Below are 69891 nucleotides of genomic sequence, written 5' to 3'. Positions count from 1 at the left end.
GGGGGGCAGCTGGCAGTAACTTCGTAGAAGTACTAATGACGACCCCAAAGAGGAACCAGGACAGCAGGCACACTCGGTCCCAAGGCCCCAACTCCTGGGGTGGATCCAGCTTCCGGGGCCAGCGTGCCGGGTCCTGTGAAACGTTCCTTCCCAGTGTGACTTTCCAGAAGGATACGCACTACAAAGTCCCAGAGGCCTGAAATTGAACACTTGGTCTGCAACTTCCTGCTGTGTGACTACGTTTGTGATTCATAGCCTCTCTGAGCCTGTTTCCTCATCTATAAAATGGCAAGCTCCCTGCCAGAAAGGACGTCGGAGAGATGGCCCTTCATTGTGCCTGCCACCATGCCTGGCTCATAGAGGGTACAACAGATGTGGTGGCCATTTCTCCCAAGGGCGAAGGCACTGAGGAGACCTGCCCTCCTCCCTGGTCCCAGCCTCCAAGTCCGGCCTTGCCCTCCCCATCTATTCCCCCCCTCCCACTACCCGCTACCCGCTACCCGCTGCTGTCACCAGGTTTTTGCAGTCCCATCATGCCTTATAAGGGAGGCTGACCCGTCTCTTGCTGGTAGGGCCCACCCATGGAAGGAGAGAGGGGGATCCTGTTTCCCCAGTAGAGAGTGAGCCAAAGAAAATCTCAGCGGCCTGTCTGCCTATGCTCATTAATGAGGAAAATTGTCATCCACTACAACCTAGGGACTGGAGGAGGGATATAGCTGCTCAGAGCAGCAGAGATCTCCTCAACCTGAGCACCTCCCTCCTCCACAATATGTAAACTGGCTGCTTCTGGCCCCAAAAGGACAGATGGGCGACACCCAGCTCAGGGAGCTGGAGAAAGGGGGAAGTCTGTACTCCTCCAACCCATCCTTGCTCAGGGACCTTAACTCCTCTCTCTATTCTTTGTCCCTGCCCATGAGCATGCACCCTATGGCTCCAGCCACCACCCATAAATGTGCAGTTCCCACATCGCTCCCCAGTCCAGACCCGCTCCCCAGTTCCAGACCCAAATGCCCCTTTCGTCCTGGTCACCTCCACGTCCAAATCCAGAGACAGCCCAAAGTCAGCCTGTCAAACCTCACTTGCCTTCTGTCCCCAGCCCACCCCAACCTGTTCTTCCTCCCACAGTCCCTCTGTCAGTGCAGGAACTTTTGAAGCCATTCATTTGTCCAACACAACTTCAATACCACCTGCATGCCAGGCCCTGTGCCAGCAGCTGGGGATGCTGAGATGAAAGCCATGGTCCCAGCGCTTGGCAAGTTCTCAGTCTAATGGGGAAGACAGAGACCGGGCCCTGAGGGGCAACTGCAGGGGCCTATGGGGCAGAGGAGGAAGCGATCCGCCTTGCAGGCGAGGCAGGGGGTGGTCAGGAAAACTTCCCAGAGGAGGTAGTCTGAGGGCTGAGCGTCCTGGGCACAGCTGGGAAGGAGCATTCCAGGCAAAAGACACAGCGTGTCTGAAACAGCTGAACAGCATGATGTGTTCAGAGAACATGGTCCTCTGCGGCTGACACATACGGCGGGAAACCAGAGGAAAGGAGTGAGTGGGGGAACCAAGGGTGCAGAGCAAGCAGGGAGTACATTTCTGTGTTGCTTTGCTGAGACCCTCCCTCTGCCACTGGGGGTGTTCCTGGTGGGACACCTGGGGGCTGGAGACTGCTAAAACTCCCCAGCAGAGCCCAGGAACAACCAAGCCTCCCGCCTAGAGCGCCTGCTTCCTCCTAGCTTCGTGCCCCCCTCCCCACTTGTGCTCGCTTGTCAAGATGCCCATTTTTCCTGGACTTTTGTGTGCACTCCAGATCCCTGCAGCCTTGGGTTGCCTGTCCTGGAGTGAGCTCCCCACCCCGGTCCAGCCAGCTGAAACCCAGAGGGGGCCCTGCGGCTGCCCTTGCAGTGAGGGCCCTGCAGAGAGGAGACTGGCCTGGGCAGGCGTGAGGTGGGAACACCTCCAGGTCTGGCTCTGCAGCAGTTCCCAGGGGCCCTTGATGGAAACACTCGGCTTCTGCTCTGAGCACCATGAGAAGTCAGAGAAAGGTCCCAAACGGAGGACGTGATAATGCTAGGTTTGTGAATTAAACAGATGATGGAAGATGCGAGGGACAGCCCTACCGAGTGCTTGGCCGTGTGGGGCCCACTGGAATGCTCAGCGGGGAGGCAGCGCTGGCCTGTCTTCCCATAAAACAGGGGTCTGGGAGCCTGGAGCACACTGATGGGAGCTAGTAGCTCAAGAAGAACCTTGCCCATGCTGGCAGGAGGTGGTGCTCTTCCCTCCCCTTCCCACCTCTCCAAGTCCCTAAGGAGCAAGAGTCTTGCACAAGGGGTGCCTCGGTGGCTCAGTGGGTTAAGCCTCTGCCTTCAGCTCAGGTCATGGTCTCAGGGTCCTGGGATCAAGCCCCATATTGGGCTCTCTGCTCAGCGCAGAGCCTGCTTCCCCCTCTCTCTCTGCCTGCCTCTCTGCCTGCTTGTGATCTCTGTCAAATAAATAAATAAAATCTTAAAAAAAGAGTCTTGCTAAAGATCACTGTGTGAGTTAGTGCCCTGAACTTGAGTCCAGTGCTGTGGAGGCTCTGTAGCTGTAAGCTATAAGCTGACAAGGGAGCCTTGCAAGAAGGACGAAGCCATCCCCAGCTCTGTGTAAGAGAGTGGGGAACCCCACAGGCCCCCACCCCAGCTCCCTTATGGATGTGGCCTACACCCAGAGCCCCCCCCCCTCCCATTTTTCAGCACTTCCTGCAACACGGCCAGAGGTAGCTAAATCAGCAACCTCATGGCCGTGGGGGCAGGGCTAAGAGGAGGCAGAATGTGAGAGGAGTCCCAGCATCCTTCCTGGGATCCAGGCGGAAGAATTCCAAAGCTGCAACTCCACACGCAGAGACACATGCAGACAGCGAGTGGCGGGAGTTGCGGACACAGCCACAGCCCTTTCGAAGCATTTAGAGCTGCCTTGGCAGTCCCTTCTTCAGGCAGCTCTCGCTCAGCAATCGGGCAGGGGCCCAGCATACAGAGCGCCACACACAGTGGTAGCTGCTTCACTGGGCTTTTCTTCCTGGGCTCTGAATCGCCTCTGATGGGTTCTCAGTCCCATCCTGCTTCCCGTCTCTGTCCCTATTCCCATGTCTTCCTGGATCTTACTCCACCTTCCAGCTATGACTTCCTAGGTGTCTCTGGCTCTCTGTCTTTTTTTTTTTTTTAAGATTTTATTTATTTATTTGACAGAGAGAAATCACAAGTAGATGGAGAGGCAGGCAGAGAGAGAGAGAGAGAGGGAAGCAGGTTCCCTGCTGAGCAGAGAGCCCGATGCGGGACTCGATCCCAGGACCCTGAGATCATGACCTGAGCTGAAGGCAGCAGCTTAACCCACTGAGCCACCCAGGCGCCCCTCTGGCTCTCTGTCTTGATCTATGTCTGTCTATATCTCTGTGTCACTGTCTTTTTCTATCTTTTTCTCTTTCTCTATGACTTTTTCTGTGCCATCGCGGACCAACAGGTAGAAAGAGGATTTAGACTTCATCAGACCCCAAATGTACTTGTGGAAAAGAGAGAATGGGGGCCCAACAAGGGGAAGGGGCCTGCCCCTGGGTAGACACCAAAGCTTGTACTACTGTGGCAAAAGCCTCTCTTATTTGATCAAAGCCAGAGTCTTCGTTGTCAGTTCATGCTGATGCTGATTGGGAGCAGGGTATGCAGGAGAGAGGGGAGCAGTGGTGACCCCACAGCAGCAAGGCAGAGTAAGAAGCACATTGGGCCAGTGGACGAGAACTCAGTTCTAGTAACAGCTGGTCCATGAGCATGGACCGTGCTCGCGTCACTTACCATCACAGCCTCAGTCTCCTGTGCTAGGAAATGGAGATGATCAGAGCAACCCCACCTGCTTCAAGAGCCTCTGGTTAATTTTTCATTACAGCAAGGATATGGAAGTGCTTTGGAATAAATTGTAAGGCATCAGGCAGTGATGGAAGGCAGGACAAAGATGATGGTTAAGGATCAGTGACAGTGATAACCCTGGTGATGGTGGTCGCGATGATGGCAGCGGTAATGATGGTGGTGGTGGTAGTGAGGACGGTGATGGCAGTGATCATGGTGATGGTGATGATGGTGATGGTTATAAATCGTGGAGCTGGTGATGGTGATGGTGGTGATAGTGATGATGGCAGTAATGGTGGAGATGATGGTGGTAGAATGACAGGGACAACGGGGATGGTAGTCACAAGAGCTGTGATGAAAGTGACCGTTGCGATCTGTGATGGTGACCGTGGTGATCATGTTCACAGTAACACAGGATAATGCCCTGATCCAGTCTTCTGAGCCTGAGATATAAGACAACGGGCATGCTTCGGAGCCAGCAGCCCTCCTCCACCCCACACCCAGGGACCTCTCTCCACCTTCTGTGAGCCCAGACCTCCAATCCCAACTTCCCCTTCAAATTACCCCAAACTGCAGATCCAGGCTCCAGACCTTCAGCTTTCCCATCTCCTCAGCCCCTCCTTTGCAGATGCCACTCTATCCGGAGCCCAAGTGTCCCCTCTCTCACTGTAGCATCCTTCTCAGCTCCCCTTTCCTGGCCACCTCAGCCACCGGTTCCTTCCCTAGACTCACAGCTGCACGGGCAGGGAGGGTGAGCACACTCACCATGGCTCTTCATACCCAGAACACCTCGAGTTTGCCCAGCCCTGGACTCCTTCCATCCAGCACTGCTCTGCAATCGGCTTTCTAAGACAGAAGACAGTATGGACAGGGCTGCCCGCTCCCTACCTGAGGCTCTCCCAAGGCTCCTGGGACAGGACCACTGTGGGATGTATGAGGGCTGCCCCTGGAGTAGCCCCAAGCCTAGCCTTCTGCTTCCATTCCTGCCACACGGGAGTGACGACTCAGTCTCTGGAGACTACGAGAGAGTTTCCTGCCCGTGCAAATGAGGGTCAGCGGCTTCCAAACTCCGTTGCCACCTGCCAGTCCTTGGTAGGCTGGAGCCAGAGGGGTGAGGGGAGGCGGTAGCGTAGGCTGGGTCCTGTCCGCGTCCTGGGACAACCACGCCCTCTTCCAGGGCCTTCGTCTTGGCACAGGGAGGGGTCAGGACCCAAACCAGGAAGGACTGAGAGCAGAAGGGAGACAGAGCTGTCAGCCAGAATTGAAGGCTGAGGTTTGGAGCTCCAGCGTTCTCATCCAGTAACGCTTCCCGTTATGCCGCCCTCTCGCCTGTGCCTCAGTTTCCCCTTTGCAGGAGGCAGAACCACTGACAGATGCGGAGGCGCACTGGTTGCTTCACTGCAGAGTGGACAGCGGCTGGCAGCCTCCTACCACCATGGCCTCCCCAGGGTCACTCACGCGCCGCCCGCCCCCCCCCCCCCCGCCACGGCTGCGCCTCTGACGAGCACCGCTAGGGAATCAATCACCTCGGCCGAGCCAGGCCCCGGCCCCTGACATTCCAATTAAACACTTCACTCTGACCTTGGTTGCATCATCTCGGCTTGGAATAACGTCATCTATCTTCCCCAGACGGACGGAGCCTGCAGGCCAGGCAGGGGGGACCCGCGGCCCCCATGCCCAGAGCCGGCCTCGTCACCACAGGGACACATTTCAATCAAGAGGACTGCAGCACTCTGAGGAAGAGAAGCCGTCAGCCTTCCCAGGGACAAGCATCCATCTCCCTGGGAGGAGAAAAATAGTCGTGGGCCCCGCCAAGGGGAGCCCCGTGTTCATGCCTCTGCCCTTCCCATTAGTTGGGCTGTCACCGGCCAGCCAGGAGCTCTGAGGTTTGGAAAAGGAGAGGGTCTGAAGGGGCTTGGTTTGAGGAGTGTGGGGCCCCTGGTAGGGGAGCCTTGCCTCATGGGGCAGCTTTAGCCCTTCCCTGAGGCAGCCCTCAATCTGAGAGAACCCCTGCCCCCAGGCTTCTTCCAGGCTGACAAGAGATGGTCTTGTTTGGGGCAAGTGCCAGGCTGAGTGGCGAGTCCTGCGTTGGGGAATCCTCTTCCTGGGAAAGGAGACCTAGACCTACCTTGTGAGAAGCCCTGTCTGAGAGACACAGGCCCTGCCAAGGGGACACCCCAGGCCTAAAAGGGGAACACAGCCCCTTCCTGATGGTGGAAACAAAGCTCCTGCCTTGGGAAACTCCATCTGAATGTCAGACATGGTCTCTGCCACATCTTGGGCACCCCCTGTACCCCACCCTGTGTGGGCCCCAGAGAGGAAGAGCCCCTCAATTCAGGGCTTCCTAAAGAAGCATTTCTCATCTTTGGCATTCGGCAGACCTGCCTGAGTTCAAATTCCAACTCTGTGCTTTCCTTCCTGTGTGTCCTTAAACCAGTGCCTCGGCCTCTCTGAGCCTCTTTCTTTACCTGGAAAATGGGACCTGCTTTGAGGAGGAAGCAGTGGGCCTCTGTGGTACAGGGAGACCCTTAGGGGTGGGCAGCAGCCTCTGGGTCAGACCAGCTCACAGGATGGGACAGAGAAGCAGTCCAGCCAGCTCAGGGATCCTGGCCCTTGAGGGAAGAGGGAGGCCAGGTCCCACAGGGGAGTAACCAAGCCAGCAGTGGGACCAGAAGCAGGGCCCCAGTATGCCACAGTCCTCCTTAAGTCACTCGAAGACAGCAAGAGGCCAGAGGCCCAGGGGCCATCCTGAAGATGACCTAGGGGTCTGGACTGTGTGGGGCCAGGGAGACAGGGCCGACTTCCCAAAGCAATTCCAGATTTAAGAATTCGACTTTATTACTCCAGAAGCAACAGAACAGTTCTTGGACACCCCCCACCTCCAAAGAACTGCCTCTGAGCTGGCACTGCTTCCTTTGGGGTTATTTTTAGCTTGTTTTCCCGGTAATGATTCTTTTGGGTGGATTTCAGGGTTGTAGCTGCATGCTCTCTGGGAGACAGGAGCGGTATCCACACAAGAAAAAAAAAAAAAAAAGAGGGTTGTTATTCATAGTAATTCGACTGGATTTGTAAAGTTATTATTAAGCATTTGTCACCACAAAAGTCACTTTGATTTGGCTTTTCCTTGGAGCTCTTCTCCCTGCCCAATTTTCCTTCCTTATCTCACATAGGAGGCCTTAAGAGTTTAGAGGGTCAGTCAAGAACACACAGGGAAACATGGAGGCTGCTCTTCGCAGACAGAGAAGAGAGAAGGCAAACCTTCTGGGCCTTGCATCCCAGAGGAGAAATATGCTGTGGATCGTAATGACAGCAAATTCACACGTGATTTACCATGAACCAATCACTGCTCCAAAGTGCTTTGTAACCCTGTAAGGTAGGTACGATCAACATCCTCATTTAGAGATGGGCAACTGGGCACAGAGAGGTTCAATAAGTTGCCCAAGGTCACACAGCTCGTAGACAGCAGCGCTGGGATTTGAACTCAGGCAGTCCGGCCCCAGGGATTACATTCCAAACCACGCTCTAGACGGCCCCTGGAAGCTGCCCGTGAGGATCTGAATGACCAGTGCTGAGCAGTCCTGGGGAGAGGAGCCTCTGAACAGGTGAGAAGAACACAAGCGTTGGAGGGAGACAGACTCGGACTCGAACCCCGCCCCTCCCACTTCCTAAGCTGTGTAACCGAGCAGGTTGCTTTGCCTCTCTGGGCCTCGGCTTCCTCATCTCCCAGTGGGGAGGATATTTACGTACCACTTGGAATCACAGTGAAGTTTCAAAGGCATGATGGAGAGGAAGTACCCTGGGCCACTGCCCCTCTGCCCTTCATTCGTTTGTTCATGAAACACTTACTGAACATTTAACGCATAGATGGAACTACACTTGGTGTCGTGGGAGACTTAAAGATGAATAAGATATCATTGCTGTCCTTAAGGATTTTGTAAGTGAATGGGGGGAACCTAGGAGAACGGGTGAACCCTAACTACAAGGCAGACAGTGATGGATTCCATCTGGAGTGAGGAATAAGGTTTTTCAGAAAAGGCTCCATGAGGAGGTGGGAAGGAGGAGCAAATATTCCAAGATAGAGAAGAGAAAGGGGTCCAAGGCAGAGAAGGATTCAGCTCACGTTAGAGGGAGCGTCTAAAAGGTGAGGCATAGGTGTGTGTGTGTCGAGCATTAAATGCAAGTCTGGGAAATTTGGAATTAATCCTGCAGGCAGTGGGACATGGGGAGCTGGGCTTCTAACAAGAGGGAGACATAAGGAAGCTGAGAATCAGATTTGGGGGTGGGGTGGGGTGGGGTGGGGTGGGAAACTAAACCAAGGGTTCCCCTCCCAAGGGACCAGGAAGAAGAACCTCAGTGTGCATCCCAACTCTGAATGAGCTCCCTGTGCAAAGTCAGGTGCGTTGTTCACGGCTCCAGGTCTCCAGTCCCCACTTGTTACACTCACGGACCTCCCAGGTGACCCAGAATGACCAACACAAGCCTAAGGGGTCAGGGCCTCCTCGCCAGTCCTCAGCACACTTGGCTCCCCTCTCAGCTTCCCCAGCAGCCCAGCCTGGCATCCTCCACCCAAAGCAGGAGCCCTGGGCTCTGCCAACCCCAGGAGCCTGGCAGAACTAGCTCGATACCTCTGTGGCATCACAGTGGATTGAGAAGGGGCTGTGGAGAAGCTGGACCCCTGGCTCTCCCTCTTCCAACTGCACCTGGCAGCCAAGCTGGCTGACGAAAGAGAAGCTGAGTGAGTTGTAGGAAAAGCAAGAGTTTGCTGCCATTTAGCTGCTAGGCCGTGGCAAAGACAGCATGCTTGCTCCCTCTGTATTTCTCTCTCTCTCTGGTTCTGGCTCTCTGTTTCTCTGCTTCACATTTGATCAGAGCTTTGCCCTGGAATTAAGTGAAGCCGTGTGGGGGCTGGGGAGGAAAAGATGGGAGAGCAGAGCCCAGCCCACATGGCCGGAGTCCAAATCCTCCCTTGGCCAGGTGCCCAGGGGTGGTCCCAGCTTACTGTCAGTGTGTGCCCAGGGGAGGAAGGGCAGGGGGATGGCTAGAGTTAAGGCCGGCAGAGGGTGGGGGTTGGAGGAGTGTGCTGCCTGACGGGGAAGCAAAGGTGGAGTGCTCTAGGGAAATGAAACTAGAAAGATCTTAAACAGATGGTTCGGGGGGCAACTCATTTTGCAGAGAGTTGGGGGGAAGGGCGTGTGTGTGCATGCGTGTGGGGCTTGCACACTCACGCGCTGTTAAGATGCTTTATAAGCCTCTCAGTGTCTTTGCTCGTGTGTGTGTGTGTGTGTGTGTGTGTGTGTGTGAAGTTGTGTAACTGACTAGAATAATGTGAGAGTGCGCGTCATCACAGGACCTTTGTGTGCCCCTTGCCTCTCCAGCCTCCCTCTCCAGTGCCACTCCAGCTCTCCATGCCTCAGCCCTGTTGTTTCCCGATCATATTCTATTTCCCCCACCCACCCACCCCCAGCTCCAGGCCCTTAGGAAAGCTGCACCCTCTTCCAGCAGCAGTCTCTTCTCCTGTTTCTCATCCCCACCACACACACTTTCTTGGCATACCCTAGCTTGTCTTTCTTCAGCTCAAAGCTCACCTCCTCCAGGAAGCCCTCCCTTTTCTTGCAATACCCAAGATCTAGGCTGAGCTAGACATCCTTCGTCCCAGTCCCCACAGCCCCTGTGTCACCTTCTCTGGAAGCATGCCCAGCTAGCCTGTCTCACAATCCTTGTGTCTGCCCACTTTCCTTCTCCAACAATGGTGAGCTCTCTGAGGGCAGAGACAATTCTATTTGGTTAGCTTAGCTCCAGACACAGAGTAGGTGGTCAATAATTCCTTTATTCAATAGCCACTAACTGAGCATCCAACAGATGCCTCTCCAGGGGCATACAATGGGGACAAAAGATGTGTGATGCCTGCCTTCCTGGTCTCCCTCTTATAGAGGACAGAAGACACATCGACACGTGAATGAGTCGACATGGGCACGTCGGCATGCCTGTGCATCCTTAGATTCCAGAAACAAGGCCTGCTAGGGGGCACAGAGTAAGGCTGGGTGGGCAGCACTGGGGAAGGCTTCAGAGGGGAACAGGTGTCTCAGGGGAGATGGAACAAGTGATTATGAAATGAATCCAAGTTCTGAACTGAACCAAATCAGGGCTGAACCCCCAAAATAATGACCTGGGGAGCTTCATACCCTCCATCAATGAGAAGATTGGTTCCCAAGGCCACAGCAGGACTGAGACAGTTGGTTAGATGTTGGGGATGACCACACGGTAGAGCTGGAAGCTAGGCCTATCTGTATGTGAGCTTCCTATCTGTCAATAACTGGCTGTGTGACCTTGGGCCTGTCACTAGCCCTCTCTGGGCCTTGGATTTCTTATTGACAAAACAGGAAGGGAGTGGATTCTGATCATAATCCTCATTGAGAACATGACCCCCATCCCTGGGGGGTGGGGAATTAACTGTGTAATAATGACTGGGTACTCAGGACAGAGAGAAACTGAGCACAGGGTAATGAAATCAGGATTTGGACCCTGGTTCATTCCATACCCTCTGTGTGTTCCTTTTTCTCACGAAGCCACGTAACCCTATCCCACTGAATCTGGGGAGACTTCATATTGGAGGCCCCTGAGCGGGGACATGTGAAGATGGGCAGAGTTTTAGCTGGGGAAGAAGAGTAAGGAGGCAGGGGCACAGCGCGAGCCAAGATGTGGGGAGAGGAATAAGCCTGCATGCGGAGGGCCGTGCCTGGCGATGTTGCTGGCTGGCCTGGCCTGACTGGGACAGAGGATTCACACTGAGGAATGAGTCAGAACATGGCGCTGCTCTCGCCATGAGGGTACCCCCCCCCCCAGAATCCCTGAGCTAGCCTCCGCAGCAGTGCCCTCCCAGCACTGAATGGCCTGTTGGTGCCCAGTGCCCCCACTGACCGTGATCGTCTCCAGCCAGAGGCTATAGCTTTGTCAAATGGAAGCGTGAGGACTTACAACTCACCAGTTAAAGTGGTTATGCAGGTTACTCGGATTTCTAGCTGTGTGAGCCTAGGCAAGACACTTACCTTCTCTGAGCCTCACTCAGGGTCTTCCTCTGGAAAATAGCAGTGTGAACAGTGTCTACCGAACGGGATTGCAGGGAGCACCCAGAGAATGCCTGCAAAATGCCCAGCACAATGCCTGGTATGGCAAAAATGCTCAGTAAATGGTAGCTATTAATGTGACCAGCCACTCAATACGGGTCTGTAGAACTAAGCTCTAGAACCTCTCCGTCTGGCTCTTGTCTCTCTCATCCAACCCCTGTGTTCCCAGACCTAGTACAGTGCTTCACACAGAATTAGAACTCAACAAAAAAAAATGTCAAGGTAATTAATAAAATGACTGAATTAATTAATTAATTTAAGAAAATGAATGAATAGAAGGACCTCTGTTTTTGCAGCTGGAAAATGAAAGGCCTAGTTTAGAATATCACCAAGCCCCTCGTCAGCAGACTAGGATTCTAGGGGAATCCCAGGAACTCCCCACAAATGGTGAGTTCCTCTTGGTGATGTCCCACATTGGCCTGCCCTATCCTCCCCTGTTGGCAGGCATCCTGAAACACAGGCCCATGGTGACAGGCCTAGCAGCAGGGGAAGTGGGTGCCTGGTTCAGCCTCGGTCCTTCAGAGATACCCATGCAGGGCAGAGGGGCCTGACACAGAGCCCAGCTTCCTCTCTGGCTGCCTGGCAGGAGAGTGGGGCTGTTACAAGTACCAACCAAGAGCTGGGGATCTAGGAAACACCCAACCATTGCCAGTCCTCTGGCTGGAAAGATACTTGGCCCCGGACAAAATGGGAACAGCAGAAAGGAGATGTCGCCACCTGGATGAAAAAGGTTTGGGGCAGAAGAGCACACAGATGCCAGGCCCTTTTTCCAGCCTGGGGTCCTCCCTGGGTTTGCTCCTCTGACCTCCTACCGGGGTTCCAGTTGGGCTCCACGGGGCTCACAGGTGAGGCCACAGCAGTCTGCAGGGATGGTAGAAAAGACCTGAAGGAAGGTAACAACACATGGGATTAGTTGGGGACAGCTGGCTGTGTTAACCTCATTGCCGACCGCTTTCTCTCTGAGTCCTAGAACTGGCATTGCCAAGAGTAACAGGCCCATGGGGGTACTGGGGTTGGAGTATTTGGGGCATTTTACTCCCCAGGTGGGCTGTCCACAGCTCTTTGCTTCCCTAGGGCAGGAAGGACGCATTGCCATTTGGAGCAACAGAGGGTAATCAGACCCACTGCCTGGCAGGAGGCTCCCAGAACATGAAGGGTAGATCCACAGAGAGGGTACCAGAAGAACCTGGGTCTGAAATGACATAGCAGGCTGCCCCTGCCTTCCTGACCCTGGGCCTCAGTCTCCACCATAAGAGGAGAAAAATGCATGCTGACCTATAACTTATCACAGAGGTGATCAGTCATAAGCTTAATGTCTGTCTTGTCCTCCAGAATGTAAGTTGCATGAGGCCCAGCTAGGTCTACCTTGCTCTCTGTTGTGAGGCTTCTAGGAACGGTCCAAGCCTATTTTCCAAAAAGAAAATGTCACTTTCCTGGATGAAAAGGAAACTCACAGGGCCAGTAAGTCTGGGGCAGAGTCAGGTACAAGGCGGGGGCGGGTGGGCAGAGACAGAGCACCCCAGCTGGCCTTGCTCCGACCTACCTCAACACTCTCAGACTGGTTGAGAGAGTGACCCTCAAGATCCATGGCCACCGCCCCCTTCCCCCATGAAAGTGATGTCTATAGGATTGAAGACCCTGTCCGTCCGGAGTTGAGTGGGATTGAGATGCGGCCCCTGGGGTTTGGGGCACGATACCCAAGGATGCTATAAAATCATTGCCATTGATCAAACGGGCCTATGGTCCTGTGATGGATCATGAAGTTCACCAAAGTGTGGTGAAAGGAGGGGGGCAAATGGAGGGGGTGGAGAGAGGCTTACCTTCCCTTCACCTAATATCTGGGTGGGTGGGGTGGCACTTAGAGAGAAGAACTAGAACTCTGTGCTCAGTTTCCAGAGAAGGCCAGGAGAATGGGCTGAAACAGCTGATCCACGTCAGCCGCAAACACCTGTTGAGGACAGGCTGGGACCCCATCACTGGAGACCATGGGTCCTCAGCTCAGAAAAGCAATCTGTGTCTCTCCCTAAGACTTACTCTTTACAGGTCTGGTGCCCCTTCCAGCTGGTGGAAAGGGATGGAAGTTCTCCCTGCTTTCTTCCTCTTTTTCCTGGAGCCCTCCTATCTGAGAAAGTGGCTTTTTTCCCCCTTTCTCCCACACACGGAGCCTGATTGCTGGCTTGCCTCTCAGTGGGATGGTTAATAAGCCCTTGGGTGACATTAATTGCTATCAGGCATTAGGGGCTTAATGAGAATCATCTTCCTTGACGACCAGCACCTTCCATCCTGAGGGCCTCCCAGAGCCCGGCCAGCCCTCCCTAGCTGCACCTCAGAGCTCCAGACAGATGTGAGGGTGGGGGAGGGGCGCGAGAGATTCTCCACAGGCCCCAGTTCTAAGCTGAGGCAGCAACAGCCAGCAGCCAGGGAGGAGGGAGGCTTCCAGGAACGGTCCAAGCCTATTTTCCAAAAAGAAAATGTCACTTTCCTGGATGAAAAGGAAACTCACAGGGCCAATAAGTCTGGGGCAGAGTCAGCTACGGGGGGGGGGGGGGGGGCGAGGGGGGAGTGTGTGCAGAGACAGAGCACCCCAGCTGGCCTTGCTCCGACCTACCTCATCCCACACTCTCAGACTGGTTGAGAGAGTGACCCTCAAGATCCATGGCCACTGCCCCCTTCTCCCATGAGAGCGATGTCTATAGGATTGAAGACCCTGTCCGTCCAGAGTTGAGTGGGATTGAGATGCGGCCCCTGGGGTTTGGGGCACGATACCCAAGGATGCTATAAAATCATTGCCATTGATCGAACGCCTGGCTGACGGTTGACGGTTGACTTGTCGGGTCTGATCTGGGTTGCGCTCTAATGGAACCGGCCTGACGGTGGGAAAGGACGCCACCCCAGCCACCCCTCCCCCTCGTCAGCAGGTGCCTGGGTGAGTGTGCAAGAGGGGCAGTTCCCCACCCCCCCATATCCCTTTAAAGCCTTGCAAAACAACCTGTAGGAAGGCGCGTCCCTCCCTCTCCGCCCCCCACCCCTACCAACGGACGGGTTTTTCCCCAGCTGCGCCCGGGATCCATCCCAAAAGAAGCCCAGCGGGCGAGCTCCCGCGCGCCGGAAGGGCTGGGCGCGACAGCTCGGTGGATTCCCAGCCAGTACCCCCAAAGAGACTCTGGGGGTGGGGGTAGGGTGCCCCCTTACCCGCGCCTCTGGCAGAGCGGCTGTAAAGCACCGCCGGCGCCTGGCGAGGAGCGTGCTTCCTTTGAAAAGGGACATCGGTGGCTGCGGTGGCGTCTACCCCGGGGGAAATGCAGCCACCGCAGCCGGCCGGCCCTACTCGGGCCCCAGCGCTAGCCTACAATGGGGAAGAAAAATAAAACATAAAAGAGAGGCGAACAGAATTGCGAGGTCTGCCGCGGCCCGAGTCTCATTAAGGAGCCGCGCGCGCCCCCAGGCTGGGAATGCGGAATGGACTCGTGGACCGGGGAGGGGGGAATGGCGTGGGAGGGGGGGGGGGTCTCCGAAGCGCGCGAGTCGTGGGCCGCGCGCTCCGGGCCCACGTGACCACGGGGAATCTGGGAGGGGAGGGGAGAGGAGGGGAAGGGAGCGAGCGCGCCCGGCTCGGCGCCCGCTACTGCCGGGGTGGGCGCTGAATCCCGGACGGGGGAGGAGGGCGGGCGGGCGCGAGTGTGTGTGTGTCTCTCTCGAGTCATTTACGGCGGAGCAGCCGGCGCGAGCGCCGAGGAGGCAGCGGCGGCGGCGGCTTCGTGCAACTGTGGCTCCCTCCACCTCCTCTCGCTTTTTGCTCCTTGATTCTTCGCCCCCCACACACGTCCATGGGGAGCCGGCCCCCCTGCCGGCACCTCCTCTCGGCTCGGCCCCCTAGGAACCAGCTGCCGCCTCCCTGGCCGCGGGCTGCGCGGGCGCCCGGTGCCCCGGCCCCGGCCCCTGGCGTGGCGCCCAGGTCTCGCCGCCCGCAGCCCGGGCTGGCGCGGCGCTCCGCTCGCCCAAACTGACTCCGAGAGAGAGGAAACCGATGCTCAGCTGCACCAAGACAGCGGGCGGGCGGGCGTCCGGGGGCAGGGCGGGGGCGGCAGGGAGACGGAGACGTCGGAGACTCTGAACCCCACAAAAGTTCAAGGTTTGTGCAGGTTCCCCCCGGGGGAGGCGAGGAGCGAGGCGGAGCTGCGCGCCCCTCTGCTGAGACAGCGAGACCTGGGAGGATAGGGGGACGGCCGGGAGCCGCCGCGGGCTGGCCGACCCCCCTCGCCATCCTACTACGGCTGACAGCCGGGAGGCTGGAGTAGGCGCCCCGGGCAGGGAGGGCGCGGGTCCGGCACATTAGCCGGCTGTCCCGCTCCCCCGCTTCCCCAGGCCGGGTCTCCATGGGGCAGCCGGTTCCGGCCGCACCACCCGCGCCCCAGCCGCGGAGCCGCTGCCCGAGCAGGCGGCGCTGAGCCAGCTTGCGTGGAGCCCGGGCCCTGGTCGAGACTGGAGAGCGCGCTGGAGCCGTGCAGCGAGCTCTGTGAGGGGACGAGCCGCGGGCCGCCCGCCTCGGGCATTTTGTCCCGGCGGCGCCTAGGGTGGCGGCGACCCGCGTCGCCAGTCTCATCGCTGCACGGAAACTTTTCCTGCTCCAGATGGATTAAAGTTGCCTGGATTTTCTCTTTCTTTGCGAAAGAAAGCATTCATTTGCTCCTAACCTGGGATTTTTATGCTGGGGCTGCTGCAGGGCGCTTGGAGGAAGGAAGCCGCGCTATCTATGTGGGGTTACTACCGACACCGAAGAAACTGGGGCTTGCGCCGGAAATCTGCACCCTCGGGCGAGTTCAGATTGGAGCTGGGCCTCGGGACTGGGGGATCCTGCACTTGGCTCTAGGCAGTCTCCGAGACGCTGGTGGCCACTGGGCTCCGGGACCGCACGTGCGGCTCCCCCCTCGCCGCACAGATCCTGCAGGGGGCACCAGCCCGGGGAGGTGGAGGCTCCTCCCGCCCGGAGCTGCGCCCCTACCAGCTCCGAGGGTGTAGCCGGCGGCGCCTGGGACGCCCCCTCCCCTCAAAGTGTCCCCGAATTGCACTCCCTGGTCCCCAGAGCTACAGCAGAGACATTCGGACGCCACGACCACCCTGAGTTGGATGTGACCGAACCCAGCCTGGGGCCAAGTCATCGACGACTATTGCCCATTCGGCCCCTTCCCGCTCCCGCCTCGGCCATGGCCCCAAGAATGTCGGGCCGCGGCGGCGCCGCCCTGCTCTGCCTCTCGGCGCTGCTCGCCCACGGTAAGTGTCGCGGCGCGGACTCGGAAGTGGAGATGCGGCGGGCGCCTCTGGAGGGGGCACAGGGAAGACTAGAGAAAGGCGAGCCCCCACCCCGGACTCGAAGCCGCTGCTCCCAGCCTGGCATCTCGGGCTGCAGCTCGAGTTACCTCCAGCTCCCCCAGCCCTTTGGCGGGAGCGGAGGCTGCGAGCCCCGCCCTGGGGACCGAGCCCGGCCCCGGAAAAGGGCGGGGGGGGGGTACACTCCAGTGCTTTGCAGGTTAGGAAGAAGGGTCCAAACCCAAGAGTCTGGGGGCGTGTCCGCCCACGGAAATCTGCGGGGATCCAAGGGATCCGCTAGATCGCGTCCGGGCCGCCCCTCCTTGCACTCCCACCCCCGCAGCCGGCGGGGCTGGGGGACGTTTGGGTCCGCGGGGATCTTGTCTTCTCCGCGCCTGGTGCGCAGGCCGGTACGGGGCCGCGTCGCCCGTCGCCTCGCTTCCTGCGGCGGTCCTCGGGAAGGGAAGTGGACTGACCAGGGCCCGGGGAGCCGCGGCGGCTCGCCGCTCGCCGCCCGCCGTCCTGTGAGCTGCATCTAAATGGCCGGCTTAGCTGAGCCTGGAGGGCGGGGGTCTGGGCCACGGGCGCAGGCCGGGGCGGCGGGCGGCGCGCGGAGGGAGCGGGCTCCGCGCTCTCGCGTTCTGCAATCTGTTGCGTCTGCTCCCTGGGCTCGCCCCGGGCTCCGCGGGAAAGGGGGTGGGAGAGGGAGGGCCCGGGGTTGGCGCGCTCTGGCAGTGGGACAGCAGGAATACGGGTAGGGGACAGAGGGTCTCTGAACAGCCCCCCACAGTGGGAACTCCGATCCGACGGGAGGAGGCTGCAGCGGGCCTTCTGCAAGCTGGAGGCGCTCCAGGAGGCGAGGGTGCTGACCGATTGGGGAGGGCGAGAGCTGGGGCGGAGGAGGAGAAAGGAGAAGAGAGGCCCTCTGCCCCTTCCCAACCTGAAGCCGGCAGACCTGGGACACATTTCCCTAACGGGCGTCGGCAAAGGAAGCTTTGTTAACCGCGTGTTGAGGGGTGAGCCTGGACAGGCTGGAGAGGGACTTAGATGGAGAGAGCAGTAGGCTCTGCGCATTGATGGAGGACCCTGGATAGGTCGCGCTCAGCTTTTGCCCACATCTGCCCAGTCCTGAGGAGCCTGCCCAAGCTCTAAGCTCCCCTTGCGCAGGCCCACAGCCACTAACCAGCTGCCCCTCAACCTGACCAAGGCGCTTTCTCAAGGTGGAAAGAATAAAGAAATCGGCTCCCCGAATCTAAGGTCCTGGGGCTAGGAGGGGGTGGGGAACAGGCTGACCTCCCTCTAGGGTGGATTGGTTCTTCCCGGCTGGGGGTGACCCTAGAATGGGAGCGGATTTGAGTTCAATTCACCAGACCCAGCCAAGCTCAGTTCTTTATCAGAAGAATGGGCAGGGCAGCAGGATCGGGTGGGAGCAGGGCGAATGCAGCTGGGAACCAGAAATCTCGGCTCCCTGTGCAAGACTTAGGGCGGGGAGCGGGTGGGGTTGTGGGCTCCGCACTTCTGCACCCTGGAGCTGCAGGGGCTACGCCTGGGACCGGGCCCTGGTCAGCAGGGTGTCTGGGTGCCTAGCTAGAGGAAACTGAGCTCCTGCGTGGGGCTAGGCGTGGTTCTGCCCCCCTCCGAGTCTTGTGCCTTATTGCCCACTTTCTGTTCTAAACCCCAGCCATGGCCCCACTTGGGGGCAGCGCAGGGACTCCTATTAGGTTCCCACTGCCCAGCTTCCCAACCCGTCAAACCTGGCATTAAAGATCCTTTCTCTTCCCTCCTGTGCCAGAATCTTGCCTGCTTCCTAAGATCCAGCCCCGTAGGGCCTGGCTGTCCTTGCGCTTGCTTCTCTGGAGTGTTAGCAGTCTGCTTCATTTTCTCCTTAGATGTCTGTGTCTTCCCTGTGCCGGGTTAGTCCCCGAGTGGTGGAGGCAGACCCGTGGGCTTATTCTCCACTGTCCCTCCATGCAAGCAGCTCTTAGCACGGTGCTGGTACCCACAGGACCCACGGCTGGTCCGGCTCCCCTTCTGAGCTCCTTCCCTAAGTCCCCATCCCATGCCTCAATCTCCCCTTCCTCAAGGAATGGTACCAGCAGATGCTCAAAGCTTAGGGGATGCCCCCGCAGAGATGGATAAGACTAGAATCACAGAAGTTCTTCCCCTCACCCCCCAATAAAACCCATATTCCCTGGACCTTCCACCTTCAAGGTTGCCTGACACCCACCCACCCAAACCATTCCTCTGTCAAGAAAAGGATTTTGCCACACTTCAAGCTAGCTTTGGTTGGGATCTCTGGGCTCTTCAAAGAAGCTGGGGTTGAGGAGGGAGGAGTTGCAGGGTTTGGTTCTCCAGCAAGCTACTGAGCCCACAGGCTTCTGACCACACAGCCAGACTGAGCCAAATAGCCTGGGTTGCTCTCTGATCGACTCTGGTGCCATCGGGCAGGGTGACCTTGGGCTGTCTCCCTCATCCCCCAACTTCCACAAGCCGTGTGGCCCCCCCCTCCGTCCCCTTTCTCACTTTCTGCTGGGACTACTGGGCAGGTACCATATGTGAACAGAGCCCTGCTACCTTTCGGGGCCCAGCTCAGCCTGTGGGGTGGGAGTCCAGACTCCCCTCTCGATCTCCAGGCTTCTGCCAGAGAACATCTAAGAAGGCCACTTTCCTGCATCTGGTCTTTGGGAAGGCTTTCTGCTCCATTTTTAGTGTGAATGGGAGTGTAGGGGGGCAGGGTGCTGGTGAAGTCTGTGGTCGAGCCGGTAATGTCAGCCTCCTACTCGGTAACCTTCACTGGCTCTCTGCTGCCTGTAGAATCAAGGATCCGTCTTTGGCCTAGACGATCAAAGGCCCTATACAATCTCATCTCGACCTGCCCTCAGGGGCGGGCACTGCCTGCCCGGCATCATCCATGCATCTTAGGAGGTATCCCTCTCCTCACCTTCCTGCTTCTCTGCTTTTGCACCCAGCAACCCCACCCCCACCCCAGAATACCAGCCTCCAGTTCTTACCCAGCCATCAAAACCCAATTCCAACCTCATTCCCCCCAGGGAATCTGACTCTGTTCCCCCTTGGCTTCCCACCAGTGGCCCCCGCCCTGTAACAGAAGCAAGTGCTCTCTGTGCCTCCTTCCCAGCACTCCCCCCCCCCCCCCAGGGCCACAGTGTGTGCACACCCGCGCGTGCAGGGTGTGTGTGGGGATATTCATGTGTGCCCCCCCCCCCTGGTGTCCACATCCTTGCATTGAGAGCAGGTGCCATGCATTCTTTATTCTTGCCCCTTTCTGCAGTCTGTGACACATGGTAGGCGCTCCGAAGAAATGAATGGCGGTGGGACAACAGCTCCGTATGGAAGGAAGGGGGGCCTTCCTGTGGCAATTGAAAAGGGAGTTCTGGGACATGGGGCAGAAGTTGGGACAGGGAGGAGCTAGAGAGAGGCACTGGGAAAGAGCGCAAAGGAATGGGGCAGAGCCATGCCACACCCTCTTGAGGGAAACATACAGGAAACACACATCTGGAGTGACATGAGTAACATCACTCCCCAGACGAATGTAGGGTCCCATGGCATTCTGACTACATGACCTCAGATGGATGTGTCCCTACAGGCAACCTGGCAACCTCAAGTTTCCCTGGTGGCTTGGGTCCATGCTCTCCCCACCCCACTGATGACCCAAACTCTGGGATCCTTTTGAGAGGCAGAAGGGACCACAGCAGTACAGGGTCAACACTGTTCCTTGGGACGACCCCTCACTGCTGGGAGTGAGGAGAAACGCCCCCCCCCCCACCCCCCGCCCCTGCAAGCACACACACCCATCTTCTCGCTGGCCACACGGAGTCCTACACCACAACACAGCCCGGTTACATTTAAGACCAGTAGGTGGGGATGTGTTATAAACTTGGTGGCAGAAGCTTTATTAGATCCTGAGGAGAACTCAGTGCTTGGCTATACGGGGTAAGGCCACATTAGAACATGAGTGGAGGACGTAGCCATCTCCTAGACCCTTGCTGGGGGGCCAGTCTAGAACTGATGGCCCCCAGACCTGAGATGGGCAGTGAATGCCCATGAGGCTGCAGAAATACAGAACCTTAGAGGCACCAACTCCCACCACCAGAGTCCACCTGCCCACCTGGGGCAGGGACGTGGGGGGCTTACGTGGTGGGGGTAGTGGAAGGGTTGGCTTTGCTGCCCTGCATATGGTGATGTCCATCCACAATCGGAAGCTGAAAGACACACACAGAGCCCCACCTCAACCTTCATGCAGATGAGGACGTGGGTGCTGGGAGGGGGAGGGGACTGGCCAAGGTCACCCTGCCAGTGTGTTCTGGAATCAGAACCAGCACCAGAGCCCAGGGGTTTCCTGGATTGGTAGTCGGATCCAGGCCACTGCACAGACACCCCTGCCACCTCTGCTATCCCATCTCCTGAGGGCTTTGTGCAAAGATGCCCTTCTGGCCTCAGGCCAGCCTCAAGTCCCAACCAGTCAGGACAGGCAACCACCAGGGGTGGTAATAGGCCTTGGTGAGCACTACAGGGGAGTGTGGTGGGGCTCCGGAGTTGGTCTTCACCTCTCTTTCATGAGCTCAAAGTCCAGTGGAGGAGACCAGAAAAAAGCCCAGGTTCTGAAATTTGAGGCAGTTTGAAATTGGAGTCCCTAGGAGACAGAAGACAGGGGCTCAAGTCCTAACCTTGTCATCCACTTGCTGTGCAAACTGCAGTAAAGCCATCTTCCTCTCTGAGTTCTTTCCTCCTCTGCCAAGGAGAAGACGGAGCCCGGCACGCCCCCTTTCACATCTCTTGTGATGGTCGAGCCTGCTGTTTCGTCCCTTACGTGTCTCTACCCGACGCGGGGCCCCCCTCCACGGATGCCCACAGCAGACGCTAACAAGGGAATCCGTTTCTTTCTCCCCATTCCCTCCCCAGGGTCCTCCTTACTTCTTCCTTGCCAGCACTTAGCACAGAATTTTAATAAGAGATTAATGAGCCAGTTGTGGGGCATTGAGGTTTTTTGTTTTTTTTTTTAAGATGAATTTCTTTTTCTAGATCCCTTTTCTGTCTTTTGACATGAAAAGTGGGCCCCTGACCATCAATTCGGCCAGCTCTGCCATACTCCAGCTGTCCCCAAGGATGGGGCAGTGTGTCAGGGAGCGACAGCATGGGGCTAGCTACCACACTGGTCTCTGGGAGACAAACCGCCCGCCCTGGGGAGGGAGGCACTGGGCCGGGGAGGCCAGCACAGTGACAGACAGGGGACAAGCTGCTCTGAGGACACAGGTGGAGAGGCCAGAAGTCATGTTCTCCTTTCTTCGGTCATGTTTGCCCCTTTCAGCCCTACCTCTCCTGGCCCCCCATGCCCACACGTCCACCCCCATGGGCTGGATGGAGTGGGAGACAGACGTGCCTGCCTGGTACTCAGGGCTTGGGGCGGGAAGGAGTGAATGCGAGAATAAGGAACTCAGGGCAGAAAAAGGTTAAAAAGAAAAGAAGTAATTGAAGAAAATCACTTTTTGCCTAAATTATCTAGAGGATTTTGGAAAGTTCTGCTTTTTATCAGCCCTTGAATCCCTCCTACATTCTCCTCCCACGTTCTTGCCCGCACCTTTCTGGCCCGAGAGGTTGGACAACGGGTTGCTCTCTTCTCTTGAGGGACTCCTCCTGTTCTGTTCACACTGGATGCAGGAAGCAAGATGTGGACTTGCTGGTGGACTCTGCAGCTTGCGTCCGTGTCCTAGGCCCATACCTCGGGGCCCGCAGAGCCCGGAGACCGGTGTGCCCAGGCTTACCTGGATAAGCGGGATGACAGTCACGAGAGTCGAGGCTTCCGGAGGCATCTCCATCCAAGAATCCAGGTCTGAACTGCATCAGACCTCACACGGCAGGCCCCTGGCCGCCAGGGCCCCCTGAACCCTGAAGCCCTGCCCAGGGGCACAGCCCCAGAGGGGGCCAGCCCTCACACCTAATGAGCCACAGCCACACTGAGTGCCAACCTCCTTGTTTTTCTGAGGGAGAAACAGAGAGAAGGGAAAATGGTTTCTGCCCCCCAGGAGTGCCCAGTATGACAAGGGGGACACAGTCTCATACCAGAGAGGCCCCAGTCTGATGGGAGAGGCACAGCCCCAGCCCTCAGAGGTGGCCTCGGTCCCCTTGCATGGTGACAGTCTGACAGTGAGAGATGAGAGGGCCCCCTCTGCCCAGAAGCGTAGGGCCCCACCTTGCAGGCCTCGTCCTCCGCGCCCCACCGCCCCCGGGGCTGTTGGAGAGCATGGCGCTGGGCCAGGAGTGAGTATATTTTTGGTGGCTCAGTACAGATGATACAGCAGACTTGTCACGGCAGGAGAGCAGTGTCGCTGGGAGCTTGCGGCACAGGCACACACTTGCGTGCACACCCACACACTCATGGGCACAGCCGGACGCACTTGAAAGCTCGAACGGCTCCTTGGAGTTCAGATCCACCTTTTCTCTGGATGTCCACAGCAGATCCCCATTTTACAGAGAGCAAAACCGAGGCTCCACGGAGTCCTCGCCACACCAACTCTTGAAGTCACATTTTCGGACCCTGACCATGGAAGTCTTGCCGTTTACCTCCCCGTCTCACACATACAGAGGATAAGCAGACGTGGACAGACAGACACACGGACCCATACACCCGAGTGGGTCCCTCCTCCTCTCGAGCCTCTCTCCCCCTTGCTCTCTAGGCTTCTTTCAGTCCCTTGAATGAATGGTGCCCCTCTGTGCATGGTGTGGCCTCTCACCAGAACACCGTCCCATACCTGTCTCCTCGTCAGCCTTCAGGTCTGAAGGTAACCACACCTCCTCTTGGAAGCCCACCCTGATTCTCAGGTGGGCAAAGACCCACTACCTTCTGCAACTCATTGCCGATTTGCCCTATGTGTAATTGCATTGCGTGACCTCCCTGCGGGCCACTAGCCTGAGTGGACCTGGACGGTGTGTGGCCTCCTCCCTGCTGCTGTGCTCCCAGGGTCTACTGGGACATCCGGAATAAAATAGACATCCAGTGATTTGTCAGATGGGTAATCAGTGTACCCTTGTGCACATACTTGCACACGGAGACACCTTCCCTGTCACTCCGTGAGTATTCAGTTGGTGGTTACTGTGGACCAGGCACTGTTCCAGGCACTTCCCGTCTTCAGGGAATACAGCACATTCTCTGCATTCAGGAGCCTGTATTCTGGTGGAAGACGTGGCGGAAGGCAGACAGCAAGGAATACATACATTCAGTAGGTGGATTATATGTTAGAAGGCAAAGGAGTCTAAGGAAAATAAAAACGGTAGGGTAAGGGACATTGGGAATGCCTGTGTGTTGGGAGGGGTTGTGCAGTACGGAATGAATGCTCTCACCTGATAAGTGTCATTAAGCACACTCACGGGGGTGCGGAGCACACCAAGTATGCAAATATTGCCGATGGCAGCCTAGGGCAGGAGTGGGCTTGACCATTCTGACACAGCGAGGACTGCCCGAGGGAAGGAGGCGGGAGGAACTGGACACCCTGAGAAGAGGAGGGTTGGGGAAAATGGGTGGGGGGCAATGTAAGAACATTGCCTTGTAGGCTCAGTGAAAGGGGGAGCCATAGCAGGGCGTAGAGCAGGGGTGACCTGAGCTGACCCACTGTTGCAAGCTTGCAGAGCTTCAGAAACTGCAGGGTCAGGGACTGCTCCCCACCCCCCAACCCAGGGCCACAGGAGGGGGCCTCTGTCTGCTCCCTTTAGCCCACTGACCCTCACCGTCCTGGCTGTGGCCTCCTTTCCCAATGCCCATGGCTCATGGGCATAAGGCCCTTTCCCAATGCCCAATGCCCATGGGCATAAGGCCCATGGCCACCCCATGGTAGTGGGAAAGGAGCAGGACACACCGGGGCCCAGCTGCAGCAGAGACCATCCAAGGAGAGGCCGAGCTGATGTCCAGCCCCGCCCGGCCAGCCATGTGGCTGTCCAGGCCTCTTCCAATGGGCGTGGACCACTTGTCTATAAAACAGGGCTGCAGCCCTGGGTGCTTCCTCGGCCTCTTCTTGCCCAAACCCCCACCATCACCTCCATGGTGGGAGCCAGACGCCAGTGTCTTCTTCTCAGCTGAGGGATTTGGGATGCTAAGCTAGCTTTAGTTTATTTCACAGATTCTGATTTTTTTTTTTTTAACTAATTATCTCCTTTTGCAAAAAAATTCTCTTCAGGAGCAAGGGGGGTTATAGGCGCTTGTTTGGACAGCGATCTTATACCACTGATTTGGGAAGGATGACAGCCAGGATGTGTGCAGGGAAAGCAAAACCCCATTTCCCTGGATCCCTGAGTGCCCTGCAGTGATTCCAGATTACCTGTTGCTTTGACCTCTGCCTGTCCCTGTTTTATGTCTGCAAGTGCTCGGTCGGGGGCCCCCTCCCTCCACCACAAGCCCCCTGCCACGGCAGGATCAGTGCAGCCCACACCTCTTAGGCAGGGAGGTGACCTGAGCCAGGGTGGCGGGGAGGGGGTGTGTGGAACCACACCCTCGCCAGCCCTGTCCTTCTCTGGGGAGAGCGAGATGGTATGGGGCCTTTGTCCAATGGGAAGGAACTCTTGGATTGAAAATAGGAAAAAATTACCATTTTCTCAGCTGCCAACACAGCAGAGAAATGATCTCAATTTTCTGTGGCTGTTCTCGGCAGGAGAAAAACGGCCAGCCGCCTGCCCCATGCATGAGAGGTCTGAAACACAGGAGAAGGGAGGCTGGAGCTGGCAGAGGTGGCGAGGTGAGCAGTGGGGGCACTGGCATCATGCAGGAGACTAGCTTCCCCACTTGGGCCCTGCAGCCCTCCTCCAGCCCAGCCCCCACTGACCACAGGCCTATGTCAGGGCACCTATGGAATTACCTGATTACCTCACTTCTGTTAACTGAGCACCTGCTATGCACCACCCGCTATGCTGGGCACCAGGAATCTTTCCCATGGAGCCAGGAGTAGACTTTGTTCTGTTTTTGTTTTAGTCCTGATATTCATAGCTCTCCTCTTCGACCCTTATTCGTCCCTGCTCTGGACTCTATAACCACCTTGTCTGGCTTTGTCCCTTCCTGTGTGACTCTGTGCCTTGGTTGACTCATCTGCAAAGGATTATGAAAGTACCCAACTTCCAGAGTTGTAATCATAATTACATAAACGAGTCCGTGTTTCATGTCAGATACTGAGAATAGTGCCTGGCACATACTAAGTGCCCCAGAATGATGGCTGTCAATGCCACTGTTATTAATATGCCTAGTATATGCCAGGCATTGCGTTAAATGTAAAAATGAAGAAAATATGGTGCCTGTCCCTTGAGGGGCTTTTAAGGGGGCGCCCCAGGCAGATGAGCTGTGTCTGCACAGACTGTGATACTAGGCGGTCATAGGTGCGTCAGGAGGGATGAAGAGGGTCATGGAGGGAGAAATCTCATAACTATTCAAGAAATCAGGGCAGGCTTCACAGAGGAGGTACCACTTTAGGAGGCCTTAACAAGGTTTGAGTTCTGCCCCTGAAAACTAATCAGTCAACATCTACTATGTGTCTGTTACCCTGGGGAGGACAGAATTGCAGGGCAAAAATGGCTCTTGGCCTACAAATTCAGTCCAGTGAGGGAGAACCAAGGCTGCCTGGGAAGGAGTAGTAGGACAGGGGCTAAGTGCAGGGTATATGGTTGGTAATTCTTTACCTGGATGCTCTTTTGAGACCCCCTCATAACTTTGATCTAATATCTATGGAGCACTGGGGAGCTACTGAGTGTTCTGAAGTGAGGGAGTGATGTGATCAAAGCAGGGTTCTCTGCAATGACTCGGTTGGGGGCAATTTACAGGTTGGAGCAATGCTGAAGGACACCATTGAGTGAGGACACTGGGGATGGGAAGTAACCACTAGCCATCATAAGAGCACCACCCTATGGGAAAGAGTCCACCCTTAGAACCAGAGAGACAGAGCTAAGGGCTGGCTCTGCCACTTGTCCGTGGCTTGACTTCTTTCTACTCCTTGGTTGCCGCTTCTGTTGAGATCTGACAGCAGATGTGAGGTCCAAAGCCTGCAGCCTAAACCTCAGTATTTGGAGCTACCTTGATTGTCCTGGCAGCTAAGGCCAGGGAGCCAAAAGGACTCGCCTAAGACCCACAGCCATTTCTGACCTCCTGGGGGTCCAGGAGTGTCAGGAGTCCTCGGGAACATGGCCTGGTAGGAGAAGTGAGAGAGACAAGATCTCCCTCAGTATTTTTAACAAACACCCGGCCTCCCTCCTCATTCCCCAGCCCAACTGGCAGCCAGAGGCCAAGGGGTCAGATCCCAGGGGTCACTGCCAGCCCTTGGGCTCCGGGAAAACCTCAGAAGAAACCACATCAGCTCAGAGAACAGTGGTAGGTTTTTAAGTTCATGCAAATGTAGGTTGGACTCTCAGCCCTGCGTCAGTACAGCTGGGTGACCCAGAAGCTTTTGCCGGCCTATCTCCCTGAGCCTCAGCTTCTCCATCTGCAGAATGGGCGTAATACTATCACCTCTCCGGGGTGGGGCTACTCCAAGGGTTCAAGCATGGAAGTGCCCAGAACAAAAGCTGTGGGCCTGCCGGAGACCTCAGTAAGTGTGGTAGGCTTGGTTTGTGTCCTTCCTTTCTTGCCTGAAGCCAGGCCTCGCTGCTGGGAAGCATGGGTTAAGACGGTGCCAAAGGCTTCCCGGAGCTCTGCTTCCCGGTGGTTGGGTTTTTTTGTTTTGTTTTGTTTTGTTTTGTTTGGGGTCTTATTTTTCTTACCCTTGATGCCTCCTAGCAACATGCTGCCTGTTTTAAACACAGCAGTGGCCAGCAGCCAGCCCCTTGCCTGCACTCCCTCATTTCTCTTCGTGTCCTTAACCAGGAAAGCAGCCACAGACCTTGGGGGGCCCCCATTCCCACCCCGGGGCACAGGAGGCATTCCTGGGTCCTGCAGCTGACCCCCCTGCAGTACCTGGGTCGCACCGGCTTGTGACTGCATACGTCACTTGCACGGTAGTTCTGAGCCGTGGCCAAAAATCAGGTCTCAGGTTATAGATGCTGAGCCCGGGGCGTTCCTAAAATACTTACTCTGATGCATCCTGCTGCCCAAAGCATGTGCAGACCCTTGTCCCAGAGCTGCCTTGTCTCCCTCTTGGGTCTCACGATTCTTCTTCTGCAGACTGGAGGGAAAAAACCAAACCCACCGTGTAGGGGAGTTGAGAGCAAGGTCCCTGAGCTCCTTCATCCTGCTGGCAGAGTCGGGATTTGGTACAGGTCACTGTGACTGTTTCTTCTTCATCATGAGTCCCTAGCGGTCACCTCCAATGACCCAAACCACCCACGGGGCCCCTGTCTCCCCAGCCTCGTGCCGTGTCCCTCCTCTGCCTCTGGGCTCTTTCCGCCAGCCACCCACCTCGGACAGAGCCTTCCTCCCGCTGGAGTTCAATGCCCAGGTCGCTGAAACCAGGGCTTCTGTACTGGATCAGGGCTGCCCCATGGAAATAGACCCCCAAGACACCTGTGTAAGTTACATTTTCCTAATTCTCACATGAGAAGAAGTGGAAAGAAACAGGTGAAATTGATTTTAATGTATTTTAACCAATATATACAAAAGGTTATCATTCCAATATATTTCAAAATATATTTTAACCAATGTATACAAAAGGTTATCATTCCATTTAATTAGTAAGGAGCTATTTTATGTTGTTTCTTTTGACTTCTGTATTAAATCTTTGAAATCCCTTATGACTGACTCCTGTAGAAGCACATGGCAATCCCAGCATGCCCCATTTCGGTTGCTTGGTAGTGGAGTGGAGAGTGTGTGTGTGTGGCTGGCGTCCTGGACAGGCTGGGGCTAGGTGCTCCCCAAGGACGCTACCAAATTCCCCCCTGGGAGCTTCCTCTGGGGGCCCTGGGGCTGGTGGGCTGGGCCACTGGCCTTTCAAATGCAGTCCTAGGAGATTCCCTGCCCTCTAGGAGCCCACCCAGCTCCTCCCCAGCCCTGGCTACAGTGTCCCATTCATGCAGGGGCTCCCAGTCGCCTCCCAGGGGCCATTTTCCCTTCTGCTTTATCCTGAAATCATATAAACCACGTGTTAGATCAAGTCACTCTCCTGCTCAGAGCCCTCCACCTCCCTGAGAGGGAAAGCCAGAGTCCTTACGGTAGGTGACAAGCCTGGCGTGATCTGTCCCTTTTCCTGGCCATATCTTCTTTCTCAGCGGCTCGCCCCACCCCCAACCCTGTCCTCCACTGTCCTCACCAAGCCTCAGCGACTCGACCCTGGCTGCCCTCACCTGGCCTCTTCCCCCCAATACGTGTGACTCAATGCCCCCATCCTTTGAGGCCTCCGCTCAAATGCATGTCCCAGAGTGGCCCTCCCTGGCCGTCCCCTAGCCACACTAGCCCTGCCCACACCTCGCTCTGCCCCCCACGGTCTCTCTTCACCTGACATGATGTGTAGTTATGTGTCTGCTGGATCAGGGACCGGCACCCTCCTTGGGATGGGAGCTCCTGAAAGCTGGGTGCCGGCTGTCCTGGTCACTGCTATACTCATTCCCAGCACCTGGATCGGTGCCCGGCACACGGGAGATGCTCGGTACCTATGTGTGGAATGAAAGAAGAAAAAGGTTGCGACTTTCCCTCCTCTTAGCTTTCTCCCCAGGTTGCAGCTGGGATGAGAGATCTGGGATTAAATGGATGACATTAGACCATAGAGCAATTTCTCCCTCCTTCCCTCTCTCCCTTCCTTCCTTCCTTTCTGTCCTTCTTTCCTTCCTGACCTGCCTTCCTTCCCACACTCCTCTGCCGTATCCTAACTTTGTGGTCTCGGGAAAATTGCATCACTGTTCTGTGGGCTCAGTTTCCACATCCATAGAATGGGAGACCAAGAGTACCCATCTCATAGGGTTGTGGCAATGAATACATTAAGGCACGTAATCCACTTGGAGCAGCGCCCAGCTGGTAGTTAAGTGCTTAGGAAACGGTAACGATACTTGTGTTCAGCCCATGGTTTGTATACCCAGCTCTGTGACCGGCAGTGGTCATGCAGCAGTGACGACACAGTCACTGGCAGATGTGGGACAAGGATGCAGACACTTTCTGTGCAACAGAACCCGGGCCAGGGTAGCCAAGTGCAGGAGAGCGGGGTGGCAGAAGGGCCTTCCCTGGACTCTGGGGGGCGGCGGCAGCGGCAGCAGCAGCGTCCAGTCATTTTGCCACAGTCACTGCCCAGATCTCTGTGACCTGGTGCGTTGAGCCCCAGGAGCAACAGGGGTGTCCATTCCGTCCTGAGGCGCGCCCACCTGGCTCCTGCCGAGTGCTGGACAGAGCCCAGGGGAGCGCCAAGGGAACCTCCTTGCCATCAGCACCTACATCTGAGATCACGGGGGTTCTGTGAGCTGGTGCACATGATGGCCCCAGCTCTGTCCGGGTGCCGGGTAGGCAAAAGGTACCAGTTATATTATCACCCTCACTCCTGAAGTACCGGCAGGCAGTGGAGTCTCCATGAACGGCGCCCTGCCCACGGTGGGCTCTCCGTCCGTGCCTGCAGAGTGCACTGAAAGCTGGTGCCCTCTGAAACTGCGTCTGCATCCTGGCACACGGGGGCCACTCAGTGCAGTGAGAGCCTTAACGTCAGAGTGCCTCGGGTCAGGGGAGCTAGATGGGAGTGTCAGCCCCCTCTCATCCTTGAACCATCCCTGTTTGGAGAGAGAGCAACATCGAGGGTCCAGAAAGGGACAGACCACACAGCAATCGGGCATGGCAAAGCCACGCCTAAGACCTGGGTTCCTGATGCCCAGCCCAGTGGGCTTGTCCTTGTGTCTTCAAAGGTCTGGCATGAGGGTATCGGAGATAGGGTCCCCCCACCACATCCAGCTTCCCCAGCGGCTGTATCTGGGGGATCTGTCTGTCTCAGCAGGCACGGTGTTTACTGGAGTAACTAGATTCCGTCCCCAATAATCACATCACAAACAGCGTGAAATGGGAAGTGTGGGGAAGGCTTTGCTACAGGTGCGACCCGTTTCCTTATTTTCCCTCCAAACGCCAGCTCCCCCACCCCCCCACCGCTGCCACATCACACGTCCACACGTGGACGCACACGCACGTGACCTACACTCCCCAGGTATCCCGGTTTGGGCCTCTGGTCCCAGCCCAGCGTAGGTCACTTAGGTCCCTGTTCAGCCCTCGAAGAGCAATTTTTCCTGTCAGGACTGGGGTGTGGGTGGGGGGGGGACAGGAGGAGAGGCTATTCATCACCCCTGATGGTCACCACTGTTCCCCACCAAGACCAAGGAATGTGGTGCCCTGGATAGTTCCAAAACGGCTAGCACACTCTCTATCACCTTATCCCAGGTAAGCCCAGCCTATGAAATGGGCCATCCTGATCCCCATTATATGGATGAGGTGGGGATTAGAGAGGAGAAATGACCAGCCCAGGTCACAGATGGGGAAATCTGTCTCTTCCTCTGGACACTACCTTCCATTCCCCCTGGGCCCTATCTCCTGAGTCTGTGGCTCCAGGTCCAAGGGCCTCTCTTCTCGCCCCGATATCATGGAGAAGAGCCACCCCCTTTCAGCGTGGTTCCAGAGCTGTCAACTCATCCATGCACACACCCCGGTTACCAAAGGGGAAACTGAGGCACAGAGTGACGGGCTCATCCCCTGGGGCTGGCTTCCCTCCTCATGGGTCTCCGCCCTCTGCCTGACAGATCTTCCCCACTCATCCCTTTCCTCTGTCCGGGGCTGCTGCCTCGGGACCCCCGCGGGAGATTTGTTGGAGTAGAAACCCTGCAGGCCTCCTCCCCTTCCCCACACCCGGAGGAATCCAGATTCTCCTTGGCAGCCCTGAGAAGCTGATCTGCATAAAACCATCCCCGGGCCCTGCCTTTAAAAGTCTTCATCTTTTCTCTTCTCCCTAAACGGCCCCTAAATGATTTCTGTAAATTGCTCTAAGTAGCTCAAAAAAAAGAAATAATAATAACTCAGCGAGTGGCTGCCTGACCAGAATGCGGATGGCTTTCCCCCGGCCTGGTCCCCACTCCCAGCTCCTTCCTGCCCGGCACCCAGACAGAGCACCCTCCACTCCTTAACCCAGGAACAAGGAGCACGGCCTCATAGAACCAGCCTTGCCTCCTCCCTCAGGCAGGAGGCTGCCCAAGTCCCCATCAGAGAGAGAGAGAGCCCCAGGAAGGGATGTTCTTCCTTCCCTTTCCCCATCCCCACCCCCACCAGGCTGGGGACTCTCCCAGGATGGAGCTGCGCCTCCCTCATCAGTCTTCCAGAGAAGATAGTGCCTCCATCGTCAGATGAGAGGTTTTCCCAGGAGCAGGGGCACTTGCCCCATGAAGCAGGGGCTTCTCTCTGGGCGGGGCTAACTTCCCCTGTCCTGCAACCAGTTCTTTGTAGAACCTCATTTCCTTCAGCCCACCTTAGAAGCTTGGGCCCTGATTCCTAGACTGGGGTCCGTGTCCTTGACTCCAATCAAGCATTCATTCATTCATTCATTCATTCACTCCTTCATTGTAGAAAGCTTTCCTAAATACCTCCTGGATGCCAGACACTGACTTTCTGCAGATCTGGCCCCTTTGCGGGGCTCCTCTGACCAGGGCCCCCTGGCACAAGCCTGGCTCTCCTGGGGGTAGGGTATCCCGCCAGAGGGCCAGCTGAGCTCGCATTGCCCGGGGGCATGAGCCCAGCCTCAGTCCCTGGTCACCGTCATGACCTCCTGGCCTCTTTGTTGTGTGGACCAGAGAGGGGTTTCTCTTGGGGAACAGAGGTCAGAGGCAGGAGGGAGGTGCTTCCATGGAGACCCTGGCCTGGACCGTCGTTCCCTCCATAACCTCTCCCCAACCCTCCTCACCCCAAGACCATCTCCTAGCCACAGGGGGCTGAGATCAAGCCAGGAGTCCTTGATCCTAACAAACCAGGCCCTAAAATGGTGGCATGGACTTGAACAAATCTCTTCCCCTTTCTGGGCCTCAGTTTCCCTTTCTAGGATGTGACAGAATTGGACTCAATCAGCAATTTTTTTTTTTTTTTCTGGCAAGGGAAATACATAGTCTATACTCTATATTACATAGAGTGTATGAGTTTCATATAATACAGGTGTTACACAGTGCAGAGCTACTGGCTAAATGGAGAGTAGGGTTGTCTCCTTGAGGGCTTATCTGCCTCACCTCCCCCTGTTGCTCTGGGGCAGCCTGGAGACTCCCCAGTGAGCCCAGCTGGCAAGACAGGGGTCTACTTAACCCAGCCCTGAGCCCCTATCCACTCTGCCTGGGTAGTACTGTTCCCTCTACCTCTCTGTCCCCCGATTCCCCAGGTCCACACTCAGCCCCCCAGTTAAGGGTGAAGTCCATAAAAAGACAGGGCTCTCTCCTGAGCACCCAGCACCCCCTAGGGCCCTTGAATGAGTCCAGCCTCTGATGAGAAATGCAGGCATGAGAGCCGCTCAGAAGGAGCAGGTGGGGCCAGCCCCAGGTCAGCCCTGCCCGCCCCTGATAGGAGGCGGATTGTTCCAGATGGGATAAAGCCCGTTTGTCACCCTCCCTGCACTCTCTTTGATGCGCAGAAGGAGGAAGGAGGAGAATAAACACAGACACAGCCCTCCGCTTCCTCTCCAATTTAATTGGAACCCAATTAAGTGAGTAATTGTTACAAATGTGAAATCACCTTCCACGGAATTGGGGATGTGATCCTGCACTCGGCATGAGTCTGTGGGACACAGGCTGCGGCCCCGGCCCTGGCCCAGCAACACAGGGTTTCCAGGGGCTGGGCAAGTGGGGACCCACAGGACACCCCCCCCCCCCAGCTGGGAGAGATGCAGGGTCATCCCAGCCAGCCCCCTCTGCCCGAGCACAGCCTCTGGTCTCCAGCCTCTGATATCCCATTCAGCCAAACTTGACCTACCCATGTGAAATCCCCATCCCAGATCCCACAGATACTTGCTTATCTGACTCCAGGTGTATGGAAGTAAGGGTCACCACTGAGGCAGGGCCGTGGGTCCCCAGAAGATATGGGAGTGAGAAAAGTGGGGGGCAGGTGTGAGTGCTGGTGTCTGTGGGTTCAGGTCTAGGGAAAGGGGGGACAAAGAGAAATAGAACAACTCAGGCAGCAGTTCCAAATCTTGGCTGCACATGCAGGAGTTTAAAAAAAAAGAAAAAGAAAAATTGCTCGTACCTTGGTCCCAGCCCTAGCAATTCCCTCTCAGTTCCCTCTCAATTCCACTGCCCTCTCATGACCCAGGATTTGGGCAGTGACAGCTGACGAGAGTCCTGGGAAGAGTGTCACCAGACATCAAGGAGGGGTCTGACTCACAACCTTCTGGAGGTTTGCAGGAGACCCTGACTTGACAATCATCCCAACGTCATTAAGCCACAGGTCTGGGGTGCAGCATGGGCTCCCAGGTGATCCCTGAGGCTCATTACTAGAGCAAGAGGGGAGGGCTGGCAGTGGGGCAGGCATCCCCTTCCTGGACCCACCGAGACCTGCTGACCTGTGTGGCTGGAGAAGGACCAGGAACCTGCATCTTATAAAGCTTCTAGAATCGGGATGGGCTCGGGGGGTCTGCTGCCATGCCGCGGTCCTGTATGGAGGGGACTTGGAGGCCCTTGAGGTCCAGAGGCTGGGGGTGCTGGGAAGGAGGAAGAGAGTAGACAGTGATTTGAAGAGAGACTTGGTTTGAGTTTTTCATCTTCTCACTCTCTCACGTAGTCCTCTGTTTCAGGGCCCAGAACTCAAGGGAACACGGTGAGAACCCCTGTTCAGTTTCATGAGACACCTCGTGGGTGCCCAATAAATATTTATGGGACACATTATAGGCGAGATCCGTTTGGTGGGCTCGCCTGGGAACAGAACTGCTGGGGATAACACCAGCTCTATGGAGGAAGATGTTGAAATGCGGTTCTAGGTTCTCATACCCCATTTCCAGGGAACTTCTGACAGGCAGCCCGCGAATACGTTGGAGTGTGTGGAGGTGTTTGTACGTATGTATGTGAGAGAGAGAGACTGTTCAGCTCCCTAGTATGGGACCCACCCTCGGGGCCTGCACTGACATGGGCTTTGGCTACCCAGATTGACCTCTGTGGTGCATTTATGGAGAAGGCAGAGAGGGGTCAGAGGGAGGAGGGCCTGAGTGGTAGTTGAGGAGTGAAGCCAGAGAAGGGCTGAGGTGTCCGGGACAGGCAGAGGGGACTGGAGTGGTCAGGGCAGAGCTGCGGCCCAAGGTGCCGCTGTGAAGAACACAGACGTCAGGGTCCTTTACACACATGGCCTCCATAGAGTGTGCAAGGACAGGTCCGGCAGATAAGAGATTCCAAGCAGAAACAGCCAAAGACAGGGAGCTGTGAGAGGGAGGCCATGAGGTCACGGGAGCCCATGACCTGGAGCTTCGGTCCAGGCCCAGCTCACCGTGGGTCTCTAACTGTGTTTGCTGTGAGAAGAGAGAAGGGACCGTCCCCACCAGGGAGCAGGCCCAAACCAGAAGGGGGCTGGAGTGGGGAGGAGTGTCTTTACTGCCCTCTCATGACCCAGGATTTGGGTAGTGACAGCTGACCAGAGTCCTGGGAAGAGTGTCACCAGACATCAAGGAGGGGTCTGACTCACAACCTTCTGGAGTTTTGCAGGAGACCCCGACTTGACCATCATCCCAACGTCATTAAGGAACTCTGTGGAAAGCTGACAGAGAAGCAGAGACTGGGCAAGAGGCCTGGTCAGGGCCCTCCCTCCCCTGAGCCTCCAAAATATAGGAGTGGGGCAGCATCTCCAGGGAGGAATGAGGGTCCATCTGCGGGCCGGACCGCCCCGGGGCATCCATCTATCTCCAAAGGGCAGCCATAGAACTCAGAATGAGGGGCTTGAGAGAGCCCTCCCACCCTGGCTCCTGAGGTTGCCCCAGTCCAGCCCAGGCTGTCTCTCCTGAAGCCGGGCTCAGCTCCACAGGGCGCTCTGACCTCCTGCCGAAGGCTATCTTTGTCCCCAAAGTCCCAGCCCTACTTCCTGCTGACCGAGGACTCCAGAGAGGCAGCCATTCACAGGGGAGGTGACCCTGTTGGCCTTGGGGGAGGGGTCCTCCCCTGACCACACAGGGTGACAGTGATTAAACGTACCAGCAGCTGGGCCATCAGGGCCCTCCCTGCTGCTAATTTGGGTCAATTAAGCCAATTTGTCTTTGTCGACTTGAAGTCCCTTCTCTGTAATGGCTGCGGTCCCTCTGGGGCTTCCAAGGGAGGAAGCAGGGCGGAGGGAAGGATGAGGCAGTGCCCTGGCCTCAGTGGCCTTTCTCCCACCCCCATCCCAAAGCCCCAGGCTCAGGGACATTCCTGAACCTTGTGACCCCTCCTGGTGCACTTCCAGACAGCCTCCACAGCTGTCACCCCTGCACTTGCCCCAGAAGGTAGGTCAGGGAGGGTTAATCCCTGCTCCACAGATGAGCAATTAGGGGTCCTCCAGGGAGGAGACGGCTCCGAGCTAGCAGAATAGAAGGATCTAGGCCTGGCGTTCGGAGCCTGGTCGCGCACTCCTCTCCCCACAGCACTGGGACTCTGCAGCTTCCTGAGGGAGCTCGGTCTGTGCCCTTGCGAGGTTCCCAGGAACACCGTTTGGAAACCACTTCCCCACTCTATCAGGCTCCATTTTCCCTCAGAAGAGGGAGGTGGGGACAAAACCAGGATTTCCAGCCAAGGAGAGAACAGCCATCTTCTGGAAGGGACACTAGTGCTGCCTGGAAGCTGGGCCCTGTGGGTGTCCGGGCCTGGCCTCACCCACGAGAGGGGTGGGAGCAGCAGCATTTGAGGCGAGCACAGGGCCAGAGACCAGGTTTCCCAGACCAACATGTAGGTCGAGCTGTGGGAACTGAGACAGCCCCCTTCACTCCTCTGGGCCTTAGTTTACCCTTAGTTGACCCAACTTTGGGCCTGAAAAGGAAGGTAAACTAGGGCCCTACAGCCGTCATATTTGACAAGTCATCCTAGAAGGGAGGGGAAGGGGCCCTTCTCTCTTCCATGCCTGCAAGATGGAGTGCTCCCTCTCGGCCTCCCCTCTGTAGAGGGGAGAGCCGGCGGGACACTTTGCCACACTGGCGGGCCGTGCATAAACCAGTCAGATGTGAGGGACCTCAGATGCCCCAGTCTGTGGGTCTCGGGGGCCCGCAGGGCAGGAGACCGAGTGACAGACTCGCAGACCACCTGAACCCTTGGGGCAGAAGCTGTCAGGGCTGGAAGGGGCCCAGGGATGGCCCAGCTTAGCCCTTTGTTAGTGTTTCTGGGAGAGAGACCGAGGCCCAGAGAGGTCACAGGGGAGGAGACAGCTCAGTGGCCAGCACGCCGTGCAGATGTGCTCCGTGGAAGCCACCTGATGACTCCCAGGCTTAGCCAAGTGTGGCCTTCCAGGTCATATTAAATAAACCCCCACACTGGGGTCGGTACCGTGGGCGGGGAGGGGGTGGGCCATGCCTGCTCGGGTACAGACATCCATTTGATTGTGGGTGCACCCAGGGCAGGGTGGGTGGTCATGTGGGAAGGACTTTGGCCCTGAACTTGGAGGGAGCCCACAAGGGGCTGTTCCTTCTCTAGGTGTGATCTGTGGCCCCTCCCTCCTCTGGCCAGCTGTCTCCCCTGAGCCTTCCTCCCCCGCCGCTGACCCTGCCTTCTCAGCCTACTTGGGGCCCCTCTCCTTCCCCTCCATCCTCAGCCATGTGCCCTGGAGAGCAGCCCTCCCTCTAGGCTCTCTCAGCCATGCTCTGAGCCCTGGGTGCCAGACCCAGCCACCCAGCCACGTCTGCTCTGGATATCACTCGGCTTCCTCCCTGAGGTCACCCACCGGCCCAGTCACCCTCTGAGCTCCACCTCCCTCAGCAGAGCTGCCCTGCTTCCACCCAGAGGCCAAAGTAGGGAAAGTGCCCGTCATCTAGACCTCTCCCTCTCCCGCCTCCTCCTCCCTCATCCAGCCTGGGGTCTTGTTGGCAGTGCTGCTATAAAGTGACAGCAGAAGTAGTTGTCACCTGCCAGAGCTTACCCATGACCTGGCATTTTTTCCCAAGGGCTTTGCACATATTAACTCAGAATCCTCCTAACAACCCCAGTGGGTGCCAGTGCTATTCACATTTTGCAGAAAAGGAAGCAGGCCCAGAGAGGGTGGTGATTTGCCCAAAGCCACACAGCAGCTGGGGTGTGGAGTCGGGACCAGGCTCAGACAGACGGGCCCTTGAGTCTGGGCTTCACAGAGACTTCTCAGGAAGGGTACCCCCCCCCCACTTCCTCACTGTCACCTTACCACCCGGGCCCCATGTCTCTCCCCTGGACCACCGCAACTGCATCCCGTGTCCAAGGGGCTGCCATCAACATGAAAATCTGACCACATCACCACCACATTCCCGCCTTTACTAGCTTCCCTCTCCCGTTGCCCATGTGCAGGATAGAATCCTCCAAGCTCCTCACGGTGGCATCCGGGGCCCTGATCTGGCTTCGCCCATTCTCCTGTGCTTTCACCCACCTCTCTGCCCTCTCCCCATGAACATGTGCTCTCAGGGTGCTCCCCCACCCGGATGGCCCTCAGTGCCTGAACTCACCATGTCCCAAATGTCCCATGTGGCCCAGCCCTGGCTCTTCCTGGCGAAATCATAGTCAAGCTGCCAGCTAAGGAGATGGCTGAGCCTCCGCGGGGGGACCCCATGATTCCCTGCTCTATACACCCCCAGCAGCCAAGTTAGCTCCCTGTGGTCTGTTCCCCTCGGCATCCAGTGGTGACCTCTCTCGGCCCCACCTGGCACATGGAAAGCCTTTGAAGGACTGATTGAGGAACAAATGCATTTTCAGGAAGATAAAGTCCTGAGTCTAATGAGTGGGATTTATGATGAATAGCAATGACTAGCATTTATTCCTGAGCGAGCTCCTACCTGTCGGGCACCACGCGCGAGCCTGCGTGTACCCTCCTATCCTCATGGCTGCCCCATGAAGCATCCAAACCGTTGTCAGCACTTTAACGCACAGGCGACTGAGGCTCAGAAAGGTTGAGCAGCTCGCTCAAGGTCACACAGTTGGAGAGAAGCAGACCTGGAGTTCAGAGCCGGGTTTGTCGGAGTCCAAACTTGAGCTGCAGACCCCCACTGCCAACAACCCCGCTGCCCAGAACTGCCCAGAAAAATGGGGCAAGACTGGAAGGGCCATGCGTGCGTGGGCAGCGCTGAGAGGATGCGCCTGTCCTCAGCGGCCTGAAAGCAGCTTGCATTTCTGTATGTAATCAGCCATGAAGTCCTAAGTGAGCAGACTCAGGTCCCTTGTCCCTGACTGTCACACGGGCAATTGGGGCCTTCCGAGCATGAACTATATGATGAGTGAGGCTCAGCCCGGCACTAGAACCACATGGCTCTTCACGGCCGGATCAGCGAAGGTATCTCTTTTTGGGAGTCAGGTGTGCCCGGCACCCCCATCTCCAGGGCCACATGGGACAGGAGGGGCTGATCCTTCCAGGCAGCCTCCTTGGGGGCCCTTCCCTGGTCATCCAGAGCCAGCCTGGAGGAGGCACCAGCTTCCCCCCAATACACTCTAGCTTCAGGGCAGCCTGACCCTGTCCCGCTGTCCCACCTGGGCTGTAGCCCAACAGGAAACAGCCCTGTGCCTGCTCTAAGCTCTGGGCTTGTCCACTGGCAGGAGAAGGGCTGAGGCGACCTTTCACAGGATTCCCTGTGTCTAGGAATGATTATCAGTCAACTCCTGCCATGATAAAGCCACATAACAGACAAGCCCCACCCCTCCGGGTCAAGGTGTGTGTCTTTCTCGTGAGTCTGTGGGGTGTCTGGGGTTTGGCTGTTTTGCGCTGGGCTCGGCCGGATGGACACTGAGCTGCAGTTTGGGCCTCCGTCACTCCACGTTTCTCGCATCTTCTTTGGATCAGAAGCTACTTGGGGTGTATTTTCGTGCTGAAAAGGCCCAACCGTGCAAGCCCGTTTCAAGCCTCTGTGTGTTTCATTCTCTAGAATCTCATTAGCTTAAGCAAGCTGTGGCCAAGCTCCAGATCAGGAGGTGGGGAAGGCCACCCCACCTCCACAAGGCCATGGCGGGGTACAGGGCACTGAAGAACCGAGACCAACAATTCCACCTGTCACCCAGGGAGAAACTGAGGCAGACTCAGAGCTGGAAAGGGGCCCAGAGATCACAGGCATAGAAACTGCGGCCCAGGAATAGGACAGGACATGCCTAGGGAGGCATGGGACAGATGCTGCCTCATACTCTGCATTTGTGCTTGTGTCCCTAGAGAGAGGGAGGGGCTGGACCACCTGGGGTTGGGGGCAGTGTGCCACCCCAATCCGGTGACCTCCCCTAAGGAGCTTGAGTGTCTCCTGCTGCCATCCCTACAGCCCTCCCTGGCTGCACCCACCCTGCCTGAAGGACAGCTCCCCACTCTGCATCTCCCATTCACCCCTTCCCTCTCGGCTCCATTCCCTTACTCCTTCCTTTCTTCCTCCAGCTTTATTCACAGTTGCTAAGAACCGTAGCCTCATGGAATCTCATGGTTGGAAGGTCCTCCAGGCCAACCCTCTGCCTGTCCAGAAGCCCCTGTGGGAGATCGTCAGCCTCAAGTGGCTGGGATCCTTCCAGGGATGGGGAGCTCACTACCTACACAAGGCAGTCCTTTCCATTGCCGGACAGCTCGGACCCCAAGAAATTACCACCTCATTTTTAGTTCCAAGTCTGCCTGCCCCAAAATTCTATTCGCTGATCTTAGTCCAATATTTAGGAAAACTTACTTGTCCTCTGGGGCCTGGGGATATAGCAATGAGATGAGAGTCCGTCCTCACACCCAAGGGACCACAGACCACAGGAGAGGCGGACAAGGGTACAAAGTGATGGGTGTTCAGATCGGGGAGTCATGGTTATCCTTGGGTGGTGTCCTAACCTTCCTGCTTCCTGGAGCCACAGACAGATCTCTTCCTCTTCCCTCTCATCCTGAGGTGCCTTGGTACTAGTCAGACCTGGGCTTGAATTCCAGAGTCATGATCTGTTAGCTGTGACCTTGGGCATGGCTAAGCCATAGCGCCCTCCTGTATAACCCTGGGCTATTGCATACATGGCCTGGTGGGAGAACAGAAGGAGGACTGCATAAAGGTCTTGGCACACAGATGGGCTCCACGAATGGCACTGTTGTCCCCCTCGCTGTTCGTCACGCGCCCCAAGAGGGAGGCAGCAGTTAGCACATCCTCGCTGGGCAAGTTCAGACTTTGACCTGCAGGGCGGGACTTCACACTGAAGCGATGCCACCTGCCCTGGTGTGGCGTCTTCTGGAATCTGAGGGCTGTAAGGAAGCTCAGAAAGGGCTCGTTGAATACCCCATCTCCGGCTCAGAGTCAGGAGGGTCTGGGCACTGAAGACAGATGCAGGGGCCACTGATGTCCCCATCCCCATCCGTGTCCCCAACAGCACACACTGTTCAGCATTGACTGCTCAGATTCACGGTCACCCTCGACTCACGCTCCTCCACGGGAGGAGCAGGAATTCCTCACCAGTCTTGCCTTGCAGCAGCCCACGCAGCTTCCTAAAGGAGGCATGTTCCAGGTGTGGGTGGGGAGGGCCCTGGGCTCCATTCTGCTGCCCTCCCAGCAGGTGCTCGGGAGACAGCTGGTGGGACTGGCTTTGAGTGGACCCAGTACAGGGACTGGGCAAGAGAGGAGGAAGCAGAAGGCTGTTGTCAACAGAGGGGGCCAGCAGGTGAGCTGGAGGCCAGGGCAGGTGCCTGCCAGGGGTCTATTCCCTTGGTCTGAGGATGCCTGGAGCCCAGGCTGACCTGACAGGTTGTTGCAATAACATAAACTCAGGAAATTCTTGGCAATTACGGCGTTTGCTTCTCATGCCATGCATCAGCCCCTCTGAGCTGCAGCGTCATCCAGGTCCCCTGCTTCTGTCCTGCTCTCTCTTGAGTGTATGCTGGAGGCAGGGCGTATGGGAGGGGGGCTGGGAGACCCCCTCATGGCGTGACTGTCCTGCTCCCGAACCCTGATGGCTCCCCATCACCCGAGTCATGATGGGCAAACTTTAAAAAGCTATCATGCATGTGAAAGCCTCTGTGAAAATCCCTGACGAGCTTCTGTAGTCTGGGAAGCTACTGAGGACCCCGTAACGCCCCCTCCTTGTGCCACCCTGGGCCTCGTAGGGCCTCAGACCCATCTGCAGAGCCCCAGGGCTCCAGGGTATACAGCTAGAAAACCCCTGGGATAAAATCCCTAGATTCCTCCATCTGGCACCCAAAGCCCGTCGCCCCCCTCCATCACTGCCCCCTGCCATCCTCCCCAACTCTCTGGTTCATGCCACCCAGCCCAGAGCAACTTAACCCCAGGCCCCATTTGCCACCCTGCTCCCTCCGCCTGGAAGCCCCCACCCTGCCAGGTCCCATCACGCTCCTGAGTTGATGCGTTTCTCCCATTCGTGGACACCCCTGCTCCTCAGTCCCTCCTTCCCCGCCCCCACCCCCGGGGCATCTGGCTCCCCCCCCCCCCAGCATTGCAGCACTTCCTACCTTGCAGCGTGGTTATTTATGTACCTGTCTGTTCTCCCTGTTTGCCAGAAACTATCTGCTTTATCTCTGTCTCCCTGGCAGCTCCCAGCAGGGTCTGGAGCAGAGAAGGGGCTAAGTAATGTGTTGAATATCTTTACTGAGTACTATAGTACTGGGCAGTCAGGCTGCAAGGTGAAAGGCCCAGTCCCTGCCCTCAGCAAGGCTTCGGTCTAAGAGAAAGCAAAACCTGGAAAGCGAGTCACCATACAGAGAAAAATGCAGAACGATGGATGCAAGCAGCTCAGAAGTGCCTAACCCAGCCTTGGGGGTGGTCAAGGAGGGCATCACAGAGGAGGTGACACGTGGGAGAAATCAAAGGACAAGCGACACCTACCAGGCAAAGTGTGTGGGGAACAGCATTGCAAAGGCACAGAGGCAGAGAGCAGGGCTGGAGTGGCCCAGACCCAAGTGTGTGGTGTGGGGAGTGGGAGATGACTTCAGAACAGGTTGGGACACGCAAAGCAGGGCACTGTGGAAATGAAACGCTCCTGGGATATTGACCCAGAGAGCAGGATAGAAAGCATCCCACAAAGAGGAGGAATGGGCAGCAATGAGGCTGCATGGTACATGCGGGAGGCAGGAGCTGTGAGATCTCGGGCAGGGTTTTTCTCCTCTCTGAACCTCAGTCTTCTCACCTGGAGAGTGGGTGGTTCCAATCAGAGAGTCTTGAAGACCCCTGACCAGCCCTGGATCAGAAATGCCCATGGAGCATCAGCTAGACGACTGCCCGTCAGTTAGTCAGTGTGGGGCCAAGAGCAATCAGGTACCAGGGGGCCTGGGTTTGGAGGGGCAGTGAGGGTGGGGCAGAGCAGATTAGGAGGGCTCCTCGGGGGTGATAGGGAGCACCTGTGAGCAGGGGTCCTTGAGAGCACTCAGTATGGATTCCCTCACCTACTCTTGACAACACCTGTATATAGGTAGGTTTTGTTGGCCCCATTTTGTGGGTGAGGGAGTTGAGGCCCAGAGATTAAGTGGCTTGATCTCCCCGCAGCTGGCAGGCAGATCCCGTCACCCAAAGTCCCACCCCCCACCCGCCCTGCACCTGGGAACCTGGGCCAGGCCCCACAGTCACCCTGCACACGAGGTCATTCTTCTTTCTGGGCCCCGTCACAACCCCGTGGGGCAGAGAGGAAAGGGATGGTCAGCCTCCTTCTTAAGGTGACTGGGTATGTCATTTCGCCCGGGACTGAGGGACTGTCTGTACAAAACCCATGACAGTCTCAAGCAAACCAAGACAGAGGGGTCACACTGCTCCCCTGCAGGAGGTGACCTGAGGCCCAAGTCACTCCTTGCAGGGGGCAAAGGCCCTGGTCCCCAAATTGGCCCCACCTCTGGCACACACACGTGTTCCAGCCCAGGGGCGGCTTGAGAGGGGGGTCTCCCCTGCCCCCAGCCTCCCAGTTCCCGAAGCCCCAGCTGGGAGCCACAGGAGACTCTGGGAAGGCACGAGACAGCTACCACTGAGTCAGGGAAACCCAGCCAAGGCTCAAAGCCTCAGGACCGTCTTGGGCTCCTTCTCCAGGTCCCGAGGCCCAGACTGGCTTGGAATGTGCTCTGCCCCTCTGTGGGCGGCTCTCTCCTCCCCTATTGGAAACCCTAAAAGGGGCTTTGTCACCCAGGGCTCAGCCATGCAGCTCTAGCTGATCCCCGCCCCCCTCCCCATCCAGCTGATCCATCCAGGGATCGGGAGTCTGACTTCCCAACCCTGCTCTGTAGCGAAATCTTGGGACCATGAACAAACACCGTCCTGTCGCTGGGCCTCAGTGAAAACGGGATCGGAGGAAGGCCCACTTCTCAGGACTGGGGTCAGAATGTCAGAGACGGTTCACGTCTCTGGGCTCTGTGACGGCTCACGTGGTAGCGCCCACGTGGCGGCTCTGGAAGGAAACCCAGTTCCATCGGTCAGTACGCCGGGTCCCCAACTTCCAGTTCCCAGTGCTCCCCGGAAGTGAGGCCAGGGCCAGAGCAATCAGGAGGCCCACTGGGACCTGACCCCAGCTCTGGGGCCTGGGGCCAGTAGCCTCTTAGCCTCTCTGAGCCGTGGTTCCTTCCCTGGCAGAAACGGATATGTTATTTCCTGGGTTTATTGTGGGGTCGGAGCAATACACTTAGCCCAGGGTCTGCTCTCTCTAAAGCAGCCCCGAGGTCTAAGCTGGGCCCCCCCAAGGTCTGAGCCAGCCCCCACGGCCAGGAGTTTGCCCTGCCTTTCGAGGCCCTTCTGAGCAGGGCAGCCCTGACCCGCACACACCAGGATGGAGTGGGCTGCAGGGGTGATGGAGATTTCCCCAGCTGTCCTCGAGCCTCCCCCTTCCTGAGGCCCAGCTCCAAACCCTCCCCTACCCATCGCAGGCAGACGCAGGCTGGAGCCACACACACACACACACACACACACACTTTCTTTTTCTGTTGTTTGCAGCTAATTGTTTATTAGGAGATGCAGGCGCTGCGCCAGTGGGAAGGCTCAGCTTGCTTCGCTATAATTAGGATAATGCACATTAGTCATTTAGTGTAACTCAGAGAACAGCCCCTCCCCTGCGGCTCCCGTGGCAGCTCCCAGGCCCGGCCGCCCTGTGTCTCCCACCCGTGCCCTCTGCCCACCTCCCTGCCCTGTCCTCCATCCCCACCCCCAAACCCCCCACCCCCAGGCACCTGCCGGGATGAGGTGTTCCTCCCTCCCCCTCCCCCTTCTCCCTCTCCTGGTTTCCTTCTCTACCTTCCCTCTTCTCTCCTGACTCTAGCTTTCTCTCCCCTTCTCCCAACCACCCCCGCCCCCCGCAAACCCTTCCTCTTCCTTGCCTCATTTCCGCCGTCCCCACTTCCCAGCCCTCCTGGGAGCCAGAACCAGCTCCCAGGTAAGGCCAGCAGAGGTGGTCAAGCCTGGGTTTCCAGGTTTGGGGGCAGGGGCAGTTCGAGTGTGTGGCGCGACTCGTGGGGGGCCCACCTCCCTCAGGCCTGCTTCCCTGGAGGGTGCCCTGCTTGTAGCTGCCCTTCCCTCCTCCCTGCCCGAGGCCCGAGGACCGGACTGGCAGAGCAGGGCTCTGTCCGCAGAAGCCCCCTCCCCAGGAACAGGGATGTTTGGAGTGATGTGGGCTTGGGGTTCTGGGAGCCCTCCATCTCACATGGCCCAAGGTGGGTAGGGGGAAGCTGGGAACCAGGGGCTATTCCAGCAGTTTCCTTTTGTTCCTGAGAACCACAGCCATTGGGAGACTCCAGACCTGGCCACGTAGGAGCCCCCCAACCCCTCTTCCTTCACACTAGAGCCCCCACCCAGCCCTTTCCACCACAAAGGGGACCTCACATCAGACCCATTACAGCTGGGCAGACTGAGATTGGCCCTCGCCCTAGGAGTTGTGGCAGGGGGCAGAGGTGAGGATGGGGGTCCCCTCCGGATTTTCAGAAATCAATAAAAGAGCTGTTCCCCAGGGGTGAGGGATGCTTGCCTGGAAACACAAGGCCTCCTTGTCCTCAGCAGCCTGTCTGAGCCTCTGGTCCCCATCCTGAGTTCACAGATGCAGACAGACTAACAGACACACGCTCCCAGCTTCTAAGGGCAGGCCCCCAGAGCAGGCACAGGGATGGGGGTGGGGGCAGGATACCTGGGCATTTTGGAAGGGACCAGGATTCTGTCCCCAAAGCTGATTAACCCCTCCTCTCCAGGACTCACCCAGCCCAGGAACCCTACCTCTGTGCTCAGTTTCCTCCAGCCCTGGGGTCACCATCTGGACTCCCCCAAAAGGCCTGTCTCACCCCTTCCCAGGCTATCCCTTCTCACCCTCTCTCTCTTCATGAGCCCTGAGGGTCTATACCCTCCAGCCTGGCTGGTGCAATTCACAGCTTTCCCCAGAGAGCGTGGAGGCTAAAGAGGAAGGGAGTGAGTGGGCCGAACCAGGCTCTCAGGACCAGGAAACCATTCCTGGAGTCCCTCCCCTCTGGCTCCGAGGCTCCGGGGCTAGCAGGAAGGTGACCCTGGGTCCAGCAGGGAGCCGGGACACAGGACCCCTGGCTCCAGGGGTCTCTGACCTGCTGTACAGCTTATCCCTCCCCAGGCTCAAGGTACCCAGGAGCAGGACCCGATGGTCAAGGCCAGCAATGAGGGCCTCCTAGCGGCAGCTCGTTGGGGGTCATGGCTGCCTGAGCCCCTGGGGCCCTGGCCCTCCTTTGGGCCTCTGGGAAACCCCCGACTTAGCTGAGCTTGATTCTTCCTCTCCTCTGCCAATGGTTCCTCCTCCCCTCCATTCTTCTGCCTGCGTCTCTCTGATTTCCTTCCTTCTTCTAGAAGATGATGGGTCACAGCTGGTGGCGGGAGGGATTTTAGGCTGAGGGAGGCAAAGGGGTGGCCAGGTCAGGATAGCTGTCCCAGGACAAGAGTAGGGCAGGGTGCCTGTAGGGGGATGACTGGTACAGACCCTGTATGTGGGCCTGTGTGTGTGTGTGTGTGTGTGCCCGTACATGTGTATACCTCAGCAGACACGACCTCCCAGGACCCCCAGTCATACATTGGTTCGTGGCTCTGTGCTGGGTGCCAGGGATAAAGGAAGCAATCGCGCAGCATCAGGTGACCCCTGGTCACAGCAGCAGAAGGCTTGGGCACAGGGAGGAAGGGAGCTAGTCACTGGGTTTTGGGGGACCCCCAGGCCCCACCTCAGGAGGCTGTGTGGTGTCCCTCCAGTGATGAGGACGGTAACTCTCAAACAAAAGCTGACATTTAAAGAGGCTGACATGCACAGCGTGGCTGAAGGGCTTTATGAGTCCGCTTACAACCCATGCATTTCCTTTTTGTAGCCTCGCGGTAGAGGGAGGGGCTGCTATGACCCCCCACACCCCACCCCAGGACAACTGAGGAAACAGGTAGAGGTGTCCTCAGCTGCTGCTTACCCAAGCTCACACAGCTGATGAAGGCAGAGCCCATTTCTGGGGAGCCTTCTTGACCCTCTGTTTTGGGGTGGGCACCCTGCTGTCCCTACAGCGAAGAGACAGGGAGTTCCCGGGTAGATGCGGGAAGTAACCTGGTGGCCCGTCACCAGCGCTTCTGGCAGTGAGAAGGCAGTGGGGCACTGAGGCAGAGTAGGGGATGGGTGCTTCTCTCCCAGCCCCTCCCCCCAGCTTCTTCCAGCCAGGTGTTGCAGAGGGTGTTACCATACAGGGAAGCTGCCTCCCAAGGATTTGCAGCCTCCAAGTAGGAGAGCAAGAGCCACCTGGGGGCTATGGGCTTCTGGAAGCTTCGATTACCTCCAGCCCACCCTCCACAGCCCACAACAGGAGTGGTTAGCTCTTGTACGCACCCTGGCTGCTCCCAGCCTAGCCAGGGCTCCAGGCACACGGGGCCTCAGCAGGGGGGGCTCAGGAGCCAGGCTGGGAGGGAGACAGCCCCACCCTGATGGAGCTGCCTTGGGGAGGGGCATAGCGAAGTGGGGGAGGGAAGGGAGAGTGGGGCTGGCGGGGAGGGGAAGGCAGGCGGGCAGCTCAGGCCCACAGGGAGGCACCCATCCCTCTACTGGGCTGTTCCTCAAAGAGATGGTTTAGGGTAGCCCCAGCCTTGGGGACGTCCTCCGTGGACCAGCCTATACGACATCCTTGTCGTATAAGAAAGACAGATGAGTCTCTGCATGATGAGGAGGGCCTCGTGCTGGACGTAGTCCCCTGCTGGCTCTCTGGCCGGCATCTTCGTGCAAGACCCAAACTATTTCCCGGGACGCGGAGGCCCTGTCCTAGCGGATCGGGCAGGGCAGTGTTCGGGGCCCACCGGGCCCAGCTGTCATTTCCTCTTTACTCAGCTGACCTCTGCCTGGTCTAGAACCCACCAGACTCCCCCCACACACGGCACCTGCCCGCGCCTAGGTCACCCAGGTGGCACGCAGGGCAGGGACTATCTGCTTCTCCCCGATGAGGCCCAGAGAAGGGAAGACATGGGCCGGAGGTCACACAGCAGGCCACTGGCTGGTCTGCCTGAGCTGGATTCAAGGGCCCCCCAAAACTTGTACTCCTTCCAGCCTCGTGCTGCTTTTGAGCTCCCTGGGATGCTCTGCTCCACGCACCTATCATCTCTGTACTTGTCCTTTTTAACTTAACAAACACTGACAGAAGACTGCTGTGAGCTAAACAATACATCAAGTGCTAGAGAAAAGCAGGTCGGCCCTTCCCTTCTCAGAATGAAATAACCAATAAGTGTTGAATGAATAAACGAATGAACACTAGGCACGGACACTGTACCAGCAATTTGCTTATTTAGTCACAACAGCATTAGGAAATGGGTTCTAGGATCCTCGTTTTATAGGTGTGGAAATTGAGGCCCAGAGAGGTTAAGTAACTTACCTAAGGTCACACAGCAAGGAAACGTCAAAGCTGGGATCTGAGTGTGAGTTTGTGTGGCTCCCCAACCACACAGGTTCTTTCTTTCTTTACTTTTTTTTCCCCAATTTCCTTTAAAAAAAAAAATCTTGGAACAGCTTCAAACACTTTCCTTCATTTTTTTAATAACATTTATTGTTTCCTCTCTTATTTTACAAGCAATGCATGCTCGTTGCATTCAACTGGAAAATACAGCAAAGCCTAAAGTAAAAAAATAACAATCACCGAGAATCCCCGCCCCTCAGATATAACCACCATTAGCATTCTGATGTCTTTCCTCCCAGGGTCTATATCTTTTTATGTAAAATTGGTATCACACCGTAGAGCCAGTTTTATACCCTTCTTTGTTTAGTTCAAACTATTTAGTGAGCATTTTCCCTTCTGAGTCAATATTTTCTTTTTTTGAAAACTAGACCTGTAATGGCTACACACATCCGTTCTTAAGCATCTGCTTTTATTTAAACCCTGCTTTTGGACACTTAGGTGTTTCTAATTTTTTACTGAGAAACATAACATTGCAGTGAATATCTTTTTACATAAATCTTTGAGCTGATGTCTACACACGGGATTCCCAAAGGCGAGCCGCTGGGTCAAGGAGCATGAACGGTGTCAAGGTCTAGAAAGCATATTTTGAAAGTGCTTTCTGGAAAAGTGTCTTGTGTACCCTCTGACCGTAGGGTGTGTGGATGCCCCCATTCCTTACAGCCCTTGCTAATACTGGTATCACTAATTTAAAACACAAAAACCAAAAAACCTTCCTCAAGACAGGTTTTTTCCAACCAAGGCACCCCTCTCCATGGTACCTGGTATATTGGTTCATGATTTCCCATTTTGCTGATGGGGAAACGGGGCCTCAGAAATGACAGGCTTGCCCTGGTGAGATCTAACCCATTAGCCAAGGAAGAGCAGAACTGGAAGCCGGGCACCCCTCCTCCTGGCCAGAGCCGTCTTCCAGGCACCCTCAGAGGGGAAATTCCTCCCCTGAAGCTCTCCTGGACCAGAGAGGTTTCCCCTGAAGTCCCAGCCCTGCTATGGGCCTAGAGCTTGACCTGCGGGGGAGGGGGGGTGGTTTCACTGTGCAAAGCCCATCCCTGGCCCCTTGACAGCAGACGCCTGGACCCTGGGATCCTGGTCATCTGCAGCAACCGTGTCTCTTGCTGCGTCTTGTTCATTTCTTCATCCATTCATAGATTTGGTGCTTGTGTGTGCCAGGCTCTATGCTAGGACTCTGGGTCCTTCATCATCTGCTGTCAGCAGTGCCAAATTACGCCGTACAAGCCACAGCCTTCAGCATCTCCCAACCCTTCCAGCCTAGCACTGTGTTTTCCAGACCCTGTGATAACAAGGCCTGGGATGCTTGCTAAACATACAGATCGCCGGGTCTCTGCCCTGGCGAAGGGGATGGTGTTAAGCCCGGGTCCAGCCCTAGAGTCGGTTTGTGCTTGTTTTGTTCGCTCCTGCTGAGTCTGATGTTCAGGCAAGTTCAGGAGCAAGTGCCGAAGGGTCCCCTGACACTGACCTCTGGTGGGGCACACACAGGCTCACACACACAGGTGAGTAACCAAGCCTGCTCAGAGCACAGCCCAGTGCCCTCGGGCCCTGCTGACACCCTGCTGTGTCCCTCAGCCTCAAACTCACCAAAGCTAATGACAATCTTTTTTTTTTTTTTTTTAATTCTGATTTGCCAGTGATTAGTTTTAATTTGGGGACAATTAGAGGTAGAAGCAGGAGGCATCTGATCTTGATTAGGTAGAAGCAGGGAGATGGCCAGAGGCACCCCCCGTCTCCGTCCTGCCTGGCTCTAGCCTCTAATCTGTTTGCGGGGGGAAAGGGCAGGGCTGTGCGCCTGGAGAGAAAGTGAGAAGGTTTCCTGGGGGCGCTCAGAGGCCCCCACTGTTCTCCCAGACACCAACAGCCAGCTGAGATGAGAAGGCAGGGCCTCTGTCCAGCCACTGGCCCTGCACAGGTGCCCCAGGCCTTATAAGATGGTAGAATTGAGATTCGTTAACCCAGTGTCTGCCCATACCCCAGTCCTGCTGGAAAGACCAAAGCACAACTAAGCAGGTGCCTCCTGGTATTGGGTGTGGCCTGAGAGGGGCGTATGGGCCTGCCTTCAGGGTGCATGGGCCTGCCTTCAGGGAGCATTCCCAGGAGTGACAGATGAAACAGTTTGGCGATCATTTGCGTGTCGCACATACCAGGGCCGAGCTCCAGGTCGGTCACAGCCTAAGCTGGACAGAGCCAAGCAGTAGGGAAGCACAATCCAGGTGGCCGTGGTGAGAGGCAGTGCCAGGACCAGGCACAGAAGGATGAGGGGACCCCACACCTCATCTCCTGCCCTCTTCTCTTGGGTGCCGGCGGGTCTAGTCCAATGCCCTTGGACACAGGGCCAGTGAAGCCTCTATTCATGCCATCATGTCTTTCTGGAACAAGAAAGGAACGATGAAGGCCAATGCCTCTCAGGGAAGCATAACCCAGAAGCAGCCCTGGGTTGGTGCTCCCCAAGGGGCAGGGCAGGGAGGGATGGGAGTACAGGCTGTGGCACCCACAGACACCCCGCTCTGAGATACCCCGCTGTGAAGAGCTGGGTGCACCTGCCGGGGTCAGCTCAGCGGGAAAGGGTCACATGCTAGGTGTGGCGTTAGGAAGGGGCTCGGAGTGCCTTGGCCGCCATCCTTATCCCTGTGCGCTCTCCCAGCCCATCTTCATCCCTGGTAAGGTGTCTCTACTCCCTACTGGGGAGACTGAGGCTGTGAGGGGCACATTTAGCCAATTCCCTGTGTGAGTCTGCTTGGGCGGCCCTTGCACAGCACCACAGGCTGGGGGGCTAAAACGACAGACTCTTGCTTCTCGTGCTGGGGCTGGAAGTCCGAGGCCAAAGGGTCAGTGGGGAGAACTGCTCCTGGGCCTCCCTCCTTGCCCCGCAGCGGGCCGCCTTCTCCCTGCGTCTTCCCGAGGACTTCCCTCTGGGTATCTGTGTCTTGATCCCCTCTGCTGGTAAGGACACCAGTCGTACTGGATTGGGGCCCACCCTAATGACCTCATGTTACTCTTATCACCTCTTTGCAGGCCATGTCTCCAAACACAGCCAATTTCTGAGCTCCTGGGGGGTCAGGCCTTTCATGAAGGAGTTGGGGTGGAGGGGTCACAGTTTAACTCATAACACCCCTCATGTGCCCGAGAGGATATGGAGAAGCCCTTTCTGTGAGAAGCAGAGGATCCCGGGGCCAGGCCCAAATGCCTCAGGAGGCCCGAGGCTGTGTACACAGAGAAGAGCCCGGCTTCCACTCCAGCAGGGAGGCCTCTCCGAGGGGAGCTGAGGCAGGACAGGAAGACAGAGTCAAGCCTGGTCCTCAGGGCGAGCTGGTCCAGAACATGAGAGCAGGAAGTAGGGGTCTGGAGGGCAAGTGATCTGGGGAGCAAGGGGAACAGGGAGAGGGGCCAAGCCTGAAGACCAGCTAGGGGCAGGTGTGCGCCAGCCTATGGGAGCAGCTGCCCCTCTGTTGGGGGTTCAGGCTGTCCACCACTCACACCCCTACAGCACCTCTTGCCCCCCACCCCCTGAGCCCACCAACCTCAGATCTGTGTAGATCTTCTCCTCTCCCACCCGCGGTCCTTCAGGAAACTGTCCAGCAGCTCTTCCATCCTCAGGCTGGGCCTGCTCCAGGCTGAGATGCAGGCCAGCGTGCACACTTGCGCACGCACACACGCGCGCACACACACACACACAAGCGTGCACACACCTTCCCACAGAGCATCCCTGAAAACCTGATCTGTCTGCCGACAGCTCCACAGGTCTCCCCTCCTGCCCCCGCCACCCCCAGAACACTTCCAGAGCCTCTCCCACAGCCCTGGGGAAACCGAGGCCCAGAGAGATCCAGCAGCTTCCTTCAGGCTGCAGAGTCAGTGAGCCCAGGAGACAGGGGGTTAGTGCTGGAGTCTCAGAAGCCCTCACCGCCCCCACAGAGGAGGCTCCGGGACCCGGAAGATAGAATGACTCACAGTGGTGACTGGAGGGGCTGTCATGTGTCACGACGACATAAATACAGACACTGTAGCGCCCTAATACTGTCTTTTCTGGTTCCCCTGTCTGAAAGCAAGCTGGGTTTTTTGGGGGTTTTTTGTTTGTTTGTTTTGTTTTTTTAACACAGACTTCTCCCCCTTTCAGAAACTCAGCCTCCTTATCCGCTGCTGCCCAGCATTGGGACCCCTCTCCCTCAGTGCCACCTAGTTTCCCCTCGGATGCTGCAGGAGACACTTCTACCCCGCATGGCACCCCAGTCCGTGGGCAGCTCCTTCCAAGAACTCCATTCATTCACCAAAAATCCACTGAGGGCAGAGGGGTCCATGCAAACATGGTCTCCAGTCCCCTCCTCCATGCCCCCATCTGCTGCCCATCTGGTGGCCCGTGCCGTGCCTCCCAGGGGTCCAGATGGCCCACAGGGAGCTTGGGACAGTGAGAGGGTCAGAGGGGACTAAGTGCCACTTAGCAGTGTCTGGGATCTCCCAGGGACGGTAAGCAAGGCAGGGACAGTGGTTATGATCTCTGCAGCCCCACCCGGCCTGGACAGGGAGCACTTACAGCTGCGGCAGCTGCCCTTCCACAACCCCAGCGGGACAGGCATGGCCACTCCTCCCCATCCCAGCCCTGGCAATCCCGCCATCCTGAGCACTGCCCTCCCCTGCCCCCTTGGCCTCTTATCTACTCTCAACATCCCTATAAGGGGGTCGATATCACCATCTCAATTTTAGATGTGGGAACCAAGGCCCAACATGAGAAGTAATTTGCCAGGGAGTATCACAGGGAGAAACTTGAACCTGAGTCTTGAAATCTTTGTTTGCCTGCTTCTCGCTGCTTCCAAAGCAATTGGCTGGCTCCTTGTGCCCTGGCTCAGATTGTTTTCCTGGACCCCAAATGTGTGACTTGGGCCAGCCTCCCAACAATGACGAGGGTCAGAGACTCCTGGAGTAACTGTGCGGTGGGGATTCCTGCCAGAAAGGCTCCCCCCATCTCTCCAGGCATCTTCCTGTCCTCCTCTTGAACTCAGCTACCCACCTCTAGCCCACCAATGGCAGCCAGCATACCCCACAGGGTGCAGAGCATCCAGGGGGAAAGGTGGCCCAGGAACAGAGTTCTCCTGGGAATGGAAGAAGCAGTCTGGTGGTTAAAGCATGGGCCGCACCCCCATGGGCAGTTTCCCCAGCTGGCCCCAAGGGCCACTCAGAGAGAGCCCTGAGCAGGTGCATGAGACCAGGTGCCACTCCTCTTAGAGCACCTGACTCTAAGGGCCTATACCTTGCCCCAAGCCAAATGCTTCTTTTTCTGAATGAGGAAATTAAACCACAGATTTAAAAAAAAAAAAAAAAAAAAAAAAAAACAATAGGACATAAACACTAGAGCCACCAGAGTCTCCAGAGCTGGGAATTTTTAGTTCATTGCCTTTATGAGGAATTGGCTGGGAAGGTTTGTAGAACTGTCAAGGTTTCTTTGATGGTGATAAAGTGACAAAGGTGCATAAACTTCAAGCAACCACTATAGCGTTGATTGGGAGTCTCCTTGCGATGGGGGTCCCCACCAATCAGCCACACTTTGTGGAAGGCTTGCTCAGTGCACAGCTTCATAGATAACTAACTTCCACACAAGGCAAGACGAGAGGTTCCCTCAGAGAAGGAACACCCCAGGAATTGAGGTCATATCTTGGAGGACTTCACGGAGGAGGTGGCATTGGCACTGGACCGTGGAGGAAGATTTCATTCTGGATGTGTACAGTTAGGAAAGGAGTGAATTTGACTTAGAGGGCATGGCAGGAGCCAAGGAAGGGAGATAAGGTGGCATTGGCGAGTGCTAAAGCCAGAAAGTGTCCAGTCTCGTTGGCAGTGGGAACTTGGGGGGAACAGTGGAGAAAGGGGAACCTGAAACCCTGTTGTAGAGCGTCACAGTCCAGCTCAAGGTGAGTTTGGATTTTGTTTTGTAAGCAAAAGGGAGAGATTCTTTCCTAATATTTACATTGCATAATTTATAGAGTGCTTTCTTACTTGATTCTCAAAAACAGAACAGTAACAGCACCACATCTTTTTAAGATCAGCATTGTTATCATTACCCTGATTTTAAATATGAGGAAAGTGACTCAGGGGTCCATGGCAAGATCCAGAACTGCTTCTCAAACCTCGAACCCCCACATGTTGGTCCTTCCTATTCCTTGACAGTCTCCAGCAGGAGTTGGGCCGGCGGTGAGGGGCCAACAAGCTCCCATCTGTGTCCAGGACGAGCACATCACTCCGCTGCTGTGGAGGGAGGGCATTACGGGGAGACAGGAGACCCAGTCATGCCATGTGTCGTTGTCCTAGCAACAGCATCCAGGACAGAACTGGGGCAGGGTTCCAGGGATGGAGGACGAGGGCAGCTTGGAACACACCCCAGAGTCAACAAGCGGAATTGCTAGAATTTGGCAGGTTCCTGCACGGATGTGGGGACCAGAGACGTCAGACCTAAGGCCCACGTTGTGTTTGGGAGACTGGGATCAAATTCCCGGAGTGTATAGCGCATGGGGGGGGGGGTGGGAAATAAGGGATCTCCGGGGGCCCTGCACCCTCTTGGGCAGTTGGGGCAGGAACGGCCTTGGCTTTGAGAGTCAGGTGGTCCCGCGTTCAAACCTTAGTCCTGGCCCTGTCGCTCAGTTGACATGGGTAAGTTACTTAAGCATTCCACACCTTGACTGGTGAGATACAAGAACAGGCTCTCAAAAAAGAGAAATTATTTATAGAAAACAGAACAAATCCAAGGAAATGGTAGAATACCTGGCTGGGAGGGTCCATCTGAGCATTAAAACAGGCCAATGCCTGCGGAGTGCTGAGTAGCTTGTAACCCCCGGAGCCCCCGCCTTCCCAGGGCCACACTTCGCTCGCAGCCCTTTGTGCACACTACTAGTAAATCTTCACAACCACATTTCCAGGCAGAAGCCCATTTTATCCTCATTTTATCGATGAGGATGCCAGGGAAGAAAGCCTCTAAAGCTTCACCATGCTTTGCGCTATCAGGCCTACCACCGCCCCCATGCTGGGGCAAAAGAGGCAGTGGTGAAGGGCGAAGAGGGGGTTGGAGCTGACGCCCCCCGTGGGGGTGGGACGCTGGGGTGCCCAGAGGTCCCAGTCCAGCCTCCGCTGACCCCTCCGGGCTCTTGCTTCTGTCTGTCCCCAGCCTCTGGCCGCTCCCACCCAGCCAGCCCCAGCCCCCCGGGGCCGCAGGCCAGCCCCGTGCTGCCGGTCAGCTACCGCCTGTCGCGGACTCGGCTGGCCTTCTTCCTGCGGGACGCGCGGCCCCCGCCGCCTGCGGTCGCCAACGGCTCCCTGCAGCGCTCGGAGCCCTTCGTGGTGTTCCAGACCAAGGAGCTACCTGTCCTCAACGTCTCCCTGGGGCCCTTCAGCACCAGCCAGGTGGTGGCCCGGGAGCTGCTGCAGCCATCCAGCACCCTGGACATCCCTGAGCGCCTGACCGTCAACTGGAAGGTGCGAGCCTTCATTGTCCGCGCCCGCGTGCCCGCCTCGCAGCCGGTGGCCCAGGTGCTGTTCTATGTGGCTGGCCGCGACTGGGACGACTTCGGCGTCACCGAGCGACTGCCCTGTGTCCGCCTGCACGCCTTCCGGGACGCCCGGGAGGTCAAGAGCTCCTGCCGCCTCAGCGGGGGCCTGGCCACCTGCCTGGTGCGCGCCGAGCTGCCCTTGGCCTGGTTCGGACCCCCCGCCCCCGCCGCGCCGCCCACCACCCGCCGCAAGTCTCCGGACGGGCTAGACCCCGAGGCCACGGGGGAGAGTCAGCAGGCCGAACTCTACTACACCCTCCATGCCCCCGACGCGTCGGGCGGCTGCGGGGGCGCACGTCGGGGAGCCGGGCCGGGGACCAGCGCCCGCGCGGAAAGCCCCACCCAGCACCCACTGCTGCGCATCGGGAGCATCAGCCTGTTCCGCCCGCCCCCTAGAAGGGCCCTGCAGGAGCACCGGCTGGACAGCAACCTGATGATCCGCCTGCCGGACCGGCCCCTCAAGCCTGGGGAGGTGCTCAGCATTCTCCTCTACCTGGCCCCCAACTCCTCCTCTCCCTCCAGCCCCAGCGTGGAGCATTTCACACTCAGGTAGGGGGCTGGTGGATTGGGGGTAGGGTCTGCCTTCCCTTCAGAGGTCAAGTGCATAGCTCGCTGCCTTGTAGGGGCGAGCCCCTCCCTGCCTGCCTGGCCAGCATCCTAAGCCCACCTCTTCCGTTTATCGCTTGAGTAACTTCAGGAAGACACCTTATTTACTTGAGTCTTGTGTTTTCACCGGCTTAATGACAGCAAAAATTTCTGCCCGACCTCTGACCTCTGTGGGTCAGGGAAACAGTCAAGGAGAAATGTCAGTTTTCACAAGCGTAGGTATGAAAAATGAGAGAATGGGGTTGGAAGGGCCCATAGATGTTAGCTGGTGCACCTCTCTCATTTTACAGATGAGGAGACCAAGGCCAAAGAGAAGAAATGGAGATCAGAGAGCAGCCCGTTGGCTGGGAGCCAAAAGATGAGCAGTAGTCTGTCCATGTATCAGGACATTTGCCCCATCCTGGAGTTGGGAGAAAAAAATTTCCAGGAGTCCCAGCCTTTTCTACACCCTGAACAGGATACAGTTCACAAACTCAGAGATACTTTAAGTAGGTCGTATCAAGGGCAAAATATCTCCCCTGCTCCAGGTATTATGCATAGGACCCAAAACATTGCCATTGACCTCCAACTTCTTTGAGTTAAATTTTGCCCTCTCTCCTGAGGGTGCCACTTTATAGTTCAGATATTCCTGGGAGGGATAGACCTGATTTATTGATACCTGAATGTGAATATTATTTAAATCAGTCACCACAGATCTTGGGCTGCATTAACAGGAGTAGAACATGTAGAATTCAGGAGGTGGTCACTGTTCTTCTTTAGTCAGTGTTAATCAGAGCACAGCTGAAGTGTTGTATTCCGTATGGGCCACAATGCCCATGTGTTTAGTGTCCAGAGGAGGGTGACTAGACCTAGTTGCAAGGGCTGAACCCTAACTGCAAGGGTTAACTTGAAACTATGGCAAAAAGCAACAAAGAAGACTCAGGGAACACCTGCCCCGCTCCCACTGTCTGAAGAACTGTTACAATTGAAATGAAGGAGAGTTGTTCTCTCTTGCCTGGGCAGAACCCATGACTGTTATACTTCAGCTAAATGTGGGAAAGGGGTTTCTAGTTTTTAGGGGCTTTCTAAGAATGGAATGGGATGTGTGCAATAGTGAGTCTCCTATCACTGAGGTATGCAAGTAGAGGTTTGATAAAAGCTTGGCAGAGAGATATGGTAGAAGCGATTGAAGCCTCCACGGAGGGTTGGAGGTTTCAGCTATATGATACCAGATTCCCCAGGTTCATCTCCAGCATTGAGTCCAGGATAATTTACTGGGGAGAATTACTCACCTGCTGCCCCTACTCCTAGCCCCATCCTGAGGTTGGGGGGCAGGATTGGCCAGACAGGCAGTCACTGGGCCCTAGGCTGACTGTCTCCCTCTCTTTTTTCCACATTGCCCCAGGGTGAAGGCCAAGAAGGGTGTGACCCTTCTGGGCACCAAGTCACGGAGCGGCCAGTGGCACGTGACCTCGGAGCTGCTGACTGGAGCAAAGCACTCAACAGCCACTGTGGATGTGGCCTGGGCCCAGGGCACGCCGCTTCCCCCCTGGTAAGCACCCTTGCCCACCTCCTTGCCGGACGGCACTGAGAAGGGGTGGGGGGGGGACCCATGATGGAGGAAGCCAGGCTGGCAGGAGGGCCGGTGCTCTGGTGCTGGGTACTTTAGATCCAGGCTGGGGCACCTGGGGTGGCCGGAGAAGGCTTGAAGGCCCCAGCAAGCAGGCTGCCAAGGAGGGCTGGGGGGCCCACAAGGGATTTCAGAGCTTCCGGGCTGTTCGCAGCCCTTCCTCCCGGGCTCTACTTCCCGCCCTGACCCTGCAGGGAAGGCCAGGGGCCGCTGGAGATCCTGCAGCTGGACTTTGAGATGGAGAACTTCACCAGCCAGTCGGTCAAGAGGAGAATCATGTGGCACGTCGACTACCGTGGCCACAGCGCCCTGCCTGACCTGGAGCGGGCAGTCACCGAGCTGACAGTCATCCAGCGGGATGTGCAGGCCATCCTGCCCCTGGCCATGGTGAGCAGGGCGGCGGCCGGGTCCATGGGCACATGTGTCTGTCATGGGTGCCTGTGCGTGACCAACATGTGCCCGGCTGAGCATGCATATGGATCAGTGCTTGTGTACGCGGGGGCCTGAGCCCAAGTGTGTGACTATCTCCTGCACCCAGGCGTGCCTGTGAGTGGAGGGGTGTGTGCGTGTGCATGCACACTCACTGGAAGCAGGTGGCACTCTGTGCCTGGTACTGGAGTAGGACTGCAGATACGCAGGGAGCCAGAGGTGGGAAAAGTCACCCATAGAGAGGCCACTCAGGAGAGGCTTCCTGGAGGAGGGGGTCGTGCAGTTGAGCCTTGAAGGACAGGTGGAAGGAAGGGCTCATACAATCAGAGATGGTGAGGAGGGTGCTGTAGGCAGGGATCCCGTGGGCAAAGGTGTGGGGATGGGAATGGGAGTAGTCTGTCCTAATATACAGTGCATGTGGGAAGGGTGCCATGAGGTGGTGAGGCTGGAGTGATTGTCTCCAAACAGCCCAGGGCACCTGCAATGGCCAGAGGGACACTGGGCCAGCCCAGGGGCACCTGGAATGGCCAGGCAGATGTGTTGAATGTGACTCTGAGAGGCATATAAGTTTTCAAAGAGAAGGTGGTTGGGGCACTGGGGAAGGGCTATTTCATGGCAGCGGAGGGAGGTAGACCAGAAGGCTACAGCAGGAGACCAAGCGAGCAGAGCATCTGAGAAGATGAGTGAGACTGGACAGCTGTACCTCTGTGCATATGTGTGCAGGTGTCCCCAGGGAAAGGCTGTGCAACCAAGGGGTAGGGTAGTCAGGAGCCTGGGCTTGGCTGGTGTGTCCTGGGAGAGTGGAGGAACACAAGCGCCCCTCGCTCAGCAGGGCCCCACCCTCCCTGCAGGACACCGAAATCATCAACACGGCTATCCTGACGGGCAGGACAGTGGCCATCCCGGTCAAGGTCATCGCCATCGAGGTGACTGGTCTCGTCCTAGATGTCTCTGCCCTAGTGGAATGTGAATCTGACAATGAGGACATCATCAAGGTGGGTTTCCTGGAGATGGGGGCCCACTGGGAAAAGGGCCTCAGACCTTCATGGGAAGCAGAAACCCAAGCCAGAGGGGAATTCACATCCCAAACAGCTCCCCGTGGCAGGCAAGAGGAGGAGAAACTGGGGGGTGGGGGGATGGCAGGAATGGCTTCAGGCATCCGTGGCTAGTGGGGTGAAGAAAAGCCCCGGGTACTGCTGGTCCTGGTGGGCTTCCTGCAGGAATATGAAATCTGGCAGGCAGAGGGGAGCAGGCAGACAGCCTGAGCCCAATCTAACACATCAAGTGATGACTGAACCCCTGCCCGGACAGACACTGGGCAAAGCAACAAGGGTGGGAAGGGGGCCTCTCGAGGACGCGCCCTGAACCCGGTGCTGGTGCCCGAATGGAGGAGATTCAGCTCAGAGATGAAGCCCCAGAAGCATGTGAGTTAAGGTTATGTAAGGAAGGACCTGCTCAGGGCACACACACCCCCAAATCCTCCAACTCCTACAGGCCCCTCCCACAGCTCTCTCCCCAGAGACCCACTCTGGGCCCCAGGTCCTCACAGCCCAACAAACAGGACAGCCATCTGACTCAAGGGACCCACCTAGTTTGCCACCTCCCCAGGAGGGCCTCCAGATTTACCCCTTTCGACAGCAGTCACAGGCAGTGGGACAGGCAATGACACAGGAGAGTGGCAGTCCTGGTGCCGGTGTGGTGGGTGAGCTGTTCATCGGGCCAGCCTCCAGCAGGTGCCCAAATCAGATGATCAGGAAAGGGAATCTGTTCCCTGAGCCTGTAAATAGCTCAGGCTGAAGGAGAGCAGGAGGAGTGGGCCGTGGGTGTCCTTCTCCCTCTGGCTAACTGGGGTGGGAATGTGTATGCTCTGTCTCTCCACACTCTTCCCCAGATCCCCCCAGGTCTGGGGAGCTAGAGCCTCACCTCATCCCTCCCGCATCCAGGAAGAATGACCCCTCACCCCGAATGAGCAGGAGCAGATGGCTTGGTGCCTGGGCTTGCCCAGGCCCGTGGAACTTTCCAGGGCTGGCAGGCTGGGACAGGAGAAAAACGGACCTGCTTGCAAAGGCCCTCATCCTGCCTCTGCCCCCCAGGCTCCGCCACCCTGGCTGCAGAGTGGACGAGAACAAAGTCTTGACTGCTTAGATACCAAAGGGAATTCACAAAGACTCGAAATGGAATTTGTTTCCACTCTCGATGGAATGCACTCGGGTTCTGTATGAAGTTTGCCAGCACTCAGAGTGAAATTTGCCAACCTTCAGAGGGAGTTCGCTGCCTCCTGAAGTGGGAAATGAGCATTTCTGGCGGGGCTGCTGTCCCACGCCCTACCACCCCCACCTGAGATGATTATGGGAGCTAGCAGGAGTTTGTGAACAGCCAGGGGCTCATGAGAGATGAGCCAGAGTCCTGGCACCCTCCCTGGCCCCCAGCAGAGTCTTCAGAATGTCACGAGCCCACCAGCTGCATGATCAGATCCTCCCCAAATGCGAGGATGTGCACCCATGGGTGTGTACCAGCAGGAACACCTCAACGCATTGCACATGAGATTTACTCCAGAGTGTGCCAGGTACCTACTGGGCACACTTGACGTATACACCCACCCGGATCTGTCCTGCAGACTGGCACCGGTGTCCCCTGAGATGTATTTGGCAGGCACGTGCCCACCCAAGGAACCTCTAGGAATGCAAGCTGGGGTCTTGGTAGGCATGCATTCGTACAAGCTGCAGCCACTGGTGGCAGCCAGCCACCTGTCTGTCCTGATTTTTTCCTCTCTCCATCCCCTACCTCCACCCCTGGCTAGAACAGTCCCTGCCTCAGAAATTAACCAGCTGCTTATTTTCCGGTGGTCGCAGGGCCAGGGGGGGCGGGGGGAATCATGAGTTCAGGACACATCCCTCTCTACCGTGGAGTACGCCACCAAAAGACACCCATGCCAGGGCACAAGAAGTCATGTTGGGAAGGGGAGCCAGCTTGGGGGGCCCTCAGCCTTAAGGCTCCTCTGAGGTGTGGTCTGCGCCTTCAGAAGCAGCCTCCTATAAAGGCAGGTGCACGGTCACCCCTTGCCAGGGAGCAAAAACGTCCCATAGTAGCCACTGAGAGATGATGATCTGTGAAGAAATAATGGGAACAGGGACCCTCAAAGCTAACACCTCCCTCTTTCCCCCTCGCCAGGTATCCAGCAGCTGCGACTATGTGTTTGTGAGTGGAAAGGAGTCGCGCGGGTCCATGAACGCCAGGGTCACCTTCCGCTATGACATCCTCAATGCCCCTCTGGAAATGACCGTCTGGGTCCCCAAGCTGCCCCTGCACATCGAGCTCTCGGATGCACGCCTCAGCCAAGTGAAGGGCTGGAGGGTGCCTATTCTCCCCGACCGGAGGTACAGCCCTTCCACACACTGGATGCTCGGGATACTCACAGATGGACACGTCCGTGGTATGGGGTCTGGTCCATGTATGTGTATAAGGCCCCGGGTGTACACAGGCTGCTGGTCGGTTGGGCAGTCAACAAACATTTACTGAGCAGCTACTGTGTGCCTGCCACTGATGGATGCTTGAGACATGGGGTGAGTGTGACCAGTGCCTGACCCAGCCATGGTCTGGGTCCAGCAGGGAGGCTGTCCTGTACATGCCACAGGACATGGTGGACCCAGGAAGCCCTCTGTGTGGGGAATCAAGGGGCACAGAGGAGAGAACTACCTCTTCCTCTAGGATAAGTCAAGGCAGGCTTCCTGGAAGAGGTGACTCTTGGCTAAGTTTTAAAGAATGAGTGGAAAGGAGTTGGCTGGAAAGACAGGGTGAGAGAGCAGCCAGGCCAAAGACAAAACCTGTATGTGGGTGCCTCAGCCTGTGAACGCCAAGGGCACCCTCGTGTGTACCAACCCAGCCATGCAGTGACTCACACCAGGATCCCTCGCTGGGGGGCACCTCATGCACCTGAGTGTGCATCTCAGGGGCATGTACTCCATTCACTCCTCACTGCTGCTGGAGGGAAGAGCCAGCAGGGCAGAGGGAGGAAGAGGGGTGGGCAGCGAAGTGGGGAGGGGCTGGGCTGGGGGAGAAGTGGTGGTCAAGGAAGAGCTGGGCTCAGTTCAATTACACAGAGATCAAGGAAGAGCCAGGCCATGTGGATCAGAGCCTCTCACACTTGAACGTGCACGTGGTAGCCCAAGGAGCCAGTTAAAGTGCCGATTCTGACCCAGTGGGTTTGGGAGGGGGTCTGTGATTCTGCCCTGGGACCAGCTCCCGGGCCAGCTTTGAGTTCACGAGGGTGTAGTGCACTGTGAAGTGAGATAGGCTGGGTTTAAATCCTGGTTGCCGTTTCCTAGCTGGGCAACCTTGGACTACTTAACACATCCTCTCTGTGCGCCCCATTTCTTCGTCTGCAAAATGGACACGTTAGCATGTACCTCAGCATGGTGGTGAGGATGGGTCAGGCCAGGTGAGAGAGCCCTCTGTGGATGGATATTCTGGCTTCTTTTCCACAGCAGTAGCAAAACGCTAACCATGTCCTTGGCTCGCTCTCTCCAGAGCCTGCTCTCTGGACCACGAATCTCCTGGTTTTCGTATCTTCGGCAACCTGGATAGGCTGAATGTCCCGATTCATCCAGTCCTGCCTCCCTTTTGCTTACTGGTGCTTGGCTCAGTTTACCTCTCTCCTCTTGGGTTTTCCTATAAGCAGCAGGAGGAACCAGGCCACACATTCCACACGCTGCTTGGAAATCTCAGCCAAATCTCCAAGTTCATCCCTTCCAAGTTCTGTTCGCACCCAGCTGTAAGGGCACCCCCGGCCGAGCAGTCTGGCACTCTGAGCGAGGAGTGCCTTCGCCCCAGTTGAGAGCGGAGAACAGGGCCAGGCGTGTGCTCAGTGCTGAGAAAGAGACCGCGCTTGTCAGGGTTCGACGCCGCTGATTTCCAGGCTTGGGTGAAGACCCGCAGAGGCCAAGGGTGCCAAGGGAGGGGCAGGAAGTTGCCTTTCTGGGAGAGAAAAGGCTGGGGACACCTGGCTCCCAGCTGGTCAGAGACAGAAGGAGTGGGGCGGAGCCCGCAGCCCGCAAGGGTGAGGGAGTGACTTGTTCAGGTCGGAGGCCGATGAAGAGCCCTGACCCCCGGCCTCCCCACTCCAGGTCGGCCCGGGAGAGTGAGGACGAGGAGGAGGAGGAGGAGGAGCGGCGGCCGAGCGCTAGCCGCGGCTGCACCTTGCAGTATCAACATGCGACTCTGCAGGTCTTCACGCAGTTCCACACAACATCGTCCGAGGGCGCCGACCAGGTGGTCCCCATGCTGGGCCCAGACTGGCTGGTAGAGGTCACTGACCTGGTCAGCGACTTCATGCGGGTGGGGGACCCCCGAGTGGCACGCATGGTGGACAGCAGCACGCTGGCGGGCCTGGAGCCGGGCACCACCCCCTTCAAGGTAGGCACAGGGGCACCGTGCGGGCAGAGAACACAGACGTCCCAGGAGGGACAGGGATTCTGTCCCTGGGATCAACCCCGGCAGGCACCCAAAACACACTCGCTGCCCCGCGCCGTGCTCCCCCCACCTCCTGAAACCCCACTGTCAGAGGTTAAGATCCTCTCACTTCTCCTTGGAGGACAATCTCCCTGCAAGACCCGGCGACCTTTACCAACCCCGTATGGCTCGGTGTGGTCCTTGAGAGCAGGTTTGGGTGAGGAGAGGGGGCTCAGGAAAGGGAATTTGGGGACGTAGGAACTCAAGTCTGACCCTCCTCCTCTATAGCTGGGTGCCTGGGTAGAAATCTACCCTCTAAAATATGGTGAATAGTGTGACCCACCGGCTACAAGCCGCCTCCATATGCATTTATCTGTAAAGCGGCTGATTCATCAATGAAACATTGGGAGCTCTCTTGTTTTCGAAGATCTAGACTTCTGGTTTTACAGACAATGAATCTGGCAACCCTGGGCCTGCATTCCTACCTGGCACTAACTGGATGGAGTCAATACTGCATGAGCACAAGTTCTGTTTGCCACAGTCCCCACCACTCCCTTTTGTCTCCCCAAGATCAATCGCTATTTATCAGTGTGAGGGGCTATTTTTTGCCCTAGAATCTGCCCACCTTTCATCTGTGTTCCTGCCTGGCTCCTGCAAGCCCCTGAACCTCACTTGGCCTCTGGACCCTGGTTCCCAGCTGTAGCCCTAAAGCAGGGCCCAAGAGTCCAGCCTCCCAGCCTGCCCTCCCACCCCCACCCCACGCTCTGGCCCTCTCTTCTAGCAACACTGGGATTCCTGTGGCTGGGAATCTTGGGGATGCTGCTTTCCTGGCCTTGGCCCACCCCTGTTCCACTCTGTCTCAGGTGGTGTCCCCACTGACGGAGTCTGTGCTTGGGGAGACGCTGCTAACAGTGACGGAGGAGAAGGTCAGCATCACACAGCTGCAGGCCCAGGTGGTAGCCAGCCTCGCCCTCTCCCTGCGGCCCAGCCCAGGGAGCAGTCACACCATCCTGGCCACCACGGCTGCCCAGCAGACCCTCAGCTTCCTCAAGCAGGTAACCGGGTGCCCAGCCTGCTGGCCAGGGGGCTTGCAGTGTGAAAGGATGAAGGCAATTCTAGTTTGTCCTTGTGCCATGAGTCCCCCAAATTCAGGCTTTAATGGAAGATCTGTCCACTATTGATGCCCAGCACACCTGGCCCACCCCATTCTCCTGCCCATCTGCACAGGGAGTCCAGCCAAGATCTCGCTTCTGGCACCTGCCACCCCGAGATGTTCCCACTGAGGGCTCCCCCTCCCGGATTCTCACACAGCCCATCACCTCTGCCTCCACCCCTAGGAATTACCCTCACCCATCTCTGGAGCCCCAGCTGCAGCCCCCCAACAGATGCACCGGGGCGCAGGACAGAGGCAGAAAGGTGACAGGCAGGAGCACAGGGAGCAAGAAGGCAGGTGTCGAGCACTGAGCCAGGAGTCCCCCTGCCCCTAACTTGCTCCGTGACCCCAGGCCAATCCCTTCTCTCAGGGCCTTGCTTCCTCATCCATAGGGAAGGCAATTCTCAGAATGTTTTAACAGAGGAGAAGGTTGGGAGGAGAAGAGGAGAAGGTCTCCACACGTCTAATGGGAATGATCCCAAAGTCAGGCATGGCATGGAGATATGGGGTTACTCCTGCAACAAAGGGGGCTCAAGGTCGACCCAAGGCAGAACATACATTCAGGTTATCAAGGGGAGAAGGACAACTGGACAAGGAAATGCTTAGAGCAGTAGCATGCCCCTTACCTGCCCACAACCTCCAGAGGAGGACTTCTTGCTCCCACAGTTCTTCCTAAGCCCTGCCACCTGCCAGGAGCAGTTCCAGGGCTGGGAATACAGCTGGGACCCACAGTACCACAGTCCCTGTCCTCAGAGAGCTCAGCATCTGCCCAGCACCTAGCAGGGAAGCCAGCCAGGACTAGCTCTCTGACTCCCGTTCCCTTCTTTCTCCTCCAGGAAGCCCTTCTAAGCCTGTGGCTTTCCTACAGTGATGGCACCACCGCCCCCCTCTCCCTCTACAGCCCCCGGGACTACGGGCTGCTGGTGAGCAGCCTGGACGAGCGGGTGGCTACGGTGACCCAGGACCGGGCCTTCCCGCTGGTGGTGGCGGAGGCCGAGGGCGCCGGGGATCTGCTGCGCGCAGAGCTCACCATTGCCGAGAGCTGCCAGAAAACCAAACGCAAGAGTGTGCTGGCCACGACCCCCGTGGGTCTGCGGGTGCACTTTGGGCGGGACGAGGAGGACCCCACTTACGACTACCCGGGCCCCAGCCAGCCAGGCCCCGGTGGGGGCGAGGACGAGGCCCGGGGAGCCGGCCCCCCGGGCACAGCGATACCAGCAGCGGAGGCCCCAGGCCCAGGCACTGCCAGCGCTGTGCCGCCCACGGAAGACTTCTTGCCGCTGCCCACCGGCTTCCTGCAGATGCCGCGCGGGCTGACGGACCTGGAGATCGGCATGTACGCACTGCTGGGCGTCTTCTGCCTCGCCATCCTCGTCTTCCTCATCAACTGCATCGTCTTTGTGCTGCGCTACCGACACAAGCGCATCCCGCCCGAGGGCCAGACCAGCATGGACCACTCTCACCACTGGGTGTTCCTGGGCAACGGGCAGCCCCTGCGGGTGCAGGGGGAGCTATCTCCGCCCGCGGGCAACCCGCTGGAGACCGTGCCTGCCTGCTGCCACGGCGACCACCACAGCAGTGGCAGCTCGCAGACCAGCGTGCAGAGCCAGGTGCACGGGCGGGGCGACGGCTCCTCGGGCGGCTCGGCCCGCGACCAGGCCGAGGACCCTGCCAGCTCGCCCACCTCCAAGCGCAAGCGGGTCAAGTTTACCACCTTCACCACGCTGCCCACAGAGGAGCTGGCCTATGACTCGGTGCCCGCCGGCGAGGAGGACGAGGAGGACGAAGAGGACCTGGGTTGGGGCTGCCCGGATGTGGCGGGCACCACGCGGCCCACGGCACCCCCAGACCTGCACAACTACATGCGCAGAATCAAAGAGATCGCGTAGAGGCGCCGTCCCCCGGGGTGGGGGGGCTCTGTGGGGAACGTGGCTGGGACCCCCGCTCACACTGACGCAGGCCGGCCGACGTGGATTTTGTACTCCCTGCCCCTGCAGCTTTGCTCCGTGCTGGGTGGCCGCCTACCCTACGGGGTCCGTCCGGCCACCTCACCCCGTACCCAATTCTGCCACTCAAGGTGGAGGGCTCCCTCCTCAGGAGCTTCGAGGAGGAAAGCAATCCCAGGCCATGTTCCACTCTTTGCAGACCTCCTCCTGTCGTAGACAACCCCCTGCCCCAAAAGTGAGGTATGGAGGCCAAGCTTGGGGTGAGGTGGGCCACACTGTGCCCCTGCCCCCCGTGTCCCCTGTCTTCCCCCTGTGTTGGGGGGGGACTTTGGGGGGTCTTGTGTCACAAGCTGCACAAAGACTTTTCTCAAACCACTATTCAGGGATTTCTGTCCTGCAGGGTGGGGAGGCGGCGGCGGCCTGCCCTGCCAAGGATCTTGCTGTGGACAAACTATCGGTGGTGGCGGGGGGTGGACACTGGTAGCATCTGCTGGCTTCTGGGTGCCCCTGGTCCCTTCCCAGGACCCGGGAGCTGACCCTACAGAGGGGTCTTGGGCCAAGCCAGGCACCTTCCTGAGATCTCAGGACTCCTTCCTCTGTCTAAACTGGCTGTGGGCAGGGGCCTCAGTGGGGAGGAGCCCTGGGTCTGCCCCTTGCAAACCATACCCCAGCACTGTGGTCTGGGCAGCCCAGGGACGCCGGGTCCCCCTGCTGAGCCCACAGCGAGGTCAACACTGCGCCTTAGCCCCACCCCTCCTGCTCTGCTGACCATGCCTTCCTCTCCGCAGGGGCAGCCAGCCACCCTACCCCCAGGAAGCAGAATCTGGTGGGAGGGGGAGAGGGTACCAGGGGACATGCTGTGAAGGACCTTGGGACAGGCCAAGGCAGCAGGGAGCCAAGCGTCTCCCCACCCCTCCCAGCCCACAGCCGCTTCTCTCTTGGGTTCTACCCACCACTGTGTCTGATTTTCTTAAATAAATGGGGGTGACCAGACTGGATCGGAGCAGCAGCTCCTGGAGAAGAGAAAAGTGCATAGTGCCTGGCTCTGTGTCTTGCCCTGGTGCATGCGTGCACACGCACATGCACACGCACACTGTGGACACACTAAATGGCCTGAGATCAAAACACGGCTGAGCCGGGCCACAGGCCTGCTGCTGCTCCGACATTCACATCCCTTCGGACCCTGGGGCTGAGGACGTGCTGACCCAGAAAGTTCCCCTACAAAGAGGTACCTCCTCTAGGAGTTGCCCTCATTGATTCGGGAAGGTGGGGCAAGCCTCAGGGCTTCCAGAGAAAAGGCTGGGGTGGGGTGGGGAGTTGAAAAAAGATTGGTATCTGGATTCCTTTCCCCCTTCAGTCCCCCCACCCCCAGCAGGTCCCTGCCTGTCACTGTCACACTCAGGGAGGCTTCCCTTCTCCATGGAGGAAAGCCCGTGGGGGGAGGGGGTCTCTATGGCAGAGAGCCAGGCAGGAGAGAGCAAACGCGGCTGGGTGGGCCTCTCCCTCTCAGGAGGACTAGCAAGGGCTAGTGCACAGTCCCTGGGCACATCTGGTCTGTGTGTTTGCACAGGGCCTCCACAGCCCTGGGTTGCCACTCCCCAGAACAGGCAGCAGCCTTGGGGTGGGTGGAGATGGGGGTGGAGACAGGAGGCCTGGCCAGAGGCAAGAGCCCGACAGGATGCCAGGCCAGCCTCCAGAGGCCCAGCCAGGGGGCTACAGCCACCGAAATCTGTGCCTTGAGGTACCAGGGACAGGACTAGGGCTGCACTGGTACCTGCCCCAACATTGCTGCCGCCCAGCATGGAAGGAAGCCTGTCTTCCACAGTCATCTGCCCAACGGATCATGGCAGCCCTCAGGTTGCTGACCGGACTGAAGCTCCCAGCACAGACCCTGCTCCTAGAGGTTCTCAGCAAATGGAGTTTCTCAGGCCTTCATGTTCAAGATCTATTGGTCTATTCAACACATTAGGCTCCTACTGTGCACCAGGCCCTATTGGGGAGCATGGAGGCAAAACCAGGAGCCTGTCCCCCTAGGAGCCCCAGCCCTGCTGGAAAGATGGACGAGTCAGCTGCCCACGGTTATCTGGAATGATTGATGCCATGTGTGATGTTTTAACCTTGGTTGGTGGGACACAAAGGAGGTGGGAGGGGACGTTCTCAAACTGAGTTTGCTAAGGATGGAGCCAAAGGCATTTTGGGAGGCGAAGCCGGTGGGCATAAAGGCCCGAAGGCCGCACACCCCATGCCCCGTGCTTTTTTTTTCTTTTTTTTCTTTTTTTTTTTTCCCATATCTCTGCACATGTTTCCTTTATTTTTTTATGCATATATTTCTGGAATAGGAGTCACCAGTGGTAAAAGAAGCACGAAATACACATGCAGAGTTGCAGAAGCCAGAGGCAGTGTGCTGAGTTCAGCGTGGACAGGGCAGGGGTGGGGGTGTCAGGCTCAGACTTGAGGTTTAGGCTATTTCCCTCTGACCCGGTGACCGGAGGAAAATTCGGGGGCAGGGGGGGCAGGAGAACCAGTTCAGAGGATGCTGCCGCAGAAGGGACAAGAACCAAGGCAGCAGGAACAGAGCTGGGTGGACCCCGTGGCATTTGGATGTGGAATTGCCAACTCCTTGGTCCCGCGTGGGGATGAGGGGGAGGGGACACGAGCCGCTGCTCAACACTGAGACCTCCTGCCCAAATGAACTACAGAGACCAGGTCACTCCAGGAAACCAAGGGGACGCCGTCATGATGGTGTCTGTCAGCCTCCACACTTTCACACACGGGAGACTCCAAAGAAGGGGACCGTTGGCCCAGGGTCACCCGGAGAACTTCATAACGGAGTCAGAGCCTGGCCTGCCGCCCTGTCCTGTAATCCGTGCCCCTTCCTCTCCATTCCTCACCCCCACCCTTCGTCCAAATGCGAGAACTCAGAAGCAATTGCTGGAAATGGCAAGTCCTGACCCTCGTGTAGTTCAAG

General features: G+C 57.3%; 1 protein-coding gene across 1 annotated transcript; it reads left to right on the top strand.

Annotated features, from left to right (window-relative positions):
* The first annotated feature begins 14636 nt into the window (after positions 1-14636).
* TMEM132E (transmembrane protein 132E) lies at positions 14637-67916 on the top strand. The gene is made up of 9 exons (XM_059149120.1): positions 14637-16255; positions 55351-56281; positions 57723-57869; positions 58142-58334; positions 59228-59371; positions 61548-61753; positions 63500-63788; positions 64688-64879; positions 65814-67916. The coding sequence occupies exons 1-9, from the start codon at positions 16189-16191 to the stop codon at positions 66864-66866; spliced, it is 3222 nt and encodes a 1073-aa protein (XP_059005103.1). The 5' UTR covers positions 14637-16188; the 3' UTR covers positions 66867-67916.
* The last annotated feature ends 1975 nt before the right edge of the window (positions 67917-69891 follow it).

Source organism: Mustela lutreola, chromosome 15, assembly GCF_030435805.1.
Source record: "Mustela lutreola isolate mMusLut2 chromosome 15, mMusLut2.pri, whole genome shotgun sequence".
NCBI lineage: Eukaryota > Metazoa > Chordata > Mammalia > Carnivora > Mustelidae > Mustela > Mustela lutreola.
Note: the sequence above shows the minus strand (reverse complement) of the source record. Positions and strands in the feature narration are given on the sequence as shown.

Excerpts from the sequence above, each read along its gene's own strand:
- TMEM132E (XM_059149120.1), top strand. The coding sequence starts at position 16,189 with ATGGCCCCAAGAATGTCGGGCCGCGGCGGCGCCGCCCTGCTCTGCCTC. Across the intron at positions 57,870-58,141 it reads GGCACGCCGCTTCCCCCCTG|GGAAGGCCAGGGGCCGCTGG; the intron begins GTAAGCACCCTT and ends CTGACCCTGCAG. Across the intron at positions 64,880-65,813 it reads CCCTCAGCTTCCTCAAGCAG|GAAGCCCTTCTAAGCCTGTG; the intron begins GTAACCGGGTGC and ends TTTCTCCTCCAG.